The following is a 72,089-nucleotide window of genomic DNA, read 5'->3' as shown; positions in this document are numbered from 1 at the left end:
TACCACTAACCATTCACACACTCGAGAAAGAACCACCTATATCAAACATAGGCACAAAACAATAATTCTCTATAAGAGAATCCGACACACACCTCCCTTAACCGAAGGATTTCACCTTGCTCACCAATCACGTCCATCATCTCTCAATGAGATTTACCACATTACCACCTCGGTGATAATTCAAATCCAAACCATAAGTACAATTTATTCGAAATTGTAATCTACTACAAATCGACCAAAACCAGGTCTCGACAACATTTTCTGGATCTACCAAAAGCATCATCCGAAATCTCACACTAAAACTTCCTTGTGCGGGAGTGTAACTCCCCCACTTGGAACTACGTCCCATATCCACAACTCGTACAACCGTACAATGCTACCAAAGGTAGACTTTACAAATGATTGGGCTCACACGACTCATCACCATATCTTGCTCCAGCCTTGAGCACACGAAGGATTTCAATCAATCCTTAAACACTTCAAACAAAAAGTGTACCACGATTACACAAACCACACCCTCGCAATCATCCAATTGCTTTAGTTTGTCAACTTCTACCTTGTCACTCATGTACTTAAGGGTTTCACTTCGGTACCCTAAGTACAATGTAACCACAACATAATCGGAGTCGAACACCACGCTAGTAGGTATAAAAGAGGCACCTAATGTCGCGTCACGTAGACTCCTTTACCAACGTACATCGAGATCCAAAACACTCGATTTCAAGGGTTTCATCTCACCCGTCGAACCTCATGGTTCATCAACTCCAACATACAAGCGAACACGCGCTTAACAATTGAACACCAAAACCCATTTCCATGGCTTGGTAGAAACATTTCCCAAATACTAAGGAATGCTTGGTTGCACCAAGTCTTACGCCCTTCGCTCGACAATCAAACGTCACCATAGGGTACTTCCATTTGGAACGTCACCCATAACAACAACATGCACAACACAATGCATTTAATAAACTCAAACTCAACGGCGCATAATAAATAATCAAAGGACATATTTATTTAAAATGAAACGTACCTTAATGTCTCCTTGCCGCACCCGTCCCCGCTAACTTGGGACATTCCGACTTACGATGTCATTCTTCTTGGCAATTGAAGCACACCATACCATCACCCTTTGGTACCGAACATTCCCAAGACTTGTGACCCCTCATGCCACAATTGTAACATCTAGATGCACTAGAATCCGGTATACCCGTCCGCATACCACCCGTGCTCACACTCGGACCCTTAGTCCTCTTACTCGGAGCACCATACGAAACAACCCTTCTCTCACTTGAAGGTTCACCAATCTTTGATCGCGTATACGACTCGAAACCTCTAGCCACGGCGAATAATTCCGCAAACGACTTCGCGTGACCCCGGCTAATCTTATTCTTCAAGTCATTATTCAAGGTTCGATAGAAATCTTGCATCAACAAATTATCATTCCCCAAATACTCCGGGAAAAAACGACTCCGGGAAAAAACGAGCCTTCGCCATAAAGGTCGTCTTGAGAGTATTCAAATCCATAGAACCCTGTTGCAAATTTTGCAACTCATTACGCATTTCCGACAAATCGGCTGAAGTCCGGAACTCCTCGAAGAATTCCTTCTTAAACCCGTCCCACGATAACGCCATAAATGGTTCACCACCGACAAGATCAATCTTACCATCCAACCAATCCTTTGCCCTACCCCGCAACAAACTAGTAGCGAGTCTCGTCTTCTTCTCAGGGGGCATTCAATAGTATGAAAACACCCTTCGACATCCGAGATCCAAGTTGTGCTTACCAAAGGATCCGGTTTCCAATCATACATCGGGGGTTTAGTCCTCATGAAGCTCTTGAGACAACACTCCATTTCACCACTACTTTGAAGTTCGGAATACTTCCTATCCATTTCTTCTTGAAACACACTCATTTACTCCGCAATGGCGGCCGCAACTCTAGAGTTAAACTCCTCGTCATTCGTCTCGATCTCGTTTCGCGTCGTCAGTATAAAGAATGCAAAACGATTAGTCCACGAACGTATAAAACAACACGCATAACACCGCCCCATCTTGCTCAACACTCGTCGTACATCACTTGTTAGGCACGATTTGCTCCCGTAATAAGGTTTGCAAGTCCTTATTACGCACACACATCGTCTCAACTCGTTAGTACAAAGACCGCCTCGCTCGATGATATAACCAACACAACGACGATTCCACGCGATATAAACACACGCAAGGGAATAGCATCACAACACAAGCCAAAAATCCTAGTTAGTCCACCTACAAACAAGGCACTAACTATAACCCGTTCCGACCCGTAATCCTACAAGTCCCGCAACAAATTAAGCACACACAAAAGTCTAAGTCTAGGCACCTATCTCAAGTCACCTAAATCCCTTAGACCATGCTCTGATACCACTTGAAACAACCCAACCCGTATTAAAACCGGCCCATAAAATTTTTTCCTTTTAATACGCGTTAAATAATACTTTAGGTCCCAATTGTGTTTCCATAAACATCGTTAATACAATAGAAGGTTTAATAAACCTTAAAACATTTAATACATTGATTAATTGTCCAAACGGACATACACGACCCGACTAGTTTAGTTTCCAACCAAAACCTAGCATGGTGATTTGGGACTACTGTGACGACCCGGAAATTTCCAACCAAATTAAAACTTAATCTTTATATGTTCCAACACAATAAGCAAAGCCTGTAATGTTGAGTCTCGAAATGTTTGAACTATTTATATAGATTCATTTAACCTGTGACTATTTCCGACGATTCACGAACAATTGTGTGTAAATAAATATGTAAATATATATACATATATAAATATAAGAGTGCATATTAAGTTGTATTAATAAAATACAAAATAATCATTTGAATTGAAAATGTAAAATAATGTACAAGATAATTAAGATTAAAATTTATTTATGATTTAAACGAATTCTTATTTTTATTTATTATCATTTTTATGATATTATTTAGTTATTTTATTAGAATTATTATTAATATTATTAGGGTATTTACTATTAATATTTATTAAAAATAAAAATAGGGAATCCCATTCTGTTAGAAGTAACTATCAATTTTTTTTCTTTTTCTTCACATGAAAATAATTTACGTACTTCATGTCTCCAGTTTGTTACAAGTCTACTTCACAAATCAATTGGAAATCAATTTAACTGTTAAATCATGTACCTAATCACTCTATATAAGTTACAAACTGCAATTTGAGTTGAAAACAAAGAAAACCCAGAAAATAAGCTCGACACTCTGTACATTCATCTTTTTCACCATATTTTGATTTAGAACAAATTTTCAAAATGTAATAATGCAGTCATGTTAGGAATCGTCTATCTAAACTATCTGTAAGTTTTCAATCCTCAATTCTTTCTATTAATTTCTAATTTGAGAGTCAAAGTTTTGGTTTTCAAAGTCAACTAAGTGTTCTTGAATCAAATTCGAGTTTGTTTTGATATCTCCAGTTAATTTGATGATCCATAAAGATTATAGGAATGATTTGCAACACAATTCATGTTGTAATCATAACCTATAACACTCTTAATCTAAAAATCAATTTTTGAGTTCTTGAGTTCTTCACAGTGATATACACTAACGTGAATTCGAAACAAATTTCAAAAACTAAAAATGTAGAGTTGTTAGGAATCATTTACTTAAACTTCCTGCAAAATCTCAAGTTCCAATTCTTGATAACGAATTCGAATTTGCGAGTCAAAGTTAAATTGTCAAAAGTCTAACTGTTTTGTTCTTGGAGAAATTAGAGCTTGTTTTGATATTTTAAGTTCAATTGACGATTTCAATAGTTTTTAGGAATGATTTGAAACATGTTTCATGTTGTAAAGATTGTCCAAAACGAACTCAAAATTGAAAACAAAATTTTTTTTTCTTGGCTACTAGCAAGCAGTAGGATTTTTTTTGTTTTTTTTCTCATTTTTTTTATATCATGAACACATTTTTATTTTTTGTTTCATGTTTGTTTAGAAGTCCTAAAACCATTTTGATGATTGACTATTAAGAATGAAGTTGTTTGATTGTTTAGATTTTGGTGAAGAAGATGAAGTGGGTTGAAACATGTAATAGATAAGTATTTGGGTTTGTATTATAAATCAGAAAAACTAAAATGGAGGAATGGTTAAGGGTGTTGATGAGTGAGCGAGAGGTCTCGGGTTCGAGCCCGGCTTGGTGCAATTTTTTTAAAACTGACTCCTAAGGTAGTTTTATACTTTTAAAAATTATTATTATTATTATTAATATTATTATTATTATTATTATCCTTAGGTATTTCTACAATTATTAATTTTACAAAACAAAAGATATATATATAAATATATTATTACATAAAATATACTAATATTACATAAAATTATGTTTCAACTAATATTATTGATATAACATTAATTAAATATCAAATAAGTATCATAATATATTATAAGAATAATTAATACATAACAAATATATAAACTTAATTGATTTATACTATAATGTGTTAATACTTGATATAGGTTCGTGAATCCGAGGCCAACCCTGCATTGTTCAATGTCGTCATATGTATTTTTACTACAAAATACAGTATTGTGAGTTTCATTTACCTTTTTACCCTTTATATTTTTGGGCTGAGAATACATGCGCAACTTTTATAACTGTTTTACGAAATAGACACAAGTAATCGAAATTACGTTCTATGGTTGAATGATCGAAACTGAATATGCCCCTTTTTATTAAGTCTGGTAATCTAAGAATTAGGGAACAGACACCCTAATTGACGCGAACTCTAAAGATAGATCTATCGGGCCCAACAAGCCCCATCCAAAGTACCGGATGCTTTAGTACTTTGAAATTTATATCATGTCCGAAGGAGGATCCCGGAATGATGGGGATATTCTTATATGCATATTGTGAATGTCGGTTACCAGGTGTTCAATCCATATGAATGATATTTTTGTATCTATGCATGGGACGTATGATTATGAGAAATGGAAGTATGAAATCTTGTGGTCTATTAAAATTATGAAATGATTCTTTATGATAAACTAATGAACTCACCAACCTTTTGATTGACACTTTAAAGCATGTTTATTCTCAGGTACGAAAGAAATCTTCCGCTGTGCATTTGCCCATATTAGAGATATTACTTGGAGTCATTCATGACATATTTCAAAAGATGTTGCATTCGAGTCGTTGAGTTCATCAAGATTATTATTAAGTCAATTATATTTGGATATATTATGAAATGCTTTACATGCATGTCAACTGTCGATGTAACGAAAGTTTGTCTTTTAAAAACGAATGCAATGTTTGTAAAATTTATCATATAGAGGTCAATTACCTCGCGATGTAATCAACTGTTGTGAATCATTTGTAATCGATATGGACTTCGTCCGGATGGATTAGGACGGGTCTCTACAGTTGGTATCAGAGCGGTGGTCTTAGCGAACCAGGTCTTGCATTAGCGTGCCTAACTGATAGTCGTTAGGATGCATTAGTGAGTCTGGACTTCGACCGTGTCTGCATGTCAAAAGTTTTGCTTATCATTTTTATCGGAAAACATCTGCTTATCATCCTTAGGAAATTACCTACTCATTATTCTTAGTCTAGACATATTTTACTGCATTGACTGCATGAATAGTGTATAGACAAAATTCATATCTTATCGTATCTGACAATTCATATCTTAGTGTATCTGTTACTGTAGACCTTGCCTGATATCTCTCGTAAATTTCTCCTTAATTTAAGGGATGTTGGTACTATATATATCTATGCAAATTATGCATTGAGAATACCATCTAACTATCAATTGATGCCACTAAACTCTTCATACCAAAAATCTTTCCTGAGATCATTTAAGATGGCCTCTACGAATCGACCAAGTTCCTCTGACTCCGAAGACAGCGTGACAGGAGCACACCAACCAAACAACTACCGTGATTACTGGAGAAAATGGGGATGGGTTCGCGACATACTCACCCTATGGAGAAAGGAAGAAGGTACTCCATATCATGAATCAAATCTACCACCTAACCTTGGAGTACTTGACCCGCTCACCGACGAACCCGTTCGCAATACCGTTTATACCCTATTTGCAAGAATTTTTCGTCTTGAAACTACCATTAATGGAACTAGAGAAGATATCTGACCTCTACCTCACATTGATAAACAACTCGGGTTAGTAGAAGAAGTTAGAGAACTCCGAGCTCGAGTATTAACTTTAGAGAGCACGGTATACAATTTGCAATCATCAACAGTATCACCAACACCAGTAACATCACCAGCCTTAGCACCAATGGCACCAGTACCACCAACAACCCAAGTTTCAATAATCCATGCCTCAACATCTCATTCTGTACCTCGAGTATAATTATCGTTCCACAAATCATTCTGCATCATTTATCTTCGTTCGACATGACGATTATGTAAACTCTAATGTTTTAGAGATTATGTATCATAGTTCTAATCGTAAATCTGATGAGTTTAATATCACATTGACTCATTAAATCCATAATTACATCTGAAGAAAATATATATGTAAATATATTTTCATAAAGATCGTGATTAAAAATTCTTTCGTACAAACTGTTAATGGTAAAAATATTTTAACGGGTAGGTAATACCCGATAAATATTTAAGATTTCACATTAATAAGTTACATTGTACAGTCTTCGAATCTGATTCAACGGTCGATTACCATCCAACCTACATCTATCGATATACGAATTCTTTCACCACAGAATAACCATTTTCATTCAAATTCAATTTCATATTTGGATTTTTACTTACCAGAATCCAACAAGTGGCATAATGAAGAAATAATGGACACAATAAAAATTGATTAGAAACAGACTAATTAACAATATGGAATTTTGTTAAGAAACCATGCTAACTGTTCCAGCTAACTGTTCCTAGCTAACTGATTACATTCTATTTATCGTATTTTATTTATTGCAATTTAATTATCGCAATTTACATTCCCGCAATTTTATTTATTGTCATCTACTTTCTGTTATTTACTTTACGCACTTTAGTTATCGTTATTTAATTCCTGTTATTTATTTTACTCACTTTAAATATCGGGACACGTATACAAGGTTTTGACATATCATATCGATGCATCTATATATATTATTTGGAATCACCATAGACACTCTATATGCAGTAATGATCGAGTTCTCTATACAGGGTTGAGGTTGATTCTATAATAATATATATACTTTGAGTTGTGATCGAGTCTGAGACATGTACACGGGTCCCGATACGTATTAATTAATTCGGATATTATATATTAAGCTATATATGTATTATCGGACTGTTAATTGTGGACTCTCAAATATGGACTGTCGACATTGGATAATTAAAATGAATTAAAATATTGATTATAACATATGAAACTAAACATATCTTCAAGTTTGCCACTTGATCTCATCTTAAACCTCATCTGTATCTTGACGATTACAATTTGCGTTCAAACCTTTCATGATTCTTGAAAACACCTCAATCAATAGGATGAATCAACCGCACTTCATCTACGGAAGGAAAGGTTTATGCATATAGTTATGCACCTGAGAAACTCTCGGCAACTGAGTAAAAGTTTAACACGTAGCCGCATCAGATCCTTTGGCATTTATTAGCAAAAATAACTTTACGATCCCTTTTCAAAGTAGCCAATTTTGTCACAGCTCCAGCAAGTCAACTTCGACTTTTCATTCAAAGTAGCCTTACTATAATCCTGATATATACAATTACCCTTTTTATAACGGAGAATTCTTTTATATTCCACCATATTACCAGAAGACGTACCAGCAGCCTCGTTGTTTTTTTTGGCTTAAATCTCTCTGACAAATCATTATATTTATTCATTGAAACCCTATCATATACTCATCCGCATCTTGTAACGAGAACTGCCATATCAATTACCGGGAATTAGCAAATTTGTATTTTGAGTCTCGCAACGTTTCCACATCAACAGTTATATGTATCCATATAACATTTATCTCTTAGAACTATGATCTTCCATTCTGAAATTCAGAAAAGCAACCAGTCTGTGAATTAATGCTCTAAATTTTGAAAAGTTGAATGAAGCAACAAAAACTATGGATGATTTTAACAGTCAAAAGTTTGATAAAAAAAAAAGATACGTTGGAAAAGCTCAAAAGGAAGTTTGGTACTGAAAAACGAATTGAGCAAACCATGAAGGAGACTCTGAGCAAATCACAAGGACTAAACTTGTACATAAAGAACCCTGATGATTCTGTTTCTGATGAAGTCTTTAGTGAATATCTTGCTCCTTATTTATTCTAAATCCTTGCGAAAGGATTTTCTTCATCAACATTCGATCTCAGAAATTCTGAAAATATCATCATAAATATCTTTGATATTTCCGAGAATATTTTCATAACAATTCTTATCTGAAATCATTAATCTCTTCGTGCTATCAGTGTTACATCATATAGAAACTGTTAGTTTCTATATTCTGTAAACTTTCGAGCTTGAAATATGAATGTTATTGAAGTAATGTTGGGAACTGATGCATGAGTTAGTATAATATAATGACACTTGATCAACGTGATTATATTACAGTAAGTCATGCTGAGTTTCTAATGGAACGTGATGATTCACGGATCATAACGTCATCATGTGCCATGTTATACGACTCTTACATTCTACCCAATCTCCAAGTATATCAAGAACATATATTCTTAATAGTTCTATCTTTTCAGATATTTTAGTAATTTGAAAAATCAAGATCGTGTCATTACGATTTCCTTCTAGAACATTAACTATGTTCATTTCAAAATCCATATCTACGAATTCCGGACCATTATTCGCTTGACTTGAAGTCGGGAAGAGGAGACGAAAGTATGAAACTCTTGAATATAAAGAAAATATAAAGCTCGACAACAACACATAAATTACAAACCGTGCATATCAATACGTATTGCCACGTAAAGGCACGGGAAAATTAAAAACACTATAACCCCAAGATAATAGTAGAAGTAAATATAATCCTCCGGTGGTAGATGAAAGAGAAGAATGACAGATATGAAAGTTAAGAGTATATCAAGGATCAGAACTGGATGGAGCATATTAATGAATGCTTTAAAAATATGAATCAGGGGAGAAAGAATGGAAGGTGTGAGCTGTGAAAATAAGGAAACGAAGGGAGTGGATTTATAGTAAAATATCCGACAGAGCAATCGAAACAGATTATTGCATTTAATCAAAGAAGATCTGATTTCCTATATCGTCGAAGAACCAAATCTTATTACGAAGATTTTCTTTAAATCCCATGAATTCCGGAAATCAATCATAACTACGTCATCAGTTCCCTCTCTTGCGATAGCTTCGATTATACTCTTCGCGTAATCAAATTTTTTTTTTACCTATATTACTCACTGATGATAAAACTCTAACTTCTAGCTCGGATACGTCATGAAAACATACTTATTGTCAGCCATGACCATTCCACTCAAATTTCGGGACGAAATTTCTTTAACGGGTAGGTATTGTGACGACCCGGAAATTTCCGACCAAATTAAAACTTAATCTTTATATGTTCCAACATAATAAGCAAAGCCTGTAATGTTGAGTCTCGAAATGTTTGAACTATTTATATAGATTCATTTAACCTGTGACTATTTCCGACGATTCACGAACAATTGTGTGTAAATAAATATGTAAATATATATACATATATAAATATAAGAGTGCATATTAAGTTGTATTAATAAAATACAAAATAATCATTTGAATTGAAAATGTAAAATAATGTACAAGATAGTTAAGATTAAAATTTATTTATGATTTAAACGAATTCTTATTTTTATTTATTATCATTTTTATAATATTATTTAGTTATTTTATTAGAATTATTATTAATATTATTAGGGTATTTACTATTAATATTTATTAAAAATAAAAATAGGGAATCCCATTCTGTTAGAAGTAACTATCAATTTTTTTTTCTTTTTCTTCACATGAAAATAATTTACGTACTTCATATCTCCAGTTTGTTACAAGTCTACTTCACAAATCAATTGGAAATCAATTTAACTGTTAAATCATGTACCTAATCACTCTATATAAGTTACAAACTGCAATTTGAGTTGAAAATAAAGAAAACCCAGAAAATAAGCTCGACACTCTGTACATTCATCTTTTTCACCATATTTTGATTTAGAACAAATTTTCAAAATGTAATAATGCAGTCATATTAGGAATCGTCTATCTAAACTATCTGTAAGTTTTCAATCCTCAATTCTTTCTATTAATTTCTAATTTAAGAGTCAAAGTTTTGGTTTTCAAAGTCAACTAAGTGTTCTTGAATCAAATTCGAGTTTGTTTTGATATCTCCAGTTAATTTGATGATCCATAAAGATTATAGGAATGATTTGCAACACAATTCATGTTGTAATCATAACCTATAACACTCTTAATCTAAAAATCAATTTTTGAGTTCTTGAGTTCTTCACAGTGATATACACTAATGTGAATTCGAAACAAATTTCAAAAACTAAAAATGTAGAGTTGTTAGGAATCATTTACTTAAAGTTCCTGCAAAATCTCAAGTTCCAATTCTTGATAACGAATTCGAATTTGCGAGTCAAAGTTAAATTGTCAAAAGTCTAACTGTTTTGTTCTTGGAGAAATTAGAGCTTGTTTTGATGTTTTAAGTTCAATTGACGATTTTAATAGTTTTTAGGAATGATTTGAAACATGTTTCATGTTGTAAAGATTGTCCAAAACGAACTCAAAATTGAAAACAAATTTTTTTTTTCTTGGCTACTAGCAAGCAGTAGGATTTTTTTTGTTTTTTTTCTCATTTTTTTTATATCATGAACACATTTTTATTTTTTGTTTCATGTTTGTTTAGAAGTCCTAAAACCATTTTGATGATTGACTATTAAGAATGAAGTTGTTTGATTGTTTAGATTTTGGTGAAGAAGATGAAGTGGGTTGAAACATGTAATAGATAAGTATTTGGGTTTGTATTATAAATCAGAAAAACTGAAATGGAGGAATGGTTAAGGGTGTTGATGAGTGAGCGAGAGGTCTCGGGTTCAAGCCCGGCTTGGTGCAATTTTTTTAAAACTGACTCCTAAGGTAGTTTTATACTTTTAAAAATTATTATTATTATTATTAATATTATTATTATTATCCTTAGGTATTTCTACAATTATTAATTTTACAAAACAAAAGATATATATGTAAATATATTATTACATAAAATATACTAATATTACATAAAATTATGTTTCAACTAATATTATTGATATAACATTAATTAAATATCAAATAAGTATCATAATATATTATAAGAATAATTAATACATAACAAATATATAAACTTAATTGATTTATACTATAATGTGTTAATACTTGATATAGGTTCGTGAATCCAAGGCCAACCCTGCATTGTTCAATGTCGTCATATGTATTTTTACTACAAAATACAGTACTGTGAGTTTCATTTACCTTTTTACCCTTTATATTTTTGGGCTGAGAATACATGCGCAACTTTTATAACTGTTTTACGAAATAGACACAAGTAATCGAAATTACGTTCTATGGTTGAATGATCGAAACTGAATATGCCCCTTTTTATTAAGTCTGGTAATCTAAGAATTAGGGAACAGACACCCTAATTGACGCGAAATCTAAAGATAGATCTATCGGGCCCAACAAGCCCCATCCAAAGTACCGGATGCTTTAGCACTTCGAAATTTATATCATGTCCGAAGGAGGATCCCGGAATGATGGGGATATTCTTATATGCATATTGTGAATGTCGGTTACCAGGTGTTAAATCCATATGAATGATATTTTTGTCTCTATGCATGGGACGTATGATTATGAGAAATGGAAGTATGAAATCTTATGGTCTATTAAAATTATGAAATGATTCTTTATGATAAACTAATGAACTCACCAACCTTTTGGTTGACACTTTAAAGCATGTTTATTCTCGGGTACGAAAGAAATCTTCCGCTGTGCATTTGCTCATATTAGAGATATTACTTGGAGTCATTCATGACATATTTCAAAAGATGTTGCATTCGAGTCGTTGAGTTCATCAAGATTATTATTAAGTCAATTATATTTGGATATATTATGAAATGCTTTACATGCCTGTCAACTGTCGATCTAACGAAAGTTTGTCTTTTAAAAACGAATGCAATGTTTGTAAAATTTATCATATAGAGGTCAATTACCTCGCGATGTAATCAACTGTTGTGAATCGTTTGTAATCGATATGGACTTCGTCCGGATGGATTAGGACGGGTCTCTACAACTACGCTACCCAAATCCTAATCGAATACAAAAGCAAGATCTTCTTAGCAACCTAGCCAAGATCTCTAATCCCCAAGCTTACCTGAGCCACCATCATGCGAACCTATAAAAATAGCAACAACGAGAGGGTAAGCTAACGCTTAGTGAATGATAATATACTACATACATATATATGTATAAAATGGACACGCCACACAAATATCAAATACCGCATACCGAAGCATCCATGTATAAGGCAACTACACTAAGCATACCGTACGATCTCTAAGCAACAAGCTAAAGATATCAACAAAGTATAAGTTCACCAACGACGATGTGAACAACGCCAATAAGCTACACCCGAAGGGTTAGCTACAACACAACATTACATTAATATATATAACAATATAAAACGAATAAGGTTAACCCCTTAACCCATTACCGAATACCAAACGCCACAATGAAGATTGGCCGAACTACACGAGCCTTAGTAATCCGAACCCACACGAGATTACTATCTTCACAACATCGAGGTTGGCCGAACTACACGAGCCTTAGTAATCCGAAACCACACGAGATTACTACCTCAATAAGATGACCAAACTACACGAGTCATCGTGAATCCGAACTACACACGATTCACTTCTCAACATCAAAACCCACTGTAATGACCCGGAATTTTTCGACCAAATTATACTTATGAGATTAATATTTACATAAATTAAACCATACCAACATGATAAGCAATCCAAATTGTTGAGACTTGTGTTTTTGAAAAGAGTTTTACACAACGTTTGACCGTCCAATATGACCGATGATATCACGAACTATATAACATACGATAATTATACATTTGTGTATATATATGTATTTATATATATTTAACATGATCTAAGGATGGTTTAACATCTCATTGTGTACTAATGACAATGAGTTATAAGTATATTTTGAAACAACTAGCTTAAGTTTTCAAAACGATAACTGTACGTAACATTCTTTGATATATATACTTATAATCTATAATGCTTATACATGTATCGTATATATAATATATTTAATCACTTTTTAAGGACTTAAATACATAAAACAATATAAGTATATTCACAAAAGATAGCTATATTTGAATTCTCATTTCGTTTCCTCAAGATTTCTATACGTATATCTAGGGTATATGTACCCGTATCATACCCAGCTTCTATACGTATTTATTATTGGTATATACACATCAAATCAACATCCTAATCAACATTATTACTACCCTAGATATGAGGTAACTAGGATTTGTCAAGTAGTATGAATTATTAGTTAGAAAACAAAATTAGGAATCCTTTTCTTTCTGTATAAACTAAAAACGTTTTTATAAATGAACACCATTTCTTCACTCCATTTTCTCATACCTACACCCTCATTTCTCGCTCAAAATACTCTTAACTTCATACTTGATCATCTCCAAGCATTTTCCCCATCATTTAGCTTCAATTATAAGCCTTAAACACCATAAGAAAACTCTTTCAAGAACATATATCAAAATAACCACCCATTTGAAGAAGTTTACTTCCAACCTTTTGATCTAACTCCACCACTCTTTGATTCCAAGATTATTTCTTATCTTTTACAGTAACTTTGTCCAAGTAACTTGAAGTAGTAACCTTGTTCATAATCTTATTCAATTCATATTCATATAGCTATCTTATTTTGTGGTATAAAATTTTAACAACAAGAACATAGTTTGAATGATTTCAAACTTGTTCGCAAACTAAATAGATCCTTCTAACTTGACTTTTAAAATACTTCAAGACCTGTAATATATCATAATGATATGCTAACCTAACAAGATATAACTTGGTTTTACAAAGAACATCTTAAAAACTGAATCTACGTCGTCGGAGTGCAACCGGGGGCTGTTTTGGGTTGGATAATTAAAAACCATCTTGAACTTTGAATTGGAAGTTCATGTTCTGGAAAAATGATATTTCTTATGAATATGTTAACACATAAAAATTGCATGGTTTAACTCAAAGTGTAAGTATTTTTAGAAAAATGATCATTAAATGTTGTTTTTATGATGGAAAATGATCACTTTCATAAGTTTCACCAAAGTTTGACCTATAACCTATGATTTTGAATACAAACTAAGGTATTTTCAGTTCATATTCTTAAAATTTGACTCGATCCAAGGAAGTGGCAAGTTGAACCAACAAAAACGGAGTTTTAATGAAGAAACTACGACTAAAACAAGATTGGGTATCCGAAGCTAGTTTAGCTTCGAAAATATTTGGAGAAAAAGTAAATTAATGATATCTTTTCTAATTAATATGATATTTTATATATAATTACTTATGATTTGATTTTATATATTTCAGGACCACCCGTAAACAACACAAGAAGATTAATCATAAGACCTCATGATTGTACGCAACACGTCATTTGACAACACGGTACTTTATGTACGCAACACGTCATTTGACAACATGGTACCATGGGTCGAGATTAATTCTGATCAATACGAATACGATGGGGTCTTTATTTATTTTATTTAAGCAACTAATTGTGGACCACTAACATCGGACTGCTAACTACGGACTAAGAAAATATTAAAAGTATTAAAAGTATATATATATGTAACGATTACTTAAAAAGAAAATATGTTGATATATTATATATATGGTTAGGTTCGTGATATCTATCGGAGACCAAGTCGAATTAAATACCTTTAAGGCAAAAGTGAGTTTCATTTGCTCCCTTTTTAATTGCTTTTGCAATATATATTTTTGGGCTGAGAATACATGCGCTGCTTTTATAAATGTTTACAAAATAGACACAAGTACTTAAAAATATATTCTACGTTGAGTTGTACCACTGGCATATTTCTCTGTAGCTTGGTAACTACTATTTACATGGGTATTGTAAACGCGAATCCTGTTGATAGATCTATCGGGCCTGACAACCCCAACCGGACTGGACGACCAGTATTCAACGGTTGCACAGTACTTTGTTTTGGTGACTACACTTGGTACGGTGTAGTGAGATTTCATAATAAAGGGAATATGCGACGTTGATTAAATGTTAAGTATGGTTACCAAGTGCTCAACCACTTAGAATGCTTTACATACACTTGCGAGTGTATTATGTTTATGATTATGAAATCTTGTGGTCTATTAACATATTGAAATGATTGTTATGATAAACCTATGAACTCACCAACCTTTTGGTTGACACTTTAAAGCATGTTTATTCTCAGGTATGAATTAAGTCTTCCGCTGTGCATTTGCTCAATATAAGGACATTACTTGGAGCCGATCATCGCAATGGGACCAAATATTGATGACTTCGTCCAGGTGGATTAGGACGGGTCCTTTCAGTTGGTATCAGAGCGGTGGTCGTAGCGAACCAGGTCTTGCATTAGTGTGTCTAACTAGTAGTTGTTAGGATGCATTAATGAGTCTGGACTTCGACCGTGTCTACATGTCAAAAGTTTTGCTTATCATTTCTAGTCGGAAATCATCTGCTTATCATCCTTAGGAAATTACCTGCTTATCATTCATAAGTCTAGACACGTTTTACTGCATTTACTGCATTGATAGTGTATAGACGAATTCTTATCTTAGCATATCTGTTATTGCGAACTTTGACTGATACCTTTTCAAAGATTCTCCGTAATTTACGGGATTTTGGTATTATATATACATATGTAAATTATGTATTGAAGAGTACCGAATCTAACTCCTATAATCTATTCCATACCAAAAATTCATTTTCCCCATTATACAAGATGGATTCCGCATCTAGTTCGAATTCTTCAGATTCCGACAGTTATGCCGATATGGATTTCCATTCGGGCTCCGAAAGCAGCGTCACCGGAATGGATCAACCAATTTCCCATCATCTATTCTGGATGAATTGGGGATGGGTTCGTAATATACTAAATCACTGGAGACAAGAAGAAGGTGATCCATTCCATCCACCAAATTGCCCTCTTGGCGATGAACCTGAAGCACTTACCGGTGAACCTATTCGAAACACCATTTTCTCTCTCATTTCTAGAGTATCTCGTCACGATTATATACTATCCCATATTACAAATCTTGTTCATTCACTCGCTCCAACCGCCAATCATCCCGGTGTACTAGTAGAAGTTAACGAACTTCGCGCTCGCGTGACGGCTTTGGAGAACATGGTGCGTGTAGTGACCCGAACTTTTCCATGTTTATATATATTAATTGAGATTGATATTTACATGATTAAATGTTTCCGACATGTTAAGCAATCAAACTTGTTAAGACTTGATTAATTGAAATATGTTTCATATAGACAATTGACCATCCAAGTTGACCGGCGATTCACGAACGTTAAAACTTGTAAAAACGACATGACGATATATATATGGATATACATATGGTTAACATGAGATTATGATAAGTAAGTATCTCCATAAGTATATTAACAATGAGTTATATACATATAAACAAGACTACTAACTTAAGGATTTCGAAACGAGACATATATGTAACGATTATTGTTGTAACGACATTTAAATGTATATATATCATATTAAGATATATTAATATATCATAATATCATGATAATATAATAATTTAACATCTCATTAGATATAATAAACAATGGGTTAACAACATTAATTGAGATCGTTAACTTAAAGGTTTCAAAACAACACTTACATGTAACGACTAACGATGACTTAACGACTCAGTTAAAATGTATATACATGTAGTGTATTTAGATGTATTAAAATACTTTTGGAAGACTTCAAGACATATATCAAAACACTCATACTTAACGAAAATGGTTACAGTTACTTTCCCATTCTTTTCTTTCATCAAGAATTCTAGTCGTATTCTTACCCGTATTATACACAGCTTCAAAACGTACTTACTATGGGTATATACCAATAGGAACTAGCATGGGATTCCACTCTTGATTATGTCATGTATGACTAATCAATTTTAACTTCTACCATGAGCTAGTCAACTAACTAGAACTCCTTTTAACCCCACTCACCACTCACCAATTACCACTCATCATTCACTCCATTTCACTTCCAATTCTCTTTCTAATTCTCTCTCAACACACACACACTATTATGAACGTATTTTTCCAGTAGTTAATCATCATCTTCATCAAAAATCACTTCAAGAATCAAGCTATAATCATCATAGGAAGAACACTTCAAGAACACTTCAAAAATCCCTTCAAGTTTACTAATTTACTTCCAAGCTTTCTAATTCATTCCAAGTAATCATCTAAGATCAAGAAACCTTTGTTATATATAGTAGGTTATCTTTCTTATTCAAGGTAATATTCATATTCAAACTTTGATTCAATTTCTATAACTATAAACTATCTTAATTCGAGTAAAAATCTTACTTGAACTTGTTTTTGTGTCATGATCCTACTTCAAGAACTTTCAAGCCATCCAAGATACTTTGAAGCTAGATCATTTCTTGTCACTTCCAGTAGGTTTACCTACTAAACTTGAGGTAGTAATGATGTTCATAACATCATTCGATTCATATATATAAAACTATCTTATTCGAAGGTTTAAACTCGTAATCACTAGAACATAGTTTAGTTAATTCTAAACTTGTTCGCAAACAAAAGTTAATCCTTCTAACTTGACTTTTAAAATTAACTACACACATGTTCTATATCTATATGATATGCTAACTTAATGATTTAAAACCTGGAAACACGAAAAACACCGTAAAACCGGATTTACGTGGTCGTAGTAACACCGCGGGCTGTTTTGGGTTAGTTAATTAAAAACTATGATAAACTTTGATTTAAAAGTTTTTATTCTGAGAAAATGATTTTTATTATGAACATGAAACTATATCCAAAAATTATGGTTAAACTCAAAGTGGAAGTATGTTTTCTAAAATGGTCATCTAGACGTCGTTCTTTCGACTGAAATAACTACCTTTACAAAAATGACTTGTAACTTATTTTTCTGACTATAAACCTATACTTTTTCTGTTTTGATTCATAAAATAGAGTTCAATATGAAACCATAGCAATTTGATTCACTCAAAACGGATTTAAAATGAAGAAGTTATGGGTAAAACAAGATTGGATAATTTTCTCATTTTAGCTACGTGAAAATTGGTAACAAATCTATTCCAACCATAACTTAATCAACTTGTATTGTATATTATGTAATCTTGAGATACCATAGACACGTATACAATGTTTCGACCTATCATGTCGACACATCTATATATATTTCGGAACAACCATAGACCCTCTATATGTGAATGTTGGAGTTAGCTATACAGGGTTGAGGTTGATTCCAAAATATATATAGTTTGAGTTGTGATCAATACTGAGATACGTATACACTGGGTCGTGGATTGATTCAAGATAATATTTATCGATTTATTTCTGTACATCTAACTGTGGACAACTAGTTGTAGGTTACTAACGAGGACAGCTGACTTAATAAACTTAAAACATCAAAATATATTAAAAGTGTTGTAAATATATTTTGAACATACTTTGATATATATGTATATATTGTTATAGGTTCGTGAATCAACCAGTGGCCAAGTCTTACTTCCTGACGAAGTAAAAATCTGTGAAAGTGAGTTATAGTCCCACTTTTAAAATCTAATATTTTTGGGATGAGAATACATGCAGGTTTTATAAATGATTTACAAAATAGACACAAGTACGTGAAACTACATTCTATGGTTGAATTATCGAAATCGAATATGCCCCTTTTTATTAAGTCTGGTAATCTAAGAATTAGGGAACAGACACCCTAATTGACGCGAATCCTAAAGATAGATCTATTGGGCCTAACAAACCCCATCCAAAGTACCGGATGCTTTAGTACTTCGAAATTTATATCATATCCGAAGGGTGTCCCGGAATGATGGGGATATTTTTATATATGCATCTTGTTAATGTCGGTTACCAGGTGTTCACCATATGAATGATTTTTATCTCTATGTATGGGATGTGTATTGAAATATGAAATCTTGTGGTCTATTATTATGATTTGATATATATAGGTTAAACCTATAACTCACCAACATTTTCGTTGACGTTTTAAGCATGTTTATTCTCAGGTAATTATTAAGAGCTTCCGCTGTCGCATACTTAAATAAGGACGAGATTTGGAGTCCATGCTTGTATGATATTGTGTAAAAACTGCATTCAAGAAACTTATTTTGTTGTAACATATTTGTATTGTAAACCATTATGTAATGGTCGTGTGTAAACAGGATATTTTAGATTATCATTATTTGATAATCTACGTAAAGCTTTTTAAACCTTTATTGATGAAATAAAGGTTATGGTTTGTTTTAAAATGAATGCAGTCTTTGAAAAACGTCTCATATAGAGGTCAAAACCTCGCAACGAAATCAATTAATATGGAACGTTTTTAATCAATAAGAACGGGACATTTCAGTTGGTATCCGAGCGTTGGTCTTAGAGAACCAGAATTTTGCATTAGTGTGTCTTATCGAGTTTGTTAGGATGCATTAGTGAGTCTGGACTTCGACCGTGTTTACTTGAAAAATGATTGCTTAACAAATTTTGTTGGAAACTATATATTTTTAACATGTGAATATTATGTGATATATTAATCTCTTAACGTGTTTGATATTATGTGATAGATGTCTACCTCTAGAACAAGTCCCATTGACTCACCTAATAATAATGAAGAGTCAAATGTAAATTGGAATGATTCGTGGACTGATTCACAATTTCCGAAGAGGAACCGGAAGAAGAGTCGGAACCGAAAGAAGAATCGGAACCGGAAGAAGAATCGGAACCGGATGAAGAAATAGAACCGGTGGGGGAAATAATAAAACGGTTAAGTAAAAGAAAATCCTCAACCAACCGACCAAGGTTAATTATGGTCAATGGTGTTTCCGCCTAGGAAGCAAAATATTGGGAGGATTACCAATTCTCTGATGAATCGGATTCCGACGAGAATTCCGATGATGTTATAGAAATTACCCCAACTGAATTTAAAAAGGCAAAAGAAAATAATAAGGGAAAGGGCATAAAAATAGAGAAATCTAATTCCAACCCCGATGAACTTTATATGTATCGTCAACCCCCGAAGTCCTTAAGTTGTAACAATGACCCGGGAACCTCTAAACCACCAGGTTTTTCTAAACCAATGTGGAAAACGACGGCTCGTATTAGGGGAACATCATATATCCCTTGAAACTTGGCAAAACGAACCAAAACCGAAGAAGAAGAAACAAGCGAGTCGGAATAAGATAGTTGTATTCGTGTGGTGTAATATATGTAATATAGTGTGCTTATGCTTTATGATATATGTAAAAATTGCTTGTATTAATAAGTATTTTTTTTATGAATCTAACTCTTGTCTATTTTACAGTATAAAAACACAAAATGGATAGACAACCCAATATTTTAAGAGACCTACCCGGAGACATGATTGATGAAATCTTGTCTAGAGTCGATCAGAATTCTTCGGCACAACTATTTAAGGCGAGATCAGTTTGTAAGACATTCGAAGAACGTTCCAAGAATGCCTTGGTTTATAAAAGGCTTTCGTTCGAAAGATGGGGGATATCACATTGGGAAATCCATAAGTTACGATGTGTTTACTTTGACGCATATATTGCGGGGAACCCAAATGCTATTTTACGCAATGGGTTAAGAAATTATTTTGACTCAATATATCCGAATATTGGACTTCGTGATTTAGAAAAAGCGGCTAACATGCAACATAAAGAAGCATGTTATGCTTACGGATTAGTAATGTTCGCTTCTCACCAAAGTGAGAACAAGAACATCGGGCTACAACTATTAAACAAAACGTTTCCACAAGTGACGGAGTCGGTAATTGGGGTAAGAAATGAGGTTTTTAGATTGTTACGGGACTGTTGGACATTACGTAACCCTCATCCCTTTGACGACGTTACAACACGATGTCTTATCAACGGCCATAACGGTTATGTTCCACAAGACCAAGGATGGGAAGTAATCCTAGTAAAACCAGAATGCATGACTTGTTTCTGGACGTATGAATTACGTGTCTTTATTGCCTTTGCTGAACGACTTGTGTACTAGCTAGAATTATCTTCACAACCATCTTGTATCAAATTTATTGTGTGCTATATTTCATGCTATATGTAAAATAAGCGGTATTGTAAGTTTGTAAAATATTGTGTAAAAGTTTGAACGCGAAATATTATTATAATCAGTTTTTCATATAGAATTGTAGTAGTTGAATTGTATATTAGCTACTAAGTATGAACTTAACGGGTAGGTACTACCCGAATTTAAACTTATAAAACGCTAATATGAAGAAAAAGCTTTTATAAATGAGTTCATATTATGCTACGAAATACTATTAACTACTCTTAATATTCTGTATGATTAACTTGTTCCATTTAACTATTTTGAAGGAAATGGCATCGACTACTCGACACACCGTGAATATGAATGAAGAGGAATTCCGTACTTTTCTAGCTTCAAACATAGCCGCAGTATAGGCTGCGCTACATATCAACAATAACCTTGGATCTAGCAGTACAGAAAATCGTATAGGATGCACCTACAAAGAATTCACTGCCTGCAAACCTTTGGAATTTGATGGAACCGAAGGACCGATCGGATTGAAACGGTGGACTGAGAAGGTCGAATCGGTGTTTGCCATAAGTAAGTGTACTGAAGAGGACAAAGTGAAGTACGCTACGCATACCTTCACAGGTTCTGCGTTAACATGGTGGAATACCTATCTAGAGCAAGTGGGACAAGACGATGCGTACGCACTACCGTGGTCAGTATTCAAGCACTTGATGAACGAGAAATACCGTCCCAGAACCGAGGTCAATAAGCTCAAGACAGAACTTAGAGGGTTACGAACCCAAGGATTTGATATTACCACGTACGAAAGACGATTCACAGAATTGTGCCTATTGTGTCCGGGAGCATTCGAAGATGAGGAAGAGAAGATCGACGCGTTTGTGAAAGGATTACCGGAAAGAATCCAAGAAGATATAAGTTCACACGAGCCCGCCTCCATACAACAGGCATATAGAATGGCTCACAAACTAGTGAACCAGATTGAAGAAAGAATTAAAGAACAGACTCCTGAAGAGGCCAATGTGAAGCAAGTCAAAAGAAAGTGGGAGGAAAACGGTGATAAGAATCACCAATACAACAACAACAGCAATTACAACAATAATCGCAACAATTATCCCAACAATCGCAACATCAATCGCAACTACAACAAACGGCCCAACAACAACAACAACAACAACAACAACAACAACAACGGCAACTACAACAACCATCCCAACAACAATAATAACCGCAACAACAACAACAACAATCAGAAGCAGCTATGTCAAAGGTGTGAAAAGTATCACTCGGGGTTCTGCACCAAATTTTGCAACAAGTGTAAAAGAAATGGTCATAGCGCGGCGAAGTGTGAGGTCTACGGACCAGGGGTTAATAGAACGAAAGGAACAAATGGTGTCGGAACGAGTAATGGCGGAGCAAGTAGTGTCGGAGCAAGTTATGCAAATGTAGTTTGTTATAAATGTGGAAAACCGGGCCACATTATTGGAAATTGACCGAACCAGGAGAACACGAATGGACAAGGCCGCAGAAGAGTTTTCAATATTAATGCGGCAGAGGCACAGGAAGACCCGGAGCTTGTTACGGGTACGTTTCTTATTGATAATAAATCTGCTTACGTTTTATTTGATTCGGGTGCGGATAGAAGCTATATGAGTAGAGATTTTTGTGCTAAATTAAGTTGTCCATTGACGCCTTTGGATAGTAAATTTTTACTCGAATTAGCAAATGGTAAATTAATTTCAGCAGATAATATATGTCGGAATCGAGAAATTAAACTAGTTAGCGAAACATTTAAGATTGATTTGATACCAGTAGAGTTAGGGAGTTTTGATGTGATAATAGGTATGGACTGGTTGAAAGAAGTGAAAGCAGAGATCGTTTGTTACAAAAATGCAATTTGCATTATACGAGAAAAAGGAAAACCCTTAATGGTGTACGGAGAAAGGGGCAACACGAAGCTACATCTTATTAGTAATTTGAAGGCACAAAAACTAATAAGAAAAGGTTGCTATGCTGTTCTAGCACACGTCGAGAAAGTACAAACTGAAGAAAAGAGCATCAATGATGTTCCCATTGCAAAAGAATTTCCCGATGTATTTCCGAAAGAATTACCGGGATTACCCCCACATCGATCCGTTGAATTTCAAATAGATCTTGTACCAGGAGCTGCACCAATAGCTCGTGCTCCTTACAGACTCGCACCCAGCGAGATGAAAGACTGCAAAGCCAATTACAAGAACTTTTAGAGCGTGGTTTCATTCGACCAAGCACATCACCGTGGGGAGCTCCTGTTTTGTTTGTCAAGAAGAAAGATGGTACATTCAGGTTGTGTATCGACTACCGAGAGTTGAACAAACTTACCATCAAGAACTGCTACCCACTACCGAGAATCGATGACTTATTTGATCAACTACAAGGCTCGTCTGTTTATTCAAAGATTGACTTACGTTTCGGGTATCATCAAATGCGGGTGAAAGAAGATGATATTCCAAAGACTGCTTTCAGAACACGTTACGGTCATTACGAGTTTATGGTCATGCCGTTTGGTTTAACTAATGCACCAGCTGTGTTCATGGACCTTATGAACCGAGTGTGTGGACCATACCTTGACAAGTTTGTCATTGTTTTCATTGATGACATAATTATTTACTCAAAGAATGACCAAGAACACGGTGAACATTTGAGAAAGGTGTTAGAAGTATTGAGGAAGGAAGAATTGTACGCTAAGTTTTCAAAGTGTGCATTTTGGTTGGAAGAAGTTCAATTCCTCGGTCACATAGTGAACAAAGAAGGTATTAAGGTGGATCCGGCAAAGATAGAAACTGTTGAAAAGTGGGAAACCCCGAAAACTCCGAAACACATACGCCAGTTTTTAGGACTAGCTGGTTACTACAGAAGGTTCATCCAAGACTTTTCCAGAATAGCAAAACCCTTGACTGCATTAACGCATAAAGGGAAGAAATTTGAATGGAATGATGAACAAGAGAAAGCGTTTAAGTTATTGAAGAAAAAGCTAACTACGGCACCTATATTGTCATTGCCTGAAGGGAATGATGATTTTGTGATTTATTGTGACGCATCAAAGCAAGGTCTCGGTTGTGTATTAATGCAACGAACGAAGGTGATTGCTTATGCGTCTAGACAATTGAAGATTCACGAACAAAATTATACGACGCATGATTTGGAATTAGGCGCGGTTGTTTTTGTATTAAAGACTTGGAAGCACTACTTATATGGGGTCAAAAGTATTATATATACCGACCACAAAAGTCTTCAACACATATTTAATCAGAACCAACTGAATATGAGGCAGCGTAGGTGGATTGAATTATTGAATGATTACGACTTTGAGATTCGTTACCACCCGGGGAAGGCAAATGTGGTAGCGGATGCCTTGAGCAGGAAGGACAGAGAACCCATTCGAGTAAAATCTATGAATATAATGATTCATAATAACCTTACTACTCAAATAAAGGAGGCGCAACAAGGAGTTTTAAAAGAGGGAAATTTAAAGGATGAAATACCCAAAGGATCGGAGAAGCATCTTAATATTTGGGAAGACGGAACCCGGTATAGGGCTGAAAGGATTTGGGTACCAAAATTTGGAGATATGAGAGAAATGGTACTTAGAGAAGCTCATAAAACCAGATACTCAATACATCCTGGAACGGGGAAGATGTACAAGGATCTCAAGAAACATTTTTGGTGGCCGGGTATGAAAGCCGATGTTGCTAAATACGTAGGAGAATGTTTGACGTGTTCTAAGGTCAAAGCTGAGCATCAGAAACCATCAGGTCTACTTCAACAACCCGAAATCCCGGAATGGAAATGGGAAAACATTACCATGGATTTCATCACTAAATTGCCAAGGACTGCAAGTGGTTTTGATACTATTTGGGTAATAGTTGATCGTCTCACCAAATCAGCACACTTCCTGCCAATAAGAGAAGATGACAAGATGGAGAAGTTAGCACGACTGTATTTGAAGGAAGTCGTCTCCAGACATGGAATACCAATCTCTATTATCTCTGATAGGGATGGTAGATTTATTTCAAGATTCTGGCAGACATTACAGCAAGCATTAGGAACTCGTCTAGACATGAGTACTGCCTATCATCCACAAACTGATGGGCAGAGCGAAAGGACGATACAAATGCTTGAAGACATGCTACGAGCACGTGTTATTGATTTCGGAAACAGTTGGGATTGACATCTACCGTTAGCAGAATTTTCCTACAACAACAGCTACCATTCAAGCATTGAGATGGCGCCGTTTGAAGCACTTTATGGTAGAAAGTGCAGGTCTCCAATTTGTTGGAGTGAAGTGGGGGATAGACAGATTACGGGTCCGGAGATTATATAAGAAACTACCGAGAAGATCATCCAAATTCAACAACGGTTGAAAACCGCCCAAAGTCGACAAAAGACCTACGCTGACATTAAAAGAAAAGATATAGAATTTGAAATTGGAGAGATGGTCATGCTTAAAGTTGCACCTTGGAAAGGCGTTGTTCGATTTGGTAAACGAGGGAAATTAAATCCAAGGTATATTGGACCATTCAAGATTATTGATCGTGTCGGACCAGTAGCTTACCGACTTGAGTTACCTCAACAACTCGCGGCTGTACATAACACTTTCCACGTCTCGAATTTGAAGAAATGTTTTGCTAAAGAAGATCTCACTATTCCGTTAGATGAAATCCAAATCAACGAAAAACTTCAATTCATCGAAGAACCCGTCGAAATAATGGATCGCGAGGTTAAAAGACTTAAGCAAAACAAGATACCAATTGTTAAGGTTCGATGGAATGCTCGTAGAGGACCCGAGTTCACCTGGGAGCGTGAAGATCAGATGAAGAAGAAATACCCGCATCTATTTCCAGAAGATTCGTCAACACCTTCAACAGCTTAAAATTTCGGGACGAAATTTATTTAACGGGTAGGTACTGTAGTGACCCGAACTTTTCCATGTTTATATATATTAATTGAGATTGATATTTACATGATTAAATGTTTCCAACATGTTAAGCAATCAAACTTGTTAAGACTTGATTAATTGAAATATGTTTCATATAGACAATTGACCACCCAAGTTGACCGGCGATTCACGAACGTTAAAACTTGTAAAAATGACATGACGATATATATATGGATATACATATGGTTAACATGAGATTATGATAAGTAAGTATCTCCATAAGTATATTAACAATGAGTTATATACATATAAACAAGACTACTAACTTAAGGATTTCGAAACGAGACATATATGTAACGATTATCATTGTAACGACATTTAAATGTATATATATCATATTAAGATATATTAATATATCATAATATCATGATAATATAATAATTTAACATCTCATTAGATATAATAAACAATGGGTTAACAACATTAATTGAGATCGTTAACTTAAAGGTTTCAAAACAACACTTACATGTAACGACTAACGATGACTTAACGACTCAGTTAAAATGTATATACATGTAGTGTATTTAGATGTATTAAAATACTTTTGGAAGACTTCAATACATATATCAAAACACTCATACTTAACGAAAATGGTTACAGTTACTTTCCCATTCTTTTCTTTCATCAATAATTCTAGTCGTATTCTTACCCGTATTATACACAGCTTCAAAACGTACTTACTATAGGTATATATCAATAGGAACTAGCATGGGATTCCACTCTTGATTATGTCATGTATGACTAATCAATTTTAACTTCTACCATGAGCTAGTCAACTAACTAGAACTCCTTTTAACCCCACTCACCACTCACCAATTACCACTCATCATTCACTCCATTTCACTTCCAATTCTCTTTCTAATTCTCTCTCAACACACACACACTATTATGAAAGTATTTTTCCAGTATTTAATCATCATCTTCATCAAAAATCACTTCAAGAATCAAGCTATAATCATCATAGGAAGAACACTTCAAGAACACTTCAAAAATCCCTTCAAGTTTACTAATTTACTTCCAAGCTTTCTAATCCATTCCAAGTAATCATCTAAGATCAAGAAACCTTTGTTATATACAGTAGGTTATCTTTCTTATTCAAGGTAATATTCATATTCAAACTTTGATTCAATTTCTATAACTATAAACTATCTTAATTCGAGTAAAAATCTTACTTGAACTTGTTTTTGTGTCATGATCCTACTTCAAGAACTTTCAAGCCATCCAAGATCCTTTGAAGCTAGATCATTTCTTGTCACTTCCAGTAGGTTTACCTACTAAACTTGAGGTATTAATGATGTTCATAACATCATTCGATTCATATATATAAAACTATCTTATTCAAAGGTTTAAACTCGTAATCACTAGAACATAGTTTAGTTAATTCTAAACTTGTTCGCAAACAAAAGTTAATCCTTCTAACTTGAATTTTAAAATTAACTACACACATGTTCTATATCTATATGATATGCTAACTTAATGATTTAAAACCTGAAAACACGAAAAACACCGTAAAATCGGATTTACGCCGTCGTAGTAACACCGCGGGCTGTTTTGGGTTAGTTAATTAAAAACTATGATAAACTTTGATTTAAAAGTTGTTATTCTGAGAAAATGATTTTTATTATGAACATTAAACTATATCCAAAAATTATGGTTAAACTCAAAGTGGAAGTATGTTTTCTAAAATGGTCATCTAGACGTCGTTCTTTCGACTGAAATGACTACCTTTACAAAAATGACTTGTAACTTATTTTTATGACTATAAACCTATACTTTTTCTGTTTTTATTCATAAAATAGAGTTCAATATGAAACCATAGCAATTTGATTCACTCAAAACGGATTTAAAATGAAGAAGTTATGGGTAAAACAAGATTGGATAATTTTCTCATTTTAGCTACGTGAAAATTGGTAACAAATCTATTCCAACCATAACTTAATCAACTTGTATTGTATATTATGTAATCTTGAGATACCATAGACACGTATACAATGTTTCGACCTATCATGTCGACACATCTATATATATTTCGGAACAACCATAGACCCTCTATATGTGAATGTTGGAGTTAGCTATACAGGGTTGAGGTTGATTCCAAAATATATATAGTTTGAGTTGTGATCAATACTGAGATACGTATACACTGGGTCGTGGATTGATTCAAGATAATATTTATCGATTTATTTCTGTACATCTAACTGTGGACAACTAGTTGTAGGTTACTAACGAGGACAGCTGACTTAATAAACTTAAAACATCAAAATATATTAAAAGTGTTGTAAATATATTTTGAACATACTTTGATATATATGTATATATTGTTATAGGTTCGTGAATCAACCAGTGGCCAAGTCTTACTTCCCGACGAAGTAAAAATCTGTGAAAGTGAGTTATAGTCCCACTTTTAAAATCTAATATTTTTGGGATGAGAATACATGCAGGTTTTATAAATGATTTACAAAATAGACACAAGTACGTGAAACTACATTCTATGGTTGAATTATCGAAATCGAATATGCCCCTTTTTATTAAGTCTGGTAATCTAAGAATTAGGGAACAGACACCCTAATTGACGCGAATCCTAAAGATAGATCTATTGGGCCTAACAAACCCCATCCAAAGTACCGGATGCTTTAGTACTTCGAAATTTATATCATATCCGAAGGGTGTCCCAGAATGATGGGGATATTTTTATATATGCATCTTGTTAATGTCGGTTACCAGGTGTTCACCATATGAATGATTTTTATCTCTATGTATGGGATGTGTATTGAAATATGAAATCTTGTGGTCTATTATTATGATTTGATATATATAGGTTAAACCTATAACTCACCAACATTTTCGTTGACGTTTTAAGCATGTTTATTCTCAGGTAATTATTAAGAGCTTCCGCTGTCGCATACTTAAATAAGGACGAGATTTGGAGTCCATGCTTGTATGATATTGTGTAAAAACTGCATTCAAGAAACTTATTTTGTTGTAACATATTTGTATTGTAAACCATTATGTAATGGTCGTGTGTAAACAGGATATTTTAGATTATCATTATTTGATAATCTACGTAAAGCTTTTTAAACCTTTATTGATGAAATAAAGGTTATGGTTTGTTTTAAAATGAATGCAGTCTTTGAAAAACGTCTCATATAGAGGTCAAAACCTCGCAACGAAATCAATTAATATGGAACGTTTTTAATCAATAAGAACGGGACATTTCAGTGCGAAGGTTGTAAACACCAACAGCAGCACCAGCAGCATAATCAGCACCACCATCAATAACATCAACAATACCATCATCACCACTAACAAACAACATCCGCATCACACGTCTCGACATCATAATCTGTCCCACAAATATCAACATCATACGCACCATAGATACCAAGGAGTACCAACAATAATGAACGATGAAGTATTGATCCATAACTTCATTGATATTCTGCGAAGAATATGTGGTTTCAAAAAGTTTTAGAGATTTCTTATTCTAGCTTAAACCGAAAAGCAAATGAGATTAATATCATATTAACTCATTAAATTCATGATTTCATCTGAAGAAAATATATATGTATATATGTTTTCTTAAAGATTGTAATTAAAAGTTCTTTTGTACAAAATATTAATGGTGAAATTTTTTTTTAACGGGTAGGTAATACCCGAGGAATAATTAGATTTCATCTTAATAAGTTACATTGTACATTCGTCGAAGCTGATTCAACAGTCATTTACTATCCTACTTACAATCACCGATATACGTATCCGTTCACCGCAGAATAACCATTTTCATTCAATTTCATATTTGGATTTTGACTTCCCAGAATCCAACAAGTGGCATATGAAGAAAACATATGAAAAAATAAAATCTGTTAGAAACAAACAAATTAACTATGAAAAATTTTGTTAAGAATCCACGCTAACTGTTCCAGCTAACTGTTCCTAGCTAACTGATTACATTTTATTTATCGCAATTTATTTATCGCAATTTAATTATCGCACTTTTATTTATCGTCATTTAATTTCTGTAATTATTTTACGCACTTTAAATATCGGGACACGTATACAATGTTTTGACATATCATATCGACGCATCTATATATATTATTTGGAATCACCATAGACACTCTATATGCAGTAATGATCGAGTTCTCTATACAGGGTTGAGGTTGATTCTACAATAATATATATAATTTGAGTTGTGATCGAGTCTGAGACGTATACGGGTCACGACACGTATTAATTAATTCGTATATTATATATTAAACTATATATGAATTATTGGACTGTTACTGTGGACTATCGACTGTGGACTAATGACATTGGACAATTAAAATGAATTAAAATATTGATTATAACATATGAAACTAAACATTTCTTCAAGATTGCCACTTGATTTTATCTTAAACCTCATTGTATCTCGACGATTACAATCAGCGTTCAAATCTATCATGATTCTTAAAAACACCTCAATCGAGAGGATAAACCAATCGCACTTCATCTACGGAAGAAAAGATTGATGCATATAGTTATGCACCTGAAAAACCCTCGGAAACTGAGTAAACGTTTGACACGTATCTGTTCTAGTTCCTTTGACATTGTTATTACCGAAGATCGTTTTGCAATCCCTTTCCAAAGTAGCTAATTTTGTCACAGCTCCAGCAAGTCAACTCTGACTTTTCATCCGAAACAACTTTATTATAACCGCAATATATATGCGTACTCTTTATTGTTACTAGGGAATCTTTTATATTCCACAATATTACCTTCAGTGATTAATCATTCTAAAAAAACACAACTCTCCTGAAACTACCTCGGTTTGATAACCGATGACCCAGATCAGTTAACTTTGAAAATGCTGACGAAGCATCATGTTGTAGATGATCTTAATGGCCAAAAGTTTGATGATAAAGAAAGGAGTGTTAGGAACGCTCGATAGAAAATTTAGTACCGAAAAGCAGATTATGCGAAACTATGAAGAAAGCCGTGGACAAATCACAAAAAATAAGTTTGCCTTCAAAGAATCCAAATGATTCTGTGCCTGCTGAAATCGTTAGCAAACATCTTATTTCTCATTCTAAACCTTCACTGACAAATCTTCTTCATCATCCATTGATAATAGAAATTCTAAGATATTCTCGTATGTTCTATTATAAATATCCTCCATATTTCTGGCGATATTTTCACAACTATTCTTATCTGAGATCATTTATCTCTCCGTAATATCTGCAACATAAAAGAAACTGTGTTAGTTTCTAAACTCTGAAACCTTCGAGTTTAAAATATGAATGTTTTGAAGTAGTGTTGGGAACTGAAGCATGGATTAGTATAATATAATGACACTTGATCAACGTCATTATATTACAGTAAGTCATGCTGAGTTTCTAATGAAGCATGATGATTCACAGTACCGTCATCATGTGCCATTACACGACTCTTACATTCTATCTAAACTCTAAACATATCAAGAGAATATTTTTCTGGATGACTCGGTCTTCTCCAGGGTATTCTGGTAATTTAACAAATCAAAATCGTTCTATTACCATTTTCTTCTTAGAGCATTAGCTATGTTCATTCTGAATTTCATATCTACGAATTCCGGACCATTACTCGCTTGACTCGAAGTCGGGAAGAGAAAACGAAAGTATGAAGCTCTGAAAAATAATGAAGAATATAAACTCCGATAATAACCCCGAAATTACAAACCGTGTATATCGATGCAGATAGCAATATAGAGACACGGGAGAATTAGAAACACTATAAACACAAGAGTATAGTAGAAGTAAATAGATTCTTCTGGTGGTAGATGAAAAAGAAGAATGACAGATATAAAAGTTAGGAGTATATCAAGAATCAGGACTGGATGGAGCATATTGATGAATGCTTTAAAGTAAGAATCAAGGGAGAAAGAATAGAAGGTGTGAGTCGTGGAAAATAAGGAAACGAAGGGGTGAATTTATAGCGAAATATCCGACAGAGCAATCGAAACAGATTATTGCATATAATCAAAGAAGATCCTGATTTCCTTAATCACCAAAGAACCAAATCTTATTACGTAAGATTCTCTTTAAATCCCTTAAATCCCGAAAATCAATCATAACTACGTCATCGGTTAAGACGAATATATTTTACTCATCTCACTCTTTTATGATAGTCTCATTTATATTCTTCGCATAATCGAATCGTTTTATCTACATTACTCAATGATGATAAAACTCCATTATCACCTTATATTTGTCATGAAAACCTTCTTATTGTTATCCATAACAACCTCTATCAAATTTCGGGAACAAAATTTCTTTAACGGGTAGGTACTGTAATGACCCGGAATTTTCCGACCAAATTATACTTATGAGATTAATATTTACATAAATTAAACCATACCAACATGATAAGCAATCCAAATTGTTGAGACTTGTGTTTTTGAAAAGAGTTTTACACAACGTTTGACCGTCCAATATGACCGATGATATCACGAACTATATAACATACGATAATTATATGTTTGTGTATATATATGTATTTATATATATTTAACATGATCTAAGGATGGTTTAACATCTCATTGTGTACTAATGACAATGAGTTATAAGTATATTTTGAAACTACTAACTTAAGTTTTCAAAACGATAACTATACGTAACATTCTTTGATATATATACTTATAATCTATAATGCTTATACATGTATCGTATATATAATGTATTTAATCACTTTTTAAGGACTTAAATACATAAAACAATATAAGTATATTCACAAAAGATAGCTATATTTGAATTCTCATTCCGTTTTCTCAAGATTTCTATACGTATATCTAGGGTATATGTACCCGTATCATACCCAGCTTCTATACGTATTTATTATTGGTATATACACATCAAATCGACATCCTAATCAACATTATTACTGCCCTAGATATGAGGTAACTAGGATTTGTCAAGTAGTATGAATTATTAGTAAGAAAACAAAATTAGGAATCCTTTTCTTTCTTTATAAACTAAAAACGTTTTTATAAATGAACACCATTTCTTCACTCCATTTTCTCATACCTACACCCTCATTTCTCTCTAAAAATACTCCTAACTTCATACTTGATCATCTCCAAGCATTTTTCCCATCATTTAGCTTCAATTATAAGCCTTAAACACCATAAGAAAACTCTTTCCAGAACATATATCAAAATAACCACCCATTTGAAGAAGTTTACTTCCAACCTTTTGATCTAACTCCACCACTCTTTGATTCCAAGATTATTTCTTATCTTTTGCAGTAACTTTGTCCAAGTAACTTGAGGTAGTAACCTTGTTCATAATCTTATTCAATTCATATTCATATAGCTATCTTATTTTGTGGTATAAAATTTTAACAACAAGAACATAGTTTGAATGATTTCAAACTTGTTCGAAAACTACATAGATCCTTCTAACTTGACTTTTAAAATACTTCAAGACCTGTAATATATCATAATGATATGCTAACCTAACAAGATATAACTTGGTTTTACAAAGAACATCTTAAAAACTGAATCTACGTCGTCGGAGTGCAACCGGGGGCTGTTTTGGGTTGGATAATTAAAAACTATCTTGAACTTTGAATTGGAAGTTCATGTTCTGGAAAAATGATATTTCTTATGAATATGTTAACACATAAAAATTTCATGGTTTAACTCAAAGTGTAAGTATTTTTAAAAAATGATCATTAAATGTTGTTTTTATGATGAAAAATGATCACTTTCATAAGTTTCACCAAAGTTTGACCTATAAAATATGATTTTGAATACAAACTAAGGTATTTTCAGTTCATATTCTTAAAATTTGACTCGATCCAAGGAAGTGGCAAGTTGAACCAACAAAAACGGAGTTGTAATGAAGAAACTACGACTAAAACAAGATTGGGTATCCGAAGCTAGTTTAGCTACGAAAATATTTGGAGAAAAAGTAAATTAATTATATCTTTTCTAATTAATATGATATTTTATATATAATTACTTATGATTTGATTTTATATATTTCAGAACCACCCGTAAACAACACGAGAAGATTAATCATAAGACCTCATGATTGTACGCAACACGTCATTTGACAACACGGTACTTTATGTACGCAACACGTCATTTGACAACATGGTACCATGGGTCGAGATTAATTCTGATCAATACGAATACGATGGGGTCTTTATTTATTTTATTTAAGCAACTAATTGTGGACCACTAACATCGCACTGCTAACTACGGACTAAGAAAATATTAAAAGTATTAAAAGTATATATATATGTAACGATTACTTAAAAAGAAAATATGTTGATATATTATATATATGGTTAGGTTCGTGATATCTATCGGAGACCAAGTCGAATTAAATACCTTCAAGGCAAAAGTGAGTTTCATTTGCTCCCTTTTTAATTGCTTTTGCAATATATATTTTTGGGCTGAGAATACATGCGCTGCTTTTATAAATGTTTACAAAATAGACACAAGTACTTAAAAATATATTCTACGTTGAGTTGTACCACTGGCATATTTCCCTGTAGCTTGGTAACTACTATTTACATGGGTATTGTAAACGCGAATCCTGTTGATAGATCTATCGGGCCTGACAACCCCAACCGGACTGGACGACCAGTATTCAACGGTTGCACAGTACTTCGTTTTGGTGACTACACTTGGTACGGTGTAGTGAGATTTCATAATAAAGGGAATATGCGACGTTGATTAAATGTTAAGTATGGTTACCAAGTGCTCAACCACTTAGAATGCTTTACATACACTTGCGAGTGTATTATGTTTATGATTATGAAATCTTGTGGTCTATTAACATATTGAAATGATTGTTATGATAAACCTATGAACTCACCAACCTTTTGGTTGACACTTTAAAGCATGTTTATTCTCAGGTATGAATTAAGTCTTCTGCTGTGCATTTGCTCAATATAAGGACATTACTTGGAGCCGATCATCGCAATGGGACCAAATGTTGATGACTTCGTCCAGGTGGATTAGGACGGGTCCTTTCACCCACGGTCACGGGATTATAAAATCCACCACATCGGGGTCATCCACTTCACAACAATATCAACCCTTCGCCATTGGGGTTATAACATCCAAATCACAACCACGTGTGATAACGTACACACAAGCGTGTACCTCGCCAAAGGTGGTCAACCAAAACGCACAAACGTGCCAATTGGACCTATACACAAGTCCATCAATCCACCTATATGTGAAGTGAGCTCTATGACCGAGAACCACTTCACCCGACCCGCACCCATCCTACACATACATATGCATATAGGATATTAACACTCACCTTGTCGCCTTGATGAACGCTTCCAAGAAATCCGCAACTCGTCAATGGAAAGTACCTATTCCATCATCACAAATTCAACAACACACTTAGATTGGATTTACAAACCAACCCAATTTGAAACTTAGTGCAATTTCGACCCAAATGCACTTCCAAGTATAAACCGCGCCCAAACTAACCAATAATCATTAACACAAGTGAGAATGGTCCTAATATGCCAATTAAACCCGAACACAAGTGTTAAACACTTATCGTTCTCAAAATCGCCCATAAACCCTAATTTTGACCCATAAGGTCAAAATCTCATCATTTACAAGTTTTGACACCAAAACATGTTTAACTCAGTTTTATACCTCAACTTAATCCATTTTAAGTTTACAAACCTCATCGAATCGACATTCGAGTCATAATCTTCAACAAACCCTAATTTTGACTCTACTCAAAATTAGTCAACCACGAAAACTCTAAAAGTCTCCAAAACACCAATAATCACTAATGCTAGTGATTGTACACCATTCTCAAGTCTTAAACATGGTTAAATCATTAACCAACCCAAAACCCGCTTTTAACAACAATAAACCCGAATATTGGTGTTAATCTCCAATTAACAACTAAATGGGTTTCACCTATGAATCATACAATCAAAAGTCCCAAATTTGAATGATGAACACGAAAATGAAATTCGGAGTTAGAGCTTACCACTAGTATCACCGTGTAGCCAAGAACGAGGAGAACAAACTAGTCAACTACGCCAAAGATCAAATCCCGCTTCTTCCTTTCCAAAAATCCCTTTGAAATCAAGTGGGTGTTTGAGTTTGAGAGGAAAAATGAAAAGAAAAGGAAAAATAAAATTAGAAAATGAAATGAATGGATGAGGTTAAAGCCTCAAATCTGGCTCAAACGTGAAATGACCAAATTGCCCTTCACTTTACCTAAATATTTCAAAAACAGGAACCAGTTCGCCCACATTGCCGCGCCGCGGCCTTAAATGTCGCGCCGCGACATTTGCCTAGGTCTGGAATCATTTTTTGTTGGACTTCTGATCTGATTTCCAGTTAATTGCCGCGCCGCGGCCTCATTTGTCGCACCGCGACACACAGCGTGATCTGAGTCATTTTCTTGCATACAAGACCTCAACACCCGAACATGTCCAGAACCCTTCATACGCCTATCGTACATACACAATACACCTATAAATCATATACGGGGAAAACGGGGTGTTACAGAAAAGTCAAAAATACCCCTCGTTACTATTTATAACTTTTGTGTATTGGTTAATATGTAAATCCTATGATATATTGCATTTGTCACCTTATGTTCCTCTAGTCACATCGTCCTGGTTAACTCAGCCAAACCCAATTTAACTGATTAACCATCTTCTAGAACCTTCCGTTAACCGATTAACCACCATCCCCCAAATTCACTTTCATTCACACATACATAAATCTAGGGTTATAGTTTCAACTCTCTAGAATATTCTTCTCCCACTAATTGAAACCTCTAGATACACACACACATATATCTATATCTCCTCCACTAGCAACCAATCGCCGTCGTCTAAATCTCCACACACACTAATTTCACACACTAAACCCTAATTCAACGAATGGCGAAATACGGCGAAGGTGATAAACGTTGGATCGTTGAAGACAGACCTGACGGAGCTAACGTACACAATTGGCACTGGGCGGAAACTGATTGTATGCAGTGGTCAAAGGATTTACTATCCAAATTACTTTCAGATCATGTAATTTTATCAGGTGAAGGTAATTTGTTCATTAAGACTAAAAAAATTGAAAAAATTGAAGGTGAAGCTTATGTGAATGTACGGAAGGGGAAAATTATACCTGGTTATGAATTAAGTGTGTTTATTAATTGGCAAGGTGAAGTTAAGGATAATGAGGGCAAATCATTGTTGATTGCTGATGGTGTTGTTGAGATTCCGTATATTTCAGATGAGAATGCTGATGAGGATCCTGATATTAGGGTTATTGTGAAAGATGAAGGGCCAATTGGTAGGAGATTAAAAGATGCTTTTCTGATTAAAGGGAAGGAGTTTGTGTTGAATCAAGTTAGGGTTTATGTTGATGCTATGGCTAAAGGTGGACCAGCTAAAGATGAATTGGAAGTGAAGAAGACGAGTGCGAAATCTGCGGTGGTGGCGGTGGAGGCGAAACCGAAAGGGGAACCGGTGGTTAAGAAGGTGGAAGTGAAGGAGAAGAGGAAGGAAGGGTTTAAGACGATAAAGATGACGGAGAAGTTTAGTTGCAGGGCGAGTAATATGTATGAGATATTGATGGATGAGAATAGATGGAAAGGGTTTACGCAGAGTAATGCGAAGATTAGTAAGGAAGTTGGTGGTGAGATTAGTATTTTTGATGGGTCAGTTACAGGGACTAATTTGGAGTTGCAGGAAGGTAAATTGATTGTGCAGAAATGGAGGTTTGGAAACTGGCCTGATGGTCTTCATTCTACGGTATGATTTTATCACTTTGTTGGTTTCAGTTATTTTCTCATTATCTTGTTCGTTTATTATCTAAACTAGTTGTATATAGTGTGTAGTTATATGTATTGTGGGTTGATTTGTATGTCTGATTATATGACAAAGGAATTTGTAGCTATCTAAGAAGGAAAAACAGAATCTTTCAAGTGTGCACATTAGCATTTCACTTGAATTTTTAGCTATAGCAAGTATAACAAAATATGATATTAATTTGACTTTGGTAGATATTAGCGGTGTTTCGATGACTCAGATCTAATGACTGAGACTGTAAGATTTAGAATCGCGTTATGTTACAATTGAATTCGTCAGTAGTCCTCTTGCCAGAACTCATGTTTTGAGAAATTATATTCTGCCCTTATGATTGTAGGATATAAGCTTGCAATTGAGCATAACATAATTTTTTGGTTTACTTGTGTAACATGTTCGTAGATTTATAGCTTGTGGTGTTAAGAACATGTCAATGTAATACGAGTACATGGTACTGTTTATCCGTATAAAATTGAGTTGTCAAAAATCGAAAGAAAATGATCCGTTAAAGATATTATAAAACCGTTGGATGCCTTACACCTTTCATTTATCAGATTAGGATCCTCTAAACTTACCAAGTATCTTTTTGCGTGATTGATAATTAAATGTTAACATGATCCCTCATATACTTGGAGAGGAACCTCATCCTAATGTATAAGGTAGTATACTAACGATGTGTTTTGTTCTTGGAATGTTTCTGATGGATTGGAATTCAAAGGAATGTTATTCCTTTGAGTGAAAGATTTTGATGACGTTCAAATAATTTCATCTGTAAACCAAACACTCCTATGGAATCAAACTGAGATTAAAATTCCATTGAATTTCTTGAACCAAACGCAACCTAAGAGATTATATGGAACTAATATTTTATGAACTAGAAAATTGCAAGATTAAAACATATTTAAAATGATCATTTTGTAAATAGGGGGCTTTCGAGCTTTTGTAACTTGACTTATATGCACTTATCTAAAGGGAGTATTGATATGGATTATTGTTTTTTATAAGAAGAGAGATTCTTACACCATTTTGTTTACGTTTGTTGCTATGTATTAAGATGTGTATTTTTGATGGTATGATATTATTGCTTGCTGTACTTGATTGATAACTTCTGCTATTTACTCATATATAAGTGTGTACAAGCTTTATATACATGTGTTTGCTTCATAAGGTGGTACTTAATACAGGCCATCAGCCTTGTGTTTTACTCGCAGAATTTGGTGTTTTACTTGCACATTTGATTGTTTGCAACTCCATTCTAATGATCAAAGTTTTTCCTCGATAACATAGTGTTACATTGTTTACTTGTGCAGGTGAGGTTGGTTCTAGAAGAGCCTGAACCTGGAGTTACAGTTGTGAAGCTGACTCAAACTGATGTTCCAGAGGAAGACAGGTTTGTTTTAGTTGTTAGATATTTCATTATTGACAAGTACCACTCATTCGTATGAAAACGGGTCAACTTGTATATATTATCATTGATCACTACTGAAAGGTGTTCTGAAAAATACTCTAAATAGAAACAGGTCAAATTGGTAATAGAATGGATCAAGCTGGTCCGAAGTTTTATAAATAGTGATCAACCAATCAAATACAATCCGATCTGGCCTAGTCTGGCTCCGATATATATAACTCTTTTCCCAAACTCATTTGACCCGTTGTTTCCATCTACAAGTATTGTTTGTGCTGCACAGTTCTTATGATTGATCTTTGCGTGATGCAGGTACGGAAATTCAACTGTAGTGGAGAATACCGAGAGAGGATGGCGGGATCTCATCTTTCACAAGATAAGGGCGGTTTTCGGCTTTGGTGTTTAAAAACATCCATTTCCTATCTGCTGAAATGTAAAAGTCGTGAGTAATAAATTTCATTATCGTTGAATGACCTGAATATTGCTGGGTCCATCATTAGTGTGTCACATTTGTCTGTCTGTCTGAACTCTTCTTATTCCTGTTATACATTCTTGTTCAAACATTACAGAGTCGATTTTGTTGAATCTTGAAATGTATGATGAATTGGTTTGTCTTTGTTTTAGTTTTCTGCATCACTTCTTTACATTAAGTTTGGATATCGTACTTTACTACGCAATTGTTGTGTCACATGCAAATTATAGTACGGCGCAACTAATTTTTAATAGCAAATGAAATGAAATTTAAAAGGGAAATTTTCCCTTCAATCTTTCCATTCAGATTGGAAGGATCCAACTTTTTTTTAATCTTCTATTCCTCTACATTTCTGTTCTTTTCTTTCCTGGAACAGAGGGTAAATGAAGACTCATGTCCGTACACAATTTTACTATAGTCACCTACCATTATCGATTAATATATCAAAGAGTTAGTCTATGCCATCAAAGTGCCCGTGCCCGTCTAAACAAGAGGTTATGGGTTCAAAAGAAAAATCAAGTATATTGCATACCTAAGGATGTACTCCGTATTAAACACAACAAAATGGCACATATCATTTACCATGACTTCTATAACGTCGGTACTTAAGTTTGGCGGTTTGGTTTTAGGTCTCAATCGGCACTGGTTTCTTTAGTTTTGTTTTGCCTTCTTTTGTTTTGGTTTAGGTGTTTTGTGCTCGTGTTTGTTAGCATTTTGTTTGGTTGCTTTCTGTTTGTTGTTAGGTCTCAATCGGCACTGGTTTCTTTAGTTTTGTTTTGCCTTCTTTTGTTTTGGTTTAGGTGTTTTGTGCTCGTGTTTGTTAGCATTTTGTTTGGTTGGTTTCTGTTTGTTGTTTTGTAGGTTCGGGAGTCGCCTAGCTTTGGTTTCGGTTTGTTCTTGGTTGGTCTTTGTTGCTATTTTCGTCTTGTTCGTTTTTCTTTTATTTTTCTTTTATAATGGTTGGTCCGTGTTCTTGGTTCTTCACCTTTGAGGTGTAGAATCGTAGTAATAAAAATTGCAATAGATTGACACTCTTGTTCATCGACAACATTTTGAATATTTAGAACCTATATTACTGACAGTAAAGATCAAAAAACATGATGCCATAAAATATGATGTTTAAATCTTTAGATTTTTGACCTAAAATAATTTCATGATGGCTAAAAATTTAACGACGCCTGAGAGATTCGAACTCTCGCGGGGAAACCCCATTTGCTTAGCAGGCAAACGCCTTAACCGCTCGGCCAAAGCGTCGATACATTTAATTGCTAACTTTTAATCATAAATCCCATCTTATTCTATAATTTGTTGCCTATATATTCAATCTACAAAATATGGAGTTCGAGAGCATAGGTTCAAGTGTTTACTAGTTTACTCTATTTATTTTGAAGTAATAGATCTGTTTTTCCACAAACAGATATTTATCCATTTCCTTGGGTTTTTGACTTGCAACTCATTTGATCCCATATCCTAAAAGAATACCGATAAATTATTTAATTTTGTTTGAACAATTAAATTTGTTCGAGCAGCGAGCTTCAGTAGCTCGTTAAAAGCTCTCTCGTTAACAACCCATTCACTATTTCACCCATATGTCATACTTCATGGATTCAATGGTGTTTGGTTTGCAACGGTAACGATAAGTAACAATAACCGTATGGGTAAGGATACTGGAATGTGAATCAGATATGAACCCTTTATATAGGTATGGAGTATGTATATTTTCATGGGTTTGGTACCCGTCTTTGAATCCGCCCCGACAATTCAATACACCCTGAATGGGTCTCAAACCCATAGCTTCATTCCATTTCCATCGACTAAACATACCCATATCTCAAGTCAAACACCTTGAAAATGTGATACACACAAACTAAGAAATTGAAGTAATGAAATATATGAGTAAAAACTGTACATTAACTTTGGTATTATATGATTTGAGAATGGGATTACATACATATATGAACAAGAAATTGAATTTTGATAAGGCAGAAAATCATACATTATTTTGAATCATTTCTCTAACTTCTTCAATCACAAGCCACGCTTTATGGCCTCCGATCACTTCCGCTTTCATCTCCCCGTCTTTCCATAACTACACAAAACGCATAATTTAACTGTATAAATTTCATATAAAAAGCTTAAGCTACATGTTCTTAAGCTGATTGTTGCCTAACTTCATAAATTTTTTAATTAAGTAATAGAATTTTAATTAATCAGAGTGGTCTAATGCTCACCTGAATTGTTGGCATTTTCTGCATCAACAAACAATAACATTATGTTAGTAAAAATAATTCATCGATAAATTAGTAACGTTAAGATTAGCATCAGTTATCGAATTCAGAATTTGGACATTTTACATACAGAAATGTTTCCACGTTTCACGAGTGCTTGCGGTACATTGTTGACATCCACACAATAGATTTTTAGCCTATTCACAAGTCGAAAAAAGCATGTCAAACGCGTATATGTCACATTTCTCCCATAAAAATATACAATCTAACCAAGTAACATAATCAAAAAAAGCCCTTAAAACATAACACAAACATCCAAATTTTAGATTTAACCAAACTGAATCAAATTAATTATATAAAATAGTTCTAGAGAATGTACTTAGTGTCATATTCTGCTCCCAATTTCTCCAATTTAGGCTTCAAGTATATGCATTTTCTACACCAAGCAGCCATCCTACACAATACACAATAATACACCATGCATTATACATTATTACACAATCATTAAAGCCCAAAATACAGAACACCAAATAAATGGTCATACAAATTTATTCAAATGATCAAAATTTCGAATGCAAACTGATAAACAAATTAATTTACATTAAAAAGGTGATCAAGAATGTATACCAATCAATAATAATGGGTTGAGAAGCTTGTTTTGCTTTTTCTAAAATGAGGTCTAAATGATCAGTATCAGTAATAGGTTCCATTTCAACAAAAGCTGGTCTTGAAAAGTCCCACAAGGCTTCAACTTTACAATCTCTTTTCAAAGATTTTTTCAAATGATATGTTTTTCTTGAATCAAAACCAAACCCATAAGTTTTTATCAAATTTGAACAACACCCATTAGCCCAATTTGGTTGATGTGGTTGCAGCTTTTGTTGATCTTTGTGATTGAGTTCTCTGTGTAGAAGATGAGAGTTTGAAGATATAATTGACATCTTTTTTACTCTAAGTTGAGACCTTTGAAAAGATAAGATATTTTAGGCCTAGAAGATTTATTGAAAAAGAATTATTTTATTTAAAGATTTTAAGGATGGTTTTAATTGAATGGAAATACAGAAGTGTTATAAAGTTTTTAAAAAGCATTTAAAATAAGAAAAATAAAAGTAAAGAAGCTTATCCAAAAGATGAGTTGGAGGATGGATTTTTTATAAATTCTGGGCCCATAATGTACACATACAAACACATACACTAAATATTCGTCTATTTTCCATATAAAATGGCATTTTATTGACCTTTAGGTGGTATTTGCATTTTCACCATCAAAATTTACTCTTTCACCATTATTTGATACTCTTAGGTTTCCTAGAGTTCTAGTTGTTGTGTAGTTGTTGTGGAATATGGTATTTATACCTAAACTCATATTTCTTAAATTGGGTTGTCTTATTTGTCTAGTAATTCTTGTATTAAATTGGGACTAACAATAACCTTCTCAAGATAGCTCATTATTTTGAAAGAGGGTTTTATTTCTATATTAATAAACATTACAATCAAGCCAATATATAAGCTGCACAAACCCTACTCACTAATCGGGCCAAGCCCTATGAAATAGTAATGGAACATGGGCTAACAATGGGCTATCAATACAATTCGCTAACATATTTATGATCTTAATATCGTCATAAGCGATATCAAGTTTAAACCTCACAATCAACTGTGATGACCCGTCCAAATCCCTTTGGACGAATACATCATTCATTGATTTCATAGTGAGGTTTTGACCTCTATATGATACGTTTTGTAAACATTGCATTCTTTTCAAAAGGTACACAATAAATGAATATCAATTTCTAAGGTTTTCATCGTTTGATGATTTCTACATATAGACAATCACTATAAATAATAGTTTACCATAATACATCCGTTGACAATGCAGTCAAAATAAGATACACGGTGATAATTTTGTGAATGCAAAGTTTTCTTGAATAAAGCATGTATGACTCCATGCACATAGCTTGAATCACATATAAGCAAACAGCGGAAGACTTCTAGAAACCTGAGAATAAACATCCTTAAAAGTGTCAACACAAAGGTTGGTGAGTTCATAGTTTTAATGTTGCGCATAATCTGTATATAAAGGTGAATCACAAGTTTTCAGCTGTTTCATCCAGAAACGTTTATCAAAATATTCTACGAAATTGAGCACCCTGGTAACTAAACTTAACGTATATATAATTTATACCCTTTGTATAATCATCTTAATAATACACGCAAACCAACGTGTACGCTTCTCAAATAGCATACGTCCGTTAAAAGGCTAGTGCTCTAGCTTGGACGGGGATATCAAGCCCTATGGATCCATATACTACTACTCGCGCCCACCAGTTCTTATAACCGGTAGTTACTAGTTACCAAAGCTAAGAGATTTTCGGTTCAAACTCAGTATAGAATTTAGTATGTACTTGTGTCCATTGTTTAAAATAAAGTGCATGTATTCTCGGCTCAAAAATATATATTGCAAAAGCATTTAAAAAGGGAGCAAATGAAACTCACCATACTGTATTTCGTAGTAAAAATACATATATCGTCATTTAATAAGTGTAAGGTTGGCCTCGGATTCACGAACCTAAATTAAATATATGTATTTGTATGTTGGTCAATATTTGTCTAACAAATTTGGTCAGGTCATAGTGTATCACAATCCTAATGCTCGAGTCTAATATGCAAAAGTCAACAAAAGTCAATTTGACTCAAAATGATATCCAAATTTTATACATGATTATTATATAGTTTAAATATCGTCATTTTATATTTTTAAATATTTTTTATTGATAATAATAATAATAATAATAATAATAATAATAATAATAATAATAATAATAATTTGATAAGAACTAGAACGACGATAATAATAATCATTTTTACAAAAATTCAATTGACTATAATTTTTAATCCGTTCATCGAAATCATTCGATATCTAAATGAAAAGTTCTTAATTTTTCGCTAGCTTTCCAACGACATGCATATCTTATACCTTATCTCAACCGCAGGTGTAACTATTCAAGGTTCAACATATCCTAACTAAAGGCAATATTAAAAGTACAAGCATGCATAATCCTATATACTCGAGCACTAGTCAGGGATACACTATTATTATGTAAAATTTTATTTACGAGTACTCATGTATCAATATTGAGATTCAATATTGCAGGAAAGGTACGTAGACGCAACGGAGATAATAAACACTAAATTGACCTCGCGAGCATACCCATGAACCATACCCATCACCTCTATAGCCATAACCCATAATTTCCTTAGCCTTATCCTACTCGAAAAACTTATCTTGAAGTTACGCTAGCAGAACCTCGTCGTAGTATTTTATGTATAATACATAATAATATCGCTCCTAATAATACTAATATTAATAATAATAAGATTAATAATAATCTTAATAATAATAATAATAATAATAATAATAATAATAATAATAATAATAATAATAATAATAATAATAATAATAATAATAATAATAATAATAATAATAATAATAATTATTATTATTATTATTATTATTATTATTATTATTATTATAAATTAAATAAATTTACGGAGTATAGAGAAGTCAGAGAGATGGATAGATATTTTGCTGAACCAGAAATCGAATTGTATTTATAGGAGGCTGCTGTCACCGACGCCCATACGATCACATGGGTTTGGAGAGTTGCGACCATGCGATCGCATGGTAAGTATATCCAGCGCAATTTGCTTAATCATTTGTTATGACACACGTTTTTTATTATATATAATATTTAATTCTTATAATTATTTAAATATTATATTTTATTCACGTTCATGGTAAAAATATAATTTTTACTAAAATGACACGGACGTGGTCTCACGACTCATGTACCACTTTTGGTTTTTCGAGCGCACTTTCGTAAGTTTAGAAAACTAGCCTTTTATGTTACGCGACGTGTACCCTTAATAATAATTTGACTTTCTCATCAACAAATTACTTTATAAAAATTATAACTTATATAATTGAGTGTTGTGGTCATTTGCATCCATAAATCAGTGGCTCGTTGTTTGTCAAAATATTTTATTTTAAATCGGGACGTTTTATGACTAAGTTAAAATATATAGATATTTATATATACATTTTTAGAAATATAAGTTTGTGTTCAAAATCTTTATTAATATTATAACATTTAGTTTTTTTTTAATACCTTTTATATTTCAAAGTTTATTTTTATTTCGTTTAGAAAAATAATTTAACGCGTAACGTTTTCAAGTTATAATATTTATATACATATACATATATAAACATATCAGTTCCTATAATGGTTCGTGAATCTTTGGAAATTGGTCGAGGTTAAATGAATATATGAATATAGTTTCAAATCCTTGAGACTTAACTTAACAAACTTTGCTTATCGTGTCGGATTAATATAAATATAAAGTTTAAATTTGGTTGGAAATTTCCGGGTCGTCACATCAGCATATGGGGTGGCCAAGGAACATGGCTAGAAATGATCACGAAATAAACTTGTTGGGTTGCGTACATTTGAGTGAAAGTATTCCCCTTACGGCCTTACCTGAATAGCTTGAACATGAAAACCTTACCAATTTTCACAAATTAAACCATATATTGTTTTAACGTAATACTACAATCAACATAACAGAAACGGTTTAATGAAAACTAACATAATAAAGTAATCTTTGGAAGACTTAATTTATGAACTCAACCCTTCGAAAATAGACTGTAATATTTCTTGTGCCACACTTCCTGCAACGCCTTCAACTGCATGTCCAGCCATGTTATTAATGAAACTAGATTGTCTTGGAGTTTGTGTGTATGGAGGAACCCCTAGAGCTGGTGTAACATGAGGGTAATACGGTTGAACAGGTGGTTGTGGCGGTAAGTGGTGAGTTTCGTAAGGAGGAAGACTTGTTGACTTTGTCAATTGTGGATTTTGTGGGGCCAAGGAGTAGTAGATTTGGATTGGTGTAGGTCCTGTGGTTGTCGTGCTTCGTAGTGGTTGTTGTGTGAGGTGGTGAGTAATATTATTAGGAAGACTCGTAGATTTCGGTAGTATTGCTCGAGATGTAGAGGTATTGGTTTTAGTCATGGTGCACTTAGTCATGGTACACTTCATATGAACATCAAAATCACATAAATCACATCGATAAAGCCACTCATTTGAACCAGGTTGCGAGCAGATATCACAACTGAATCCTTGGTTATCGTCATATGGTGGTTTAAAGCAAAGACCGAGTGCATGTTCATGATCTAGATGGTTTACCAAGGGTGGCATGGAAGCACAAACGATGTGCAGATCAAGCTGACAATCAGGGCAATGGTAGGAAAATCCGCTCCCGTGGGACCCACAGGCGTTACATTTGAAAACGCCTTCTGGGTACGCGGGAGAAGATAAAAGCGCAAGGTTATGTTGTGGATCACTTTTATGGGCAAGTGTTTTAGGAATACTAGAACATATTTTATGTAAATAGAAATTACATGAAACACAAGTATAAAAAAACGAATCAGAAACGCTACCGTTACACGCTACACATGTGATATTTTCAGTGCTAGTGATCGAGGATTGTATAACTTGAAGGTTCAAAGGGTGTTCGTGACTAAAATGGTTTATCGACGGATTAAAATCGAGCTTTCCCATTTTTTGATGATTTTTATGCACTCAAAGACGATCAGAGACCAAGTTATATACTAGTAGACGTTGATTTCTGTATCATTGGTCGCTGATTCCTAACTAGATTCGTTCTTTTGCCTAAAACAAAACATGTATTTTCTTGGATAGTTAAGATGATGTAACGTTTATAACCTTTTTATTACTTTTTAAAGAGTGTTTATATGATCGATAGATAAGTTTCTTTTCTTAATTTCATCGAGAATGAAATATTTATCGTCTAATGTTTGTCATATCAAACGTAGATATATAATGTGGCACGTTATATAGAACTGAAATATACAGTTAGTCGCAAAATAATAAATGCTTTAGAGGATATTTTTCTTTTGTGCCAATAATGAAAGAAAACAAAACACCAACAATCAATGATAGTAGCATCTTAAGATGGGCTTAGTCATTCATCTTGTCTTATTGTAGCATCTTATCTCATTGTAAAAATCGACATTGCATTTTAGTAGTATCTATTACCTGTCTTTTAATTTCATACAAGAATCATTCAACGATTGATGTCTGATATTGTTATAAGAGATCTAATATATGTTTAAGTCTCACTAGTAACATATATCAAGGTGATTAGGAAAATACTTGTAGATAACAGTAATGAGATAACGCAGTTAAATCATATACATCGGAGTAAAAATGACAAGTGCGGCGAAGAGATGAAGATCCAAAAAATGTTTGCGTATAAGTAAGTGAAGGCTTTGACTTACGTTCTCATCTCAAGCAACAAGAACAAGCTATAAAGTTAAGCCTCCCGAATAAGAAAGACGTCATCCATATGTTAATTTCATAAATAGTGGAGCTAGTCGCGAATTTAGATTAAAATTCAATGGTCCCCATACTATATTTGGTGAGAAAATCGTTTTATGCATAATCGATCAATACAAAAATTACTCCGTATGATTTATACAAATTTTAATGCAAAAAATCCCAGTTTTATACATATTTAATTAATGGAGTCCCATGATCAATATACATGTCTGTTAGTAATTTCTTGGTGGACATGATGATTTGCAGAAAAAACTTAGTATTTTTAATTTTTTAATTTTTTGAGGTTAAATTGTATATGATCATGGTTTATGTTCATTCTAGGAAACTTCTTTTTGTTAATATGGTTACTGACTTTTTTTTTTATCTGACTTCTTGTTAATATGACTTCTGATCGTTAATATGACTTCTGATCGTCGCAAAAAATCACCTCGAACACTTAATATTCGGTTCTCGCTACACCTTTAAAATTACGATTATTTTTGTCTTGCCATATAAAATATACTGAAGCCGCAAAACAAAATTTCGCCACAACCACATTACAACTAGCAACTAGACTTAACTTTCCCACAATTACTCGCCATTTGTAAATACCAATATCGAACGCTAGAAGCTGCATCACCTTATGCGCGCCACACTTTAGAAGCAAACTTACATTTAAAGAATGAATGGGCATAAAAGTCCAAGCATTCCTTGCAAAGCGAACACAATAGCACCACATTCTCACGATTCTCCCAAGATCGATGTTGATTGATGATCGATTGGTTGATAATCATGAGTGCATTCTTTTTTACTTTTTTGTGTTAAAAAAAAAAAAAAAAAAAAAAAAAAAAAAAAACATATCAGTTTGATGGGATATATTCCACCAATTAAGTGAAGACTTAATTATGATTATATCAATCGGTCAAGCATGGATTGAAATAAGATTCGGTTCGATAGGTAACTTTAGACTCCCAATCTTTTTGCCGTCCTTCTCGAATGATTTTTGTAAATTCTCATTCATCGTTGTGATAGAGATCTCTCAAAAGAATAGTCAAACCAACCCAGCTAGCTACTCAATCTCAGTATATCAGAAGATCTAGTGGTGTTACAAACGTGTAACACCCCACACGTCTGACTAAAAGATCCCACGATCATTGTGACATTGAAATAATGCACCAATACACCTCAATCATGTGTAAGCATTTTGTGCAAATAATGTAGAAAGTGCGAAATCAAGAGTAAGTATATGTGCTTATTAGTTTATCTGAGAGATAAGAGAGATAGAATGTAGAACTGTGTTCTGTATTGTGTGTTATACCAGTACATGAGACCTTCTATTTATAGAAGGTATACTTACATAAACAATCCCTAGACTATGATTACAATGCTATATTACAATATAAGTATATGTCTAATATTCTCCCGCAAGCTAAGGCCGGGAAACTACCTGTAGCTTGGATCATAACAATAGAAATCTTGGTGAGGACAATGGTTTGGTGAAGACATCTGCAATCTGATCATCGGTAGTTATGAACTGAACTGAAAGTTTTTGTTGAGCAACTCTCTCACGAACAAAGTGAAAATCAACTTCTACATGCTTTGTACGTGCATGAAAGACTGCGTTGGCCGATAGATACGTAGCGCCAAGGTTATCACACCATAGGGTAGGAACCGACTTAACAGGAACACGAAGTTCGCGCAATAGATTTTGAAGCCACGTTAGTTCTGCAACAGTGTTGGCTAAGGCCTTGTATTCTGACTCTGTTGAAGATCGAGATACTGTCTTTTGTTTTCGTGCAGACCATGAGACTAGGTTTGAACCTAGATATATAGCGTATCCTCCCATGGATCGACGGTCATCGGGACAACCTGCCCAGTCAGCATCAGAGAAGCTGGTCAGTGAGTTATAAGCTGAGTCAGTGTAGGCATGAAGGATGGTGCCGGAGTCATGCATAAAACGTAACCCATAGTTGGCAGTGCCCTGTAAATAACGAAGAATCCGTTTAACTGCAGACCAATAATTTAGTGGGAGAGTGCATGTATTGACAGACTTTGTTGACTGCGAAAGCGATGTCCGGTCGAGACAATGTAACGTACTGAAGGGCACCCACAACTTGACGGTATTGGACGGGGTTATCATATGTTGCACTGTCGTCACGAGCAAGATTTGCGTTGGTTGTCATAGGAGATGAAACTGGCTTTGCATGAGATAAGTCAGCGCGTGCTAAAAGTTCAAGAATATATTTGCGTTGTGATAGAATCATGTCGTGACCATTCTTGATGACTTCAATCCCTAGAAAATAAGACAAGTTACCCATATCTTTAATGGCAAAGGAGCGACTTAAACTTTTTACCACTCTATCTAGTTCGTGTGAGTTGTTTCCTGTTAAAATAATGTCATCGACATAAACAAGCATGTATAACAGAGTGTTTCCATTAGAGTAGATAAATAGAGAAGCGTCCGTTTTTGATCCATGGAACCCAAGAGAATGAAGTGCCGTAGAGAGTCGATGAAACCATGCTCGAGGGGCCTGTTTTAATCTATATAAGGCTTTGTGAAGTAGACACACATGATTTGGTTTAGCCGAATCAACAAATCCCGGTGGTTGTTGTAGATAAACAGTCTCATTTAGGTCACCATGTAAGAAGGCATTTTGTACATCAAGTTGCCCGAGGGACCATTTTTGAGATACAGCAAAAGATAGAACAACACGTATGGTTGTTGATTTTACAACTGGGCTGAATGTTTCCTCATAGTCGATACCTGGTTGCTGTCGAAAACCTTTGGCAACTAAACGTGCTTTGTATCGTTGTACTGCACATGTTTGATCCTGTTTCAATTTGTAGACCCACTTGCAATCAACCACATTTGAATTTGGAACACGAGGTACTAGAGACCAAGTGCCATTCCGTACCAATGCTGAGTACTCTTCGGCTATGGCATAACGCCATTGGGGGTCCTTGTTAGCAATGGCAAAGGTTGTAGGTTCAGTGTCTGTAACATCCCGTTTTCCCGTACGTATCGAAAGGTACATACTTAATCATTTGTACGTTTATAACTCGTTAGCTTATGCGTAAATGTATGAATATATGTGTGTGTATATATATATATATATATATATATATATATATATATATATATATATATATATATATATATATATATATATATATATATATATATATATATATATATATATATATATATATATATATATATATATATATATGTATACTTGATAATGTGTGCATATATAAGTTTAAACATGGGTTTTGTTAGCGTTAAGTCTTGTGAGACTATTGGTGAACGCTAGGTGAATATAGGAAGCGGGTTTGGAATGTACAAATTAAATAAAATCGAAATTTGTTTAAGGTTGTCGAGCTGTTCAGGTACAGCCTTAAGCCGCGCCGCGATGGCCTTGGTCGCGCCGCGACAATGGAAACAAATTTAAGTCTGGAAGGGGTTTAAATAGGATCACTGGTGCACGTTGTTCGCCGCGCCGCGATAAAGGGTCTCGCGCCGCGGCATATCAAGCAAACCTGAATCAGAAAATGGGTTAAGAAGGGTCGAATTTCCCTTTATACGTCGCGCCGCGACGAATGAGCCGCGCCGCGGCAGTCCTGCTGGACAGATTCCGGACTTTGCTCTTTTTAAGGGATTTCAAGGGGCAAATTGGTAATTTAACGTGTAGATCTGATGGGAACATTAAATCTCCACCACTTGTTCATTTAATTCATTTCTTTTTCTCTTTTCTTTTCATTTTCTCTCCCAAAACACAAAACCCATTTAGATTAAATTTAAGATTTGGAGTTGGAGAATTGTGAATCAAACCTTGGAGCAAGATTTAAAGTTGTTCCTTGTGTCTCTAGCTACACGTTGAAAGTCTCGGTAAGTTCTAACTTTATGTTTTAAGTTTTAATTGGTTAATGGCTAAGTTTTTGGTTACTAGAGACTTGTATGACCCATTTGAGGGTAAAATGGGTGAATTTGGGTTACGTTGTTGTAATGAAACCCTAATGGCCACAAACTAGGGTTTTGGTCTTGTGATTTGGGATTGTAAGTGTCAAATAGTGTTGCTAGTCACTAATACACTTTTAGATTTATGAAAGAAGTGTTAATGGGTAAGTTTGGCTTGATTGTGAGGCTAAGTAATTAAAATGGGTCAAAAATGTACTAGTTGACCTAGTTTGGGTGAAATGGGTATGAATTACCCTAAGTTTGTGTTAATTGAAGTTAGTAGACTTTAATGCACTAGCTTTAGTGATTAAAGTCGGGTCTTGGCCATTTAAGGGCGGTATTGGTGTGGTCGAGTCATTTAATGCGAATTGGGTCATTAAATGCTCAAGTATGTGTAATGTGGTTAATTCCACTAGTTTGTGTATTGAAATTGTACTTAATATATTAGGTACATTGCTTTGAAGTTCGGAAGTGCATAGTCATCATCCTTGTGTCAAGGTGAGTGGAATAATTATGCGTGTACGTATATAATGTATTTATTTGTGTGGTATGAATGTGGAATTGTCGCGGTGTTCACGACACCACATTCTAGTAGCGAGTACTATTGTCGCGGTGTTTAAGACACTACTCATTGTTGATTGATATGTGGTATTGTCGCGGTGTTTAAGACACCACATTGTCATGAGAGTGGAATAGTCGCGGTGTTCAAGACACCACTCATTATTTTGATTGACGTGTGGATTCATCGCGGTGTTTAAGACGCCACATTGTCATGAGGGTGAGTTAGTCGCGGTGTTCAAGACATCACCCGGGGGATTAGTGAATACGCGGTGTTTAAGTAACACTAATGGATGTTATGAACTCCAACGGGCTTTCATGTACCGTTCCCTTGTATGATTGGATAACCATGGTTGTGGGAATGTGTATTTAGCATATTACATTGTGAACTATATGCTACTATTGACGCTAGCTTCTTGTGAATTGCGGATCTTAGTTTATGCTTAATGTTTGCATAGTTGTCGAATTGCTAGCTTGTGTACGGTATTGTGTAAGTGATGCAAGTAAGTAGGTTATATATGAACATGTATAATTATTGCATTCACTAAGCGTTAGCTTACCCCTCTCGTTGTTTATCTTTTTAGTCGCAGGTGCGGATAAGGGCAAAGGGGTTATCGGGCATTAGGTGGCCCTTGATGATGTTTTGTTGAAGCTTGGAAGTTGGCCTAACGTTTTGGGTAGTTTAGTCCCAAACCATGCTCAAGTGTCGTTTGGATTATAAACTATCATTTGTAGTAGGTCAAACTTGTATTGAACTTAATTAATGGCCTTCGTGCCTTTTGCAAACATTTAAATTGTTGTACGTTTAAATGAACTTTGTGGAATGGTTTACACATTTAATTGGCGCGTAAATGTGTATTATTTAAAAAAAAAATTTATCGTATGGAATACGGGTTGGGTTGTTTCAGTGTCAGACAATGGTCCTCGTGTATTGTATGAGGTGGCATTGTATCGGTTGGTTTGTTTTGGATTGGGGCGAAGATTGACTGGTCGAGAACGAGGAGGTTGCTCAGTGTTGGTTGAATGGGTCGTAGTTGTAGGTGGTTGTTCGTGACTTTGTGAAGGTTGAAGGGGGGAGGTTTTTGAGCGACGATGATATGTGTGAATAATAGGTGGTTGAATTCTAGTGGATGGTTCTGGTGGAACAGATGGAACAGACGGAGTCTCGGGTATGATGGAAGCTGGATCATTGGGTAGTAAAGTAGGATTTGGATATGTAGAGATGTAGGGATTCAGTTGTAATGACCCGTCCTAATCTATCCGGACGAAGTCCATATCGATTATAAACGATTTACAACAGTTGATTACATCGCGAGGTACTTGACCTCTATATGATACATTTTACAAACATTGCATTCGTTTTTGAAAAGACAATCTTTCATTACATCGAAAGTTGACAGGCATGCATACCATTTCATAATATATCCAACTATAATTGACTTGATAATAAACTTGATGAACTCGACGACTCGAATGCAACGTCTTTTGAAATATGCCATGAATGACTCCAAGTAATATCTATAAAATGAGCAAATGCACAGCGGAAGATTTCTTTCGTACCTGAGAATAAACATGCTTTAAAGTGTCAACCAAAAGGTTGGTGAGTTCATTAGTTTAACATAAATAATCATTTTCATCATTTTAATAGACCACAAGATTTTCATTTTCAGTTCTCATAAATATACGTCCCATACATAGAGACAAAAATCATTCATGTGGATTGAACACCTGGTAACCGACATTCACAAAATGCATATTAGAATATCCCCATCATTCCGGGATCCTCCATCGGACATGATATAAATTTCGAAGTACTAAAGCATCCGGTACTTTGGATGGGGCTTGTTGGGCCCGATAGATCTATCTTTAGAATTCGCGTCAATTAGGATGTCTGTTCCCTAATTCTTAGATTACCAGACTATAAAGGGGCATATTCGATTTAATAATTCAACCATAGAATGTAGTTTTAAGTACTTGTGTCTATTTCATAAAACAGTTATAAAAGCAGCGCATGTATTCTCAGTCCCAAAATATATATTGCGAAAGCATTTAAAAAGGGATTAATGAAACTCACCATATTGTATTTTGTAGTAAAAATACATATGACAACATTTAACAAGTGTAGAGTTGGCCTCGGATTCACGAACCTATATCAGTAATATATATCAAATAATATAAAGAACTTATTTTAGTACAATCTATATTTTAATTGTTATGCGTATATATATATATATATATATATATATATATATATATATATATATATATATATATATATATATATATATATATATATTCATATTCTTTTTAATATTTTAATAATTAAAAAGTTAATTAAATATGTTAGATACTTATTTCAAAATATGTTTATATATATTTAAACCTATATAAGTTAAATTAGTATTTAAAAATAAAAAATTGGTTTTATATTTATTAATATTTATATAACTTATAAATATGATCTTTTAATAAGGGTTACTTATAATTATATTCATGGTATAGTTATCATATTTTCTATTTTTCTTATTATGTATTTAAAAATAATAGTAGTAGTAGTAGTGGTGGTGGTGGTGGTGGTGGTGGTGGTGGTGGTGGTGGTGGTGGTGGTGGTAGTGGTAGTGGTAGTGGTAGTGGTAGTAGCAGTAGCAGCAGTAGTAGCAGTAGTAAGAAACAGGCTCTCTAAAAAGAATACGCTCCTGCCTGGACTCGAACCCGCGACCTCCCGCTCTGTGACAACAACACCAACCACACTGCCATCTCTATTTTTCTACTTTAAATCCAACTGAATTAATTATATCCTGAATTAACTAGTTCCCTTCCTTCTTCATGTTCATACAACTAGTCCACCAGGAAACAGGACTCGGCCCAAGAACAAATTACGGCCCAACAACATACAAGCCCGTCTAGTCATTTATGGCCCAACATTATAGTTTGATCTAAAATATTTTAATGGGTTTTGTTTTATTAATAGAAAAGAAGACAGGAAAAAAATAAAGGTTTTGTAGTAGCTCGATCGTTTCATTATCATCATTGGATCATCATCATCGAATCATTATTATGATCACATCATCATCATACTCGCTGCAACTTATCATGTATCATCACCTATCATCATCTATATCGTCATTAATCATAACCCATAATCATCATCGTCTAGTCATGAATCATTATCTTAAATATAATCATTCTCAATATAGTCCAATAATTAGAACCTAAAAGTGACGACTCAAAAGCAATATAGAGAACTCGGCCCAAAATTAAACACATTATTCCATTTACTAAATCTTGTCCTAATTATACCTTGTTAACAACTCCAAAAGAGAAATTCCAAGAAAATAAATGGCAGCTCACAAGTCATTAACAAGTGGGGTTCTTTTGATAGTTATTTTATTCAACTTGGATCCATTTTTGTATCTCCACTCAATCGATCAAAAGCTGGACGTGCCCCACCACCACAAGCTTTGCTTTACTAGTTGTTGGCCACACCTTTCTTTAATAAAACCAATAGAAGCCATCCTTCTTTTATTATTCTTCACGTGTACCCTCATCATCTTTTACATATTTATGTTGTATTAGAACTTTGGAAACAACACAGGTACTGCAGTAGTAATCGTGAGTTATTAGCAGAAAGAAAGAAGAGAGAGATAGAGAGAGAAAGTGTTCAAGGTGATAGAGATTGATGGCGGTTACATGGTGGTTAAGTGATGGTGATGGATTGTGATGGTGGCTTGGTGATTGTTGGTTGTGTCGACAAAACAAACAGAAGTGGGAGTTGTAGTGACCCGAACTTTTCCATGTTTATATATATTACTTGAGATTGATATTTACATGATTAAATGTTTCCAACATGTTAAGCAATCAAACTTGTTAAGACTTGATTAATTGAAATATGTTTCATATAGACAATTGACCACCCAAGTTGACCGGTGATTCACGAACGTTAAAACTTGTAAAAACTATATGATGACATATATATGGATATATATATATATATATATATATATATATATATATATATATATATATATATATATATATATATATATATATATATATATATATATATATATATATAGTTAACATGATACTATGATAAGTAAACATATCATTAAGTATATTAACAATGAACTACATATGTAAAAACAAGACTACTAACTTAATGATTTTTAAACGAGACATATATGTAACGATTATCGTTGTAAAGACATTTAATGTATATATATCATATTAAGAGATATTCATACATGATAATATCATGATAATATAATAATTTAAAATCTCATTTGATATTATAAACATTGGGTTAACAACATTTAACAAGATCGTCAACCTAAAGGTTTCAAAACAACACTTACATGTAACGACTAACGATGACTTAACGACTCAGTTAAAATGTATATACATGTAGTGTTTTAATATGTATTTATACACTTTTGAAAGACTTCAATACACTTATCAAAATACTTCTACTTAACAAAAATGCTTACAATTACATCCTCGTTCAGTTTCATCAACAATTCTACTCGTATGCACCCGTATTCGTACTCGTACAATACACAGCTTTTAGATGTATGTACTATTGGTATATACACTCCAATGATCAGCTCTTAGCAGCCCATGTGAGTCACTTAACATATGTGGGAACCATCATTTGGCAACTAGCATGAAATATCTCATAAAATTACAAAAATATGAGTAATCATTCATGACTTATTTACATGAAAACAAAATTACATATCCTTTATATCTAATCCATAAACCAACGACCAAAAACACCTACAAACACTTTCATTCTTCAATTTTCTTCATCTAATTGATCTCTCTCAAGTTCTATCTTCAAGTTCTAAGTCAAGTTCTATCTTCAAGTTCTAAGTGTTCTTCATATATTCTACAAGTTCTAGTTACATAAAATCAAGAATACTTCCAACCTCAATAAATCTTTGTTTCTTACAGTAGGTTATCATTATAATACAAGGTAATAATCATATTCAAACTTTGGTTCAATTTCTATAACTATAACAATCTTATTTCAAGTGATGATCTTACTTGAACTTGTTTTAGTGTCATGATTCTGCTTCAAGAACTTTCAAGCCATCCAAGGATCATTTGAAGCTAGATCTATTTTTCTCATTTCCAGTAGGGTTATCCAAGGAAATTGAGGTAGTAATGATGTTCATAACATCATTCAATTCATACATATAAAGCTATCTTATTCGAAGGTTTAAACTTGTAATCACTAGAACATAGTTTAGTTAATTCTAAACTTGTTCGCAAATAAAAGTTAATCCTTCTAACTTGACTTTTAAAATCAACTAAACACATGTTCTATATCTATATGATATGCTAACTTAATGATTTAAAACCTGGAAACACGAAAAACACCGTAAAACCGGATTTACGCCGTCGTAGTAACACTCGGGCTGTTTTGGGTTAGTTAATTAAAAACTATGATAAAATTTGATTTAAAAGTTGTTATTCTGGGAAAATGATTTTGATTATGAACATGAAACTATATCCAAAAATTATGGTTAAACTCAAAGTGGAAGTATGTTTTCTAAAATGGTCATCTAGACGTCGTTCTTTCGACTGGAATGACTACCTTTACAAAAACGACTTGTAACTTATTTTTTCGACTATAAACCTATACTTTTTCTGTTTAGATTCATAAAATAGAGTTCAATATGAAACCATAGCAATTTGATTCACTCAAAACAGATTTAAAATGAAGAAGTTATGGGTAAAACAAGATTGGATAATTTTTCTCATTTTAGCTACGTGAAAATTGGTAACAAATCTATTCCACCCATAACTTAATCAACTTGTATTGTATATTATGTAATCTTGAGATACCATAGACAGGTATACAATGTTTCGACCTATCATGTCGACACATCTATATATATTTCGGAACAACCATAGACACTCTATATGTGAATGTTGGAGTTAGCTATACAGGGTTGAGGTTGATTCCAAAATATATATAGTTTGAGTTGTGATCAATACTGAGATACGTATACACTGGGTCGTGGATTGATTCAAGATAATATTTATCGATTTATTTCTGTACATCTAACTGTGGACAACTAGTTGTAGGTTACTAACGAGGACAGCTGACTTAATAAATTTAAAACATCAAAATATATTAAAAGTGTTGTAAATATATTTTGAACATACTTTGATATATATGTATATATTGTTATAGGTTCGTGAATCAACCAGTGGCCAAGTCTTACTTCCCGACGAAGTAAAAATATGTGAAAGTGAGTTATAGTCCCACTTTTAAAATCTAATATTTTTGGGATGAGAATACATGCAGATTTTATAAATGATTTACAAAATAGACACAAGTACGTGAAACTACATTCTATGGTTGAATTACCGAAATCGAATATGCCCCTTTTTATTAAGTCTGGTAATCTAAGAATTAGGGAACAGACACCCTAATTGACGCGAATCCTAAAGATAGATTTATTGGGCCTAACAAACCCCATCCAAAGTACCGGATGCTTTAGTACTTCGAAATTTATATCATATCCGAAGGGTGTCCCGGAATGATGGGGATATTCTTATATATGCATCTTGTTAATGTTGGTTACCAGGTGTTCACCATATGAATGATTTTTATCTCTATGTATGGGATGTGTATTGAAATATGAAATCTTGTGGTCTATTGTTACGATTTGATATATATAGGTTAAACCTATAACTCACCAACATTTTTGTTGACGTTTAAACCATGTTTATTCTCAGGTGAATACTAAGAGCTTCCGCTGTTGCATACTAAAATAAGGACAAGATTTGGAGTCCATGTTTGTATGATATTGTGTAAAAACTGCATTCAAGAAACTGATTTCGATGTAACATATTTGTATTGTAAACCATTATGTAATGGTCGTGTGTAAACAGGATATTTTAGATTATCATTATTTGATAATTTACGTAAAGCTTTTTAAACCTTTATTTATGAAATAAAGGTTATGGTTTGTTTTAAAAATGAATGCAGTCTTTGAAAAACGTCTCATATAGAGGTCAAAACCTCGCAACGAAATCAATTAATATGGAACGTTTTTAATCAATAAGAACAGGACATTTCAGTTGGTATCAGAGCGTTGGTCTTAGAGAACCAGAATTTTGCATTAGTGTGTCTTATCGAGTTTGTTAGGATGCATTAGTGAGTCTGGACTTCGACCGTGTTTACTTGAAAAATGATTGCTTAACAAATTTTGTTGGAAACTATATATTTTTAACATGTGAATATTATGTGATATATTAATCTCTTAACGCGTTTGATATTATGTGATAGATGTCTACCTCTAGAACAAGTCCCATTGACTCACCTAATAATAATGAAGAGTCAAATGTAAATTGGAATGATTCGTGGACTGATTCACAAGTTCCCGAAGAGGAACCGGAAGAAGTGTCGGAACCGGAAGAAGAATCGGAACCGGAAGAAGAATCGGAACCGGATGAAGAAATAGAACCGGTGGGGGAAATAATAAAACGGTTAAGTAAAAGAAAATCCTCAACCAATCGACCAAGGTTAATTATGGCCAATGGTGTTTCCGCCAAGGAAGCAAAATATTGGGAGGATTACCAATTCTCCGATGAATCGGATTCCGACGAGAATTCCGATGATGTTATAGAAATTACCCCAACTGAATTTAAAAAGGCAAAAGAAAATAATAAGGGAAAGGGCATAAAAATAGAGAAATCTAATTCCAACCCCGATGAACTTTATATGTATCGTCAACCCCCGAAGCCCTTAAGTTGTAACAATGACCCGGGAACCTCTAAACCACCAGGTTTTTCTAAACCAATGTGGAAAACGACGGCTCGTATTAGGGGAACATCATATATCCCTAGAAACTTAGCAAAACGAACCAAAACCGAAGAAGAAGAAACAAGCGAGTCGGAATAAGATAGTTGTATTCGTGTGGTGTAATATATGTAATATAGTGTGCTTATGCTTTATGATATATGTAAAAATTGCTTGTATTAATAAGTATTTTTTTTATGAATCTAACTCTTGTCTATTTTACAGTATAAAAACACAAAATGGATAGACAACCCAATATTTTAAGAGACCTACCCGGAGACATGATTGATGAAATCTTGTCTAGAGTCGGTTAGAATTCTTCGGCACAACTATTTAAGGCGAGATCAGTTTGTAAGACATTCGAAGAACGTTCCAAGAATGCCTTGGTTTATAAAAGGCTTTCGTTCGAAAGATGGGGGATATCACATTGGGAAATCCATAAGTTACGATGTGTTTACTTTGACGCATATATTGCGGGGAACCCAAATGCTATTTTACGCAATGGGTTAAGAAATTATTTTGACTCAATATATCCGAATATTGGATTTCGTGATTTAGAAAAAGAGGCTAACATGCAACATAAAGAAGCATGTTATAGTAATGTTCGCTTCTCACCAAAGTGAGAACAAGAACTTCGGGTTACAACTATTAAACAAAACGTTCCCATAAGTGACGGAGTCGGTAATTGGGGTAAGAAAGGAGGTTTTTAGATTGTTACGGGACTGTTGGACATTACGTAACCCTCGTCCCTTTGACGACGTTACAACACGCTGTCTTATCAACGGCCATAACGGTTATGTTCCACAAGACCAAGGATGGGAAGTAATCCTATTAAAACCAGAATGCATGACTTGTTTCTGGACGTATGAATTACGTGTCTTTATTGCCTTTGCTGAACGATTTGTGTACTAGCTAGAATTATCTTCACAACCATCTTGTATCAAATTTATTGTGTGCTATATTTCATGCTATATGTAAAATAAGCGGTATTGTAAGTTTGTAAAATATTGTGTAAAAGTTTGAACGCGAAATATTATTATAATCAGTTTTTCATATAGAATTGTAGTAGTTGAATTGTATATTAGCTACTAAGTATGAACTTAACGGGTAGGTACTACCCGAATTTAAACTTATAAAACGCTAATATGAAGAAAAAGCTTTTATAAATGAGTTCATATTATGCTACGAAATACTATTAACTACTCTTAATATTCTGTATGATTAACTTGTTCCATTTGACTATTTTGAAGGAAATGGCACCGACTACTCGACACACCGTGAATATGAATGAAGAGGAATTCCGTACTTTTCTAGCTTCAAACATAGCCGCAGTACAGGCTGCGCTACATACCAACAATAACCTTGGATCTAGCAGTACAGGAAATCGTGTAGGATGCACCTATAAAGAATTCACTGCCTGCAAACCTTTGGAATTTGATGGAACCGAAGGACCGATCGGATTGAAACGGTGGACCGAGAAGGTCGAATCGGTGTTTGCCATAAGTAAGTGTACTGAAGAGGACAAAGTGAAGTATGCTACGCATACCTTCACAGGTTCTGCGTTAACATGGTGGAATACCTATCTAGAGCAAGTGGGACAAGATGATGCTTACGCACTACCGTGGTCAGCATTCAAGCACTTGATGAACGAGAAGTACCATCCCAGAACCGAGGTCAATAAGCTCAAGATAGAACTTAGAGGGTTACGAACCCAAGGATTTGATATTACCACGTACGAAAGACGATTCACAGAATTGTGCCTATTGTGTCCGGGAGCGTTCGAAGATGAGGAAGAGAAGATCGACGCATTTGTGAAAGGATTACCGGAAAGAATCCAAGAAGATATAAGTTCACACGAGCCCGCATCCATACAACAGGCATGTAGAATGGCTCACAAACTAGTGAACCAGATTGAAGAAAGAATTAAAGAACAGACTGCTGAAGAGGCCAATGTGAAGCAAGTCAAAAGAAAGTGGGAGGAAAACGGTGATAAGAATCACCAATACAACAACAACAGCAATTACAACAATAATCGCAACAATTATCCCAACAATCGCAACATCAATCGCAACTACAACAAACGGCCCAACAACAACAACAACAGCAGCAATAACAACAACAACAACAACAACAACAGCAACTACAACAATAATAACCGCTACAACAACAACAATCAGAAGCAGCTATGTTAAAGGTGTGAAAAGTATCACTCGGGGTTCTGCACCAAATTTTGCAACAAGTGTAAAAGAAATGGTCATAGCGCGGCGAAGTGTGAGGTCTACGGACCAGGGGTTAATAGAACGAAAGGAACAAATGGTGTCGGAACGAGTAATGGCGGAGCAAGTAGTGTCGGAGCAAGTTATGCCAATGTGGTTTGTTATAAATGTGGAAAACCGGGCCACATTATTAGAAATTGCCCAAACCAGGAGAACACGAATGGACAAGGCCGCGGAAGAGTTTTCAATATTAATGCGGCAGAGGCACAGGAAGACCCGGAGCTTGTTACGGGTACGTTTCTTATTGACAATAAATCTGCTTACGTTTTATTTGATTCGGGTGCGCATAGAAGCTATATGAGTAGAGATTTTTGTGCTAAATTAAGTTGTCCATTGACGCCTTTGGATAGTAAATTTTTACTCGAATTAGCAAATGGTAAATTAATTTCAGCAGATAATATATGTCGGAATCGAGAAATTAAACTGGTTAGCGAAACATTTAAGATTGATTTGATACCAGTAGAGTTAGGGAGTTTTGATGTGATAATCGGTATGGACTGGTTGAAAGAAGTGAAAGCAGAAATCGTTTGTTACAAAAATGCAATTCGCATTATACGAGAAAAAGGAAAACTCTTAATGGTGTACGGAGAAAAGGGCAACACGAAGCTACATCTTATTAGTAATTTGAAGGCACAAAAACTAATAAGAAAAGGTTGCTATGCTGTTCTAGCACACGTCGAGAAAGTACAAACTGAAGAAAAGAGCATCAATGATGTTCCCGTTGCAAAAGAATTTCCCGATGTATTTCCGAAAGAATTACCGGGATTACCCCCACATCGATCCGTTGAATTTCAAATAGATCTTGTACCAGGAGATGCACCAATAGCTCGTGCTCCTTACAGACTCGCACCCAGCGAGATGAAAGAACTGCAAATCCAATTACAAGAACTTTTAGAGCGTGGTTTCATTCGACCAAGCACATCACCGTGGGGAGCTCCTGTTTTGTTTGTCAAGAAGAAAGATGGTACATTCAGGTTGTGTATCGACTACCGAGAGTTGAACAAACTTACCATCAAGAACCGCTACCCACTACCGAGAATCGACGACTTATTTGATCAACTACAAGGCTCGTCTGTTTATTCAAAGATTGACTTACGTTCCAGGTATCATCCAATGCGGGTGAAAGAAGATGATATTCCAAAGACTACTTTCAGAACACGTTATGGTCATTATGAGTTTATGGTCATGCCGTTTGGTTTAACTAATGCACCAGCTTTTGTTCATGGACCTTATGAACCGAGTGTGTGGACCATACCTTGACAAGTTTGTCATTGTTTTCATTGATGACATACTTATTTACTCAAAGAATGACCAAGAACACGGTGAATATTTGAGAAAGGTGTTAGAAGTATTGAGGAAGGAAGAATTGTATGCTAAGTTTTCAAAGTGTGCATTTTGGTTGGAAGAAGTTCAATTCCTCGGTCACATAGTGAACAAAGAAGGTATTAAGGTGGATCCGGCAAAGATAGAAACTGTTAAAAAGTGGGAAACCCTGAAAACTCCGAAACACATACGCCAGTTTTTAGGACTAACTGGTTACTACAGAAGGTTCATCCAAGACTTTTCCAGAATAGCAAAACCCTTGACTGCATTAACGCATAAAGGGAAGAAATTTGAATGGAATGATGAACAAGAGAAAGCGTTTCAGTTATTGAAGAAAAAGCTAACTACGGCACCTATATTGTCATTGCCTGAAGGGAATAATGATTTTGTGATTTATTGTGACGCATCAAAGCAAGGTCTCGGTTGTGTATTAATGCAACGAACGAAGGTGATTGCTTATACGTCTAGACAATTGAAGATTCACGAACAAAATTATACGACGCATGATTTGGAATTAAGCGCGGTTATTTTTGCATTAAAGACTTGGAGGCACTACTTATATGGGGTCAAAAGTATTATATATACCGAGCACAAAAGTCTTCAACACATATTTAATCAGAAACAACTGAATATGAGGCAGTGTAGGTGGATTGAATTGTTGAATGATTACGACTTTGAGATTCGTTACCACCCGGGGAAGGCAAATGTGGTAGCCGACGCCTTAAGTAGAAAGGAAAGAGAACTCATTCGAGTAAAATCTATGAATATAATAATTCACAATAACCTTACTACTCAAATAAAGTAGGCGCAACAATGAGTTTTAAAAGAGGGAAATTTAAAGAATAAAATACCCAAAGGATCGGAGAAGCATCTTAATATTCGGGAAGATGGAACCCGGTATAGGGCTGAAAGGATTTGGGTACCAAAATTTGGAGATATGAGAGAAATGGTACTTAGAGAAGCTCATAAAACCAGATACTCAATACATCCTGGAATGGGGAAGATGTACAAGGATCTCAAGAAACATTTTTGGTGGCCAGGTATGAAAGCCGATGTTGCTAAATACGTAGGGGAATGTTTGACGTGTTCTAAGGTCAAAGCTGAGCATCAGAAACCATCAGGTCTACTTGAACAACCCAAAATCCCGGAATAGAAATGGGAAAACATTACCATGGATTTCATCACTAAATTGCCAAGGACTGCAAGTGGTTTTGATACTATTTGGGTAATAGTTGATCGTCACACCAAATCAGCACACTTCCTGCCAATAAGAGAAGATGACAAGATGGAGAAGTTAGCACGACTGTATTTGAAGGAAGTCGTCTCCAGACATGGAATACCAATCTCTATTATCTCTGATAGGGATGGCAGATTTATTTCAAGATTCTGGCAGACATTACAGCAAGCATTAGGAACTCGTCTAGACATGAGTACTGCCTATCATCCACAAACTGATGGGCAGAGCGAAAGGACAATACAAATGCTTGAATACATGCTACGAGCATGTGTTATTGATTTCGGAAACAGTTGGGATCGACATCTACTGTTAGCAGAATTTTCCTACAACAACAGCTACCATTCAAGCATTGAGATGGCACCGTTTGAAGCACTTTATGGTAGAAAGTGCAAGTCTCCGATTTGTTGGAGTGAAGTGGGGGATAGACAGATTACGAGTCCGGAGATAATACAAGAAACTACCGAGAAGATCATCCAAATTCAACAACGGTTGAAAACCGCCCAAAGTCGACAAAAGAGCTACGCTGACATTAAAAGAAAAGATATAGAATTTGAAATTGGAGAGATGGTCATGCTTAAAGTTGCACCTTGGAAAGGCGTTGTTCGATTTGGTAAACGAGGGAAATTAAATCCAAGGTATATTGGACCATTCAAGATTATTGATCGTGTCGGACCAGTAGCTTACCGACTTGAGTTACCTCAACAACTCGCGGCTGTACATAACACTTTCCACGTCTCGAATTTGAAGAAATGTTTTGCTAAAGAAGATATCACTATTCCGTTAGATGAAATTCAAATCAACGAAAAACTTCAATTCATCGAAGAACCCGTCGAAATAATGGATCGTGAGGTTAAAAGACTTAAGCAAAACAAGATACCAATTGTTAAGGTTCGATGGAATGCTCGTAGAGGACCCGAGTTCACCTGGGAGCGTGAAGATCAGATGAAGAAGAAATACCCGCATCTATTTCCAGAAGATTCGACAACACCTTCAACAGCTTAAAATTTCGGGACGAAATTTATTTAACGGGTCGGTACTGTAGTGACCCGAACTTTTCCATGTTTATATATATTAATTGAGATTGATATTTACATGATTAAATGTTTCCAACATGTTAAGCAATCAAACTTGTTAAGACTTGATTAATTGAAATATGTTTCATATAGACAATTGACCACCCAAGTTGACCGGTGATTCACGAACGTTAAAACTTGTAAAAACTATATGATGACATATATACGGATATATATATAGTTAACATGATACTATGATAAGTAAACATATCATTAAGTATATTAACAATGAACTACATATGTAAAAACAAGACTACTAACTTAATGATTTTTAAACGAGACATATATGTAACGATTATCGTTGTAAAGACATTTAATGTATATATATCATATTAAGAGATATTCATACATGATAATATCATGATAATATAATAATTTAAAATCTCATTTGATATTATAAACATTGGGTTAACAACATTTAACAAGATCGTCAACCTAAAGGTTTCAAAACAACACTTACATGTAACGACTAACGATGACTTAACGACTCAGTTAAAATGTATATACATGTAGTGTTTTAATATATATTTATACACTTTTGAAAGACTTTAATACACTTATCAAAATACTTCTACTTAACAAAAATGCTTACAATTACATCCTCGTTCAGTTTCATTAACAATTCTACTCGTATGCACCCGTATTCGTACTCGTACAATACACAGCTTTTAGATGTATGTACTATTGGTATATACACTCCAATGATCAGCTCTTAGCAGCCCATGTGAGTCACCTAACATATGTGGGAACCATCATTTGGCAACTAGCATGAAATATCTCATAAAATTATAAAAATATGAGTAATCATTCATGACTTATTTACATGAAAACAAAATTACATATCCTTTATATCTAATCCATACACCAACAACAAAAAACACCTACAAACACTTTCATTCTTCAATTTTCTTCATCTAATTGATCTCTCTCAAGTTCTATCTTCAAGTTCTAAGTGTTCTTCATATATTCTACAAGTTCTAGTTACATAAAATCAAGAATACTTCCAACCTCAATAAATATTTATTTCTTACAGTAGGTTATCATTCTAATACAAGGTAATAATCATATTCAAACTTTGGTTCAATTTCTATAACTATAACAATCTTATTTCAAGTGATGATCTTACTTGAACTTGTTTTCGTGTCATGATTCTGCTTCAAGAACTTCGAGCCATCCAAGGATCCGTTGAAGCTAGATCCATTTTTCTCTTTTCCAGTAGGTTTATCCAAGGAACTTAAGGTAGTAATAATGTTCATAACATCATTCGATTCATACATATAAAGCTATCTTATTCGAAGGTTTAAACTTGTAATCACTAGATCATAGTTTAGTTAATTCTAAACTTGTTCGCAAACAAAAGTTAATCCTTCTAACTTGACTTTTAAAATCAACTAAACACATGTTCTATATCTATATGATATGCTAACTTAATGATTTAAAACCTGGAAACACGAAAAACACCGTAAAACCGGATTTACGCCGTCGTAGTAACACCGCGGGCTGTTTTGGGTTAGTTAATTAAAAACTATGATAAACTTTGATTTAAAAGTTATTATTCTTAGAAAATGATTTTTATTATAAACATGAAACTATATCCAAAAATTATGGTTAAACTCAAAGTGGAAGTATGTTTTCTAAAATGGTCATCTAGACGTCGTTCTTTCGACTGAAATGACTACCTTTACAAAAACATCTTGTAACTTATTTTTCTGACTATAAACCTATACTTTTTCTATTTATATTCATAAAATAGAGTTCAATATGAAACCATAGCAATTTTATTCACTCAAAACGGATTTAAAATGAAGAAGTTATGGGTAAAACAAGATTGGATAATTTTTCTCATTTTAGCTACGTGAAAATTGGTAACAAATCTATTCCAACCATAACTTAATCAACTTGTATTGTATATTATGTAATCTTGAGATATCATAGACACGTATATAATGTTTTGACCTATCATGTCGACACATCTATATATATTTCGGAACAACCATAGACACTCTATATGTGAATGTTGGAGTTAGCTATACAGGGTTGAGGTTGATTCCAAAATATATATAGTTTGAGTTGTGATCAATACTGAGATACGTATACACTAGGTCGTGGATTGATTCAAGATAATATTTATCGATTTATTTCTGTACATCTAACTGTGGACAACTAGTTGTAGGTTACTAACGAGGACAGCTGACTTAATAAATTTAAAACATCAAAATATATTAAAAGTGTTGTAAATATATTTTGAACATACTTTGATATATATGTATATATTGTTATAGGTTCGTGAATCAACCAGTGGCCAAGTCTTACTTCCCGACGAAGTAAAAATCTGTGAAAGTGAGTTATAGTCCCACTTTTAAAATCTAATATTTTTGGGATGAGAATACATGCAGGTTTTATAAATGATTTACAAAATAGACACAAGTACGTGAAACTACATTCTATGGTTGAATTATCGAAATCGAATATGCCCCTTTTTATTAAGTCTGGTAATCTAAGAATTAGGGAATAGACACCCTAATTGACGCGAATCCTAAAGATAGATCTATTGGGCCTAACAAACCCCATCCAAAGTACCGGATGCTTTAGTACTTCGAAATTTATATCATATCCGAAGGGTGTCCCGGAATGATGGGGATATTCTTATATATGCATCTTATTAATGTTGGTTACCAGGTGTTCACCATATGAATGATTTTTATCTCTATGTATGTGATGTGTATTGAAATATGAAATCTTGTGGTGTATTGTTACGATTTGATATATATAGGTTAAACCTATAACTCACCAACATTTTTGTTGACGTTTAAAGCGTGTTTATTCTCAGGTGAATACTAAGAGCTTCTGCTGTTGCATACTAAAATAAGGACAAGATTTGGAGTCCATGTTTGTATGATATTGTGTAAAAACTGCATTCAAGAAACTGATTTCGATGTAACATATTTGTATTGTAAACCATTATGTAATGGTCGTATGTAAACAGGATATTTTAGATTATCATTATTTGATAATTTACGTAAAGCTTTTTAAACCTTTATTTATGAAATAAAGGTTATTGTTTGTTTTAAAAATGAATGCAGTCTTTGAAAAACGTCTCATATAGAGGTCAAAACCTCGCAACAAAATCAATTAATATGGAACGTTTTTAATCAATAAGAACGGGACATTTCAGGAGTGCAACAACATTAGTTGCAATAAGAAAATGGAAAGTAGTCGATTAGCTATAGGTTAATGGTGGTGGTCTTTGTAGTTGTCGAATCCCTAACAGAAATATAAGTAGGAAGCACAAGTAGAAGTTGTTGGTTTGAGTGAGAAGGTAAAAAAAAAGTGGTCGACAGCATATACATGAGCCGGACGACAAATCAAGAGAAAACAAAACTAAATATAATAGATAGTGATGGGAAACAGTTATTTGGAATTGAAATTGATTCAGTGATGTGTGAAATCAATCTGGTTACAAATTAAGGAGACATATTACACAGATTGAAAGTGATATGAAACTAATCTGCGTATGTTATCTGTATATATATATATATATATATATATATATATATATATATATATATATATATATATATATATATATATATATATGCGTATACAGTATTTATCTATTATGTATCTGTACTGTATATGTATTCATCTATACCTGTATATATATAATTAGTATATATATCTTTACTTTTTATTTGTATTTTATCTGAATATGGGTATATCTGATTGTATCTGGATTTGTATATATATAGTCATATATCGACTATATCTATATCTATGCTTAAATATGTAAAGAACATATAATAACATTAATTATGCAATCTTAATATTTAATGTTTATTTTAATAATAATAATGAAACTAATAATAATAAATAAATTAATAATAATGATAGTCTATAATAACAATAATTCCAAACGATAATGTCTCATAATAATAATACAAGTAATATAAAATATTTAACAAGTTTTCATGTATTCAATTTCATATATATGTATATATATATATATATATATATATATATATATATATATATATATATATATATATATATATATATATATATATATATATATATATATTTTATATTAGAAATAATAATAATTTTAGTAATACAAATGTCAATATTAATATTAACATTATTAATAATAATAATAATGAAAGTAATGATATTACTATTAATATCACAATTATATTCAAGCTTGTACTCTAATATGATATCATTTATTTATGTAATAATATATTGTATGATGACATTTACAGAATAGTTATTATTTATATATTTTATATATATTTAATAGAAATCATATATAGTTTCATAATAACATATATAATTATATATATCTATTTATTTTAACAATAGCTTATTTATTCTAAGTATTATTTTACATTTTAGTTTTCAATTAAATAGAATATAATTTACTAAATCAAGATATTATATATATATATATATATATATATATATATATATATATATATATATATACATATATATATACATATATATATACACTTATTTTTGTTTATATAATATATAAACATCTTTATTTACAACAAATGTTCGTGAATCGTCGAGAATAGTCAAAGTCAAATGTATTCATGAAAATAGTTCAAACATTATGAGACTCAGTTTAATAGACTTTGCTTATCGTGTCGAAATCATATAAGATTAAGTTTAAATTTAGTCGGAAATTCCCGGGTCATCACAGTACCTACCCGTTAAAGAAATTTCGTCCCGAAATTTGAGTGAGGTGGTCATGGCTAACAATAAAAATGTTTTCATGACGAATATGAGTTGATAAATTGAGTTTTATCATCATTGAGTAATATGGATAAAAATAATTCGATTATTCGAAGAGTACGAATGAAGCTAACACAAAAGTATGAACTGAAGAAATAAAGATTTGCCTTAGCTTTTGACGTAGTCAGGGTTGAATTTAGAAAATAAGGTGCGTCGTAACTTTTGATGTCATCTCGGTTGAATTCCGGAATTCAAGGGATATAAAGAAAATCTTCGAAATCTAAAAGATTTGATTCTTCGGTGAGTAAGGAAATTAAGATTTCTATAATTAAATACGGTGATTTGCCTTGATTACACTATCTGATATTTCAATTATAAATTAAGCTCTTCCGTTCCATTATTCTCACCATTCCTATACTTTCTTTCTTAGTTCAT

General features: G+C 33.8%; 2 protein-coding genes and 1 non-coding gene across 3 annotated transcripts; 1 reads left to right on the top strand and 2 right to left on the bottom strand.

Annotated features, from left to right (window-relative positions):
- Window positions 1-37,102: 37,102 nt before the first annotated feature.
- On the top strand, window positions 37,103-40,271 carry LOC139840307 (uncharacterized). Its single transcript, XM_071830572.1, has 4 exons — window positions 37,103-38,116; window positions 39,481-39,560; window positions 39,888-40,106; window positions 40,141-40,271. Exons 1-3 carry the CDS (start codon window positions 37,247-37,249, stop codon window positions 39,979-39,981), a joined length of 1,044 nt encoding a protein of 347 aa, XP_071686673.1. The 5' UTR covers window positions 37,103-37,246; the 3' UTR covers window positions 39,982-40,106; window positions 40,141-40,271.
- Window positions 40,272-41,219: 948 nt separating this feature from the next.
- TRNAS-GCU (transfer RNA serine (anticodon GCU)) lies at window positions 41,220-41,301 on the bottom strand. The gene has a single exon. It is a non-coding gene; the product is annotated as a tRNA-Ser (tRNA).
- Window positions 41,302-41,940: 639 nt separating this feature from the next.
- Window positions 41,941-43,222, bottom strand: LOC139843293 (thioredoxin-like 3-1, chloroplastic). Its single transcript, XM_071833363.1, has 5 exons — window positions 42,903-43,222; window positions 42,655-42,729; window positions 42,406-42,472; window positions 42,279-42,296; window positions 41,941-42,136 (listed from the first exon to the last, which is right to left on the bottom strand). Exons 1-5 carry the CDS (start codon window positions 43,214-43,216, stop codon window positions 42,038-42,040), a joined length of 573 nt encoding a protein of 190 aa, XP_071689464.1. The 5' UTR covers window positions 43,217-43,222; the 3' UTR covers window positions 41,941-42,037.
- Between the last annotated feature and the right edge of the window lie 28,867 nt (window positions 43,223-72,089).

Source organism: Rutidosis leptorrhynchoides, chromosome 4, assembly GCF_046630445.1.
Source record: "Rutidosis leptorrhynchoides isolate AG116_Rl617_1_P2 chromosome 4, CSIRO_AGI_Rlap_v1, whole genome shotgun sequence".
Taxonomy (NCBI): Eukaryota; Viridiplantae; Streptophyta; class Magnoliopsida; order Asterales; family Asteraceae; genus Rutidosis; species Rutidosis leptorrhynchoides.
Note: the sequence above shows the minus strand (reverse complement) of the source record. Positions and strands in the feature narration are given on the sequence as shown.

Bases quoted from the DNA above. Each gene is read 5' to 3' on its own strand.
- LOC139843293 (XM_071833363.1), bottom strand. From the start codon at position 43,216: ATGTCAATTATATCTTCAAACTCTCATCTTCTACACAGAGAACTCAAT. The intron at 42,730-42,902 runs GTATACATTCTT...TGTATTGTGTAG, and splicing joins CAACCCATTATTATTGATTG to GATGGCTGCTTGGTGTAGAA. The intron at 42,473-42,654 runs GTACATTCTCTA...ACTTGTGAATAG, and splicing joins GGAGCAGAATATGACACTAA to GCTAAAAATCTATTGTGTGG.
- LOC139840307 (XM_071830572.1), top strand. From the start codon at position 37,247: ATGGCGAAATACGGCGAAGGTGATAAACGTTGGATCGTTGAAGACAGA. The intron at 38,117-39,480 runs GTATGATTTTAT...TTACTTGTGCAG, and splicing joins CTGATGGTCTTCATTCTACG to GTGAGGTTGGTTCTAGAAGA. The intron at 39,561-39,887 runs GTTTGTTTTAGT...TGCGTGATGCAG, and splicing joins GATGTTCCAGAGGAAGACAG to GTACGGAAATTCAACTGTAG.